Source organism: Vitis vinifera, chromosome 19 (assembly GCF_030704535.1).
Source record: "Vitis vinifera cultivar Pinot Noir 40024 chromosome 19, ASM3070453v1".
Taxonomy (NCBI): Eukaryota; Viridiplantae; Streptophyta; class Magnoliopsida; order Vitales; family Vitaceae; genus Vitis; species Vitis vinifera.
Genome location: NC_081823.1, coordinates 561,242 through 633,330, shown reverse-complemented (window position 1 = coordinate 633,330; position 72,089 = coordinate 561,242). Strand labels below are relative to the sequence as shown.

The window sequence follows — 72,089 nt, the reverse complement described above, 5'->3', positions numbered from 1 at the left end:
ATGTTTCCTAGACAACTAGAGTTAATAAAAATACCTGCATGAATGCTATTTATGCATTCAAAATCCATTAAAATTTTCAAAAAAAATAGAGAATGATTATTCTCACGGCTTATGGGTTCTTTCCAAACTAATTTTTAGGAATTTCAAATATATAGAATTGGTGTTGTAATATTGGGCCGACTAACACAAATGAACCCACATTCAATAGAGGCCAGTAAAATGAGTTCATAATTCTTTGTGCAAATATAAGGAATAAAAAAAACATAAAATATTTAATAGTTTACTAGCTATACATGTTTTTTATTACATATAATATTCTTCATAATATTATAGAACAATTCTCACTAACTCATCCATATGTAATGCATAATTAATCTATCCATGGTAAAAACTTGCATACTTTTGTGTGAATAATTTAGTTCCTATATTTATATTATTACATTAGTTTGTAGAATGGAAGTTTCCCTTAATGCACCATAATTATTAATATTCAATTATTTCTAATCCTATAGCATATCCATACAACTAAACATAACATTTCCCAAATGTCTAAGAGAACGATAATGAAGAAGATATAAATGTTCATTCAACTTCAAGTGATAAAATAGCTTATTGTATTTATTACTAACCAAACATGAGATATGATGTGTTATTCCCTTTTTTATCCTATTCAATATTATATCCGGTCAAACAAATATAACTTAAAGATCTTCATTTCCATGACATGTATTTTTTATGACCATATTTGGAAGAAGTGCATTCTTTGAGACTATATTTGGCTTCTAAAGGAAAAAAAATTATTAAAAAATATTTTTTTAAAAGAAAAAAAATTGAATGTCATAGAAAAAGGGGAGGAAAAAAAAATAAAGGAAAAGAAAAGAGAAGATATTAATACTTTTTTTCTTTCTATTTTCCTTGTATAAAGGTAGTGAAAGTTAAAAAAAAAAAAAAAAAAACATTTCTCAATTATTTAATTATTTTCTTGACTTTTCATTCCCTTAATTTTTCCATTAAAAAAACAAATAAAAGAAAGATTTATTCCTCTTTATTTTCTTTTCCTTAAACTTTCCAAATAAAACATAAATATAAACTCAATTTAAATGTATAAAATATAATTTAAACTAATTGAAGCAACAACTCAATACAATAAAAGAAATAAATAACCCTGACCTTGTTCTTGGGATAATTGATGGAAGGAATAAGCTTTGACAAAGTATTAAGGAGATGAATTATCTGCATTTGTAATATTGAATCATAGGTTATATGCATGGAAGCTCACATTGAAAAACGAAGGTAGAAAATCTTACAATTAAATCTAAAATGTACAATTAGAATATGAGAGTTCAAATGTGATTACGTGCATCATTAATAATATCATGATTAGTATTCATCAATAGAATTGTAGAATATAAATATTGATGATGGATAAAGTTACAATTTTACTTTATCCTTGAATATAATCGTGACCCAATAATTTTTTTACTTTAATGAATGATTTGGTTCTAAAAATATGACATCATATTTGGATTGAAAAAACATGACATTATATTTTGTATGTACCCATAAACTTTTACACTTATAAATCCAATTTTAAAAATATGATATCATATGTATATAGGATAACATTTTTAGTTTTGCTAGGAAAAAAAAGGTCAAAGATCTTATATTTTAGAAAGGAAAATATTTTACAACATCACATCACATGATAGATCATAGAATAAGATGAAAACACTTATATTTTAGAAAATAAAATATTTTACAACATCACATCACATGGTGGATAGGTTCATAGAATAAGGTCAAAATATTTATATTTTTAAAAATAAAATATTTTAGAAAAGGAAAATATTTTACAGCATCACATCACATGATGGATGAATTTATAAAATAAGTTAAGACTGTGAAGGCTTATATTGGATATAAGAGAAAATTTTTTATTTTATATAAATATGAACTCCGATTAATCATATAAATGCGTTTTAAAGTCATGAAGATGTTTTTTAGCTCATTAGGTGTGGGTCCTTATAAAAACATATTTAAAAAAAAAAATTTTATAACATCACATCACATGTTGGATGGGTTCATAGAATAAGGTCAAGACATTACATTTTAAAAAAGAAAATATTTTACAATATTACATCACATGACGGATGGGACGATAGTATAAGGTCAAGATAATTATATTTTAAAAAGAAAATATTTTACAACATCACATCACATGGTGGATGAGTTCATAGAACATTTATATTTTTAAAAAAAAAATATTTTACAACATCATATCACATGGTAGATGGGTTCCTAGAATGAGGTCAAGACACTTATATTTTTAAAAAGAAAATATTTTCAAAAAGGAAAATATTTTACAACATCACTTCACATTATGGAAGGCTTCATAAAAACAAAATCAAGACACTTATATTTTAAAAAAGAAAATATTTTACAACATCACATCACATGGCGGTGGATCGGCAATAGAAATATAATAACTTACATTTGAAAATGAAAACATCTTATAATATCCATATAGGAACAAAACAAATTTGAATTTTAAAAACAGGGGAAAAAAAATCTTATAAGTGACATGTGGGTCCATAAAAATAATTTATTTTTTATAAGGAAGACATCTTATAAACTCCACCTGACATTAATTTACAACGGAGAGTAAATAAATCAGCAAATGGTTTAACTAAGGAAAGTTCCTAAGTTTAAGACCAATGTTAAAATACATTAGTAGCTTTCTCCTTGCTTAGTACTCCATTTGTAAGGGTTAAAAGGTTTTTTTTCTCTAAGTTTTTTTAATAATGTATTTAATTCAATTGAAAGGGTTATTTAGATTAATGACATTAATTATGACTTAAATTGATTACCAAGAAGTATGAGATTGTGATGAAAAATACCTAAGAGAGAATAGGAGAGTAATGAAAATAGTTGAAAGAGAATGAGAGAGGAAGGAGGCAACCAAAGACGAATAGAGAATGGAGATGGTTTGGAGACTTGGAAATAAGAAGTCTATCAAATAAAATAATAATTATTTTAAAAGTGGGGTTAGGAACTTATAGAAAAAAAAATCATACAAATCTAATCAATCCAAAAGAAAAAGTTAAATTAAATTTTGGGTTAGATTAATACTTGGTGATGCTTTAAATTAGACTCCCACTTTTTTTTAGTCATATATTATATAATTTATATTTATTTATTTAACATAAGAGTAGGTTTTTCTGTTATAATTTTTCTAAAAGATATATAAATTTAATTTTAACTCAAATTGAATGAACATAACCAAATCAAACCCAATCCATAATGTTAAATTAAATTCTTTTTGAGTTAATAAATAATCAATTATAATGACTTCAGTTTAATTATAACCTACTAATTCCACTTTATTCTCCAAGTCGTTAAAGTTAAATGAATTTTAAAATAGTCCAAAGCCTAAGTCCTTATTGAAGAATATTTTTATGATATTTTTTAAAATAAAAGTTCATTTGGAAAAGTAAAATGTTTTTAACTTGTTCTTTATATTTTTAAATGTTTTCTTTTAAAATATTTTTTATTCATAATATTTTATTTTTAATTATTTTCTCTATTTATAAAATTATTTTTAAAAAAGTAAGTAAAACCAATTAAAATATATCCTAAAAAACGCCCCGTTTTTAGCATATGTTCTCAAAAACTGATTTTTGTCCAATTTTTTTGAGTTTGAAAAATAATTTTTTATTATTAAAAACAGTTATCAAAATGTTTAAACCTTGAGCCTCCCTTAGATTCCACCCACACTGTCCCCTCACCAACCGTGGACTGACTTGGAGAGTTGGGCCAAGCCCAACCTATACATACAAGGGCTATTACTTTATGTTACATGGTGGCAATAAAATAATTCCTTTGTGATATTGTCTTTATCCTTATGACAGCTGGTAATCAACTTAGCTCTATTGACTAATGCTTCTTTAAAAATTGTTTATTGAATTGGTGGTGCATGTGATGGTGATAAGAACTAACACCATGTTTGGTATTAGGGATGAAAAATGGAAATAAACATCTCATTTGTTCATGTTTGAATAATTTAAATGATAATATAAAAGGAATAAGAAGAAATGAAATCTCACTCATAAATGCGATTTTAATTTATCTCTAATATAAGGTATTTTGATTTCCTTAATGTAAGAAATGATATAAAACATTTTAAATTGCCTTACAATTTTATTAGTTTTATATGAGTTTTTATAATTACTTTTTATTTATTATCTTTGTTAGCAAATATTAAAATGAAAACAAATAATCATTCAAATATTAAATATATAAACAAACAAATTAAGATCATTATAGCATATCGAACTATTGCATTCTTACATTTAAGTCATGCATTAATATATCATAGAATGTTTTAGCTTTATGAAATAAGGTAAATAATTCATACCATGTAAGCAATTAATTGATGAAGAAAATATTTAACCTTTTCTCTATTTTTATTTTTTTCATTTTTTTCTTTCTCCCTACAAAAAATTCAACCACATCAAAATAAACAAATACTTGCGAACTAATTAACTCAAAAAATTTCCAGAAAAAAAGAAAGAGGAAAACAAAAACAGGTAATAGCAAAGAAATAAAAAAAAAAAAAAAAAACTACACTATGATTAGTATATGGAGAAAATCAGTCATACCTGCCTTTGTTGTATTTCTGAGATGAAATTGCTAGCCAAGAAGAATGAGATTGTGATGAAAATACTTGAGAATAGGAGAGATAGTAATGAAAATGGTTGAAAGAGAATGAGAGAGAAGGGAGGCACCCAAAGATGAATAGAGAATGGGGAGTGGTATGGAGACTTGGAAATAGAAAGTCTATCAAATGAAATAATAAATATTTTAAAAGTGGGGTTAGGAACTTATACAAAAAAAAATTATACAAATCTATCCATCCAAAAAAAAGTTAAATTAAATTTTGCTTTAGTTTAATACATGGTGATGTTTTAAATTAGAGTACCACATTTTTTTTTGTCATATATTATATAATTTATATTTATTTATTTAACGTAAGAGTAGGTTTTTAGGCTATAATTTTTCTAGAAAATATATAAATTTAATTTTAGCTCAAATTGAATGAAAGTATCGGAATCAAACCAATTCGACGATGTTAAATCAAATTGATTTGAGTTAAAAAATAATCGATTACAATAACCTCATATTAATTATAACCTACCAAATTCGTTCTATTCTCCAAGTGGTTAAAAATGGGATGGATTTTAAAATAGGGCAAAGCCTAAGTACTTGTTTAAAAATATTTTCATTTAAAATAAAAATTTGTTTGAAAAAGCAAAATGTTTCCAACTTATTATCCATATTTTTAAATATTTTTTTAAAATACTTTACTTTCAATCATTTTCTCTATTTATAAAATCATCCTTTTAAATATTTTTAAAAATATAAGTGAAAACAATTAAAATACATACTAAAAAACGCCCCGTTTTTAGCATATGTTCTCAAAAACTGATTTTTGTCCAATTTTTTTGAGTTTGAAAAATAATTTTTTATTATTAAAAACAGTTATCAAAATGTTTAAACCTTGAGCCTCCCTTAGATTCCACCCACACTGTCCCCTCACCAACCGTGGACTGACTTGGAGAGTTGGGCCAAGTCCAACCTATACATACAAGGGCTATTACTTTACGTTACATAGTGGCAATAAAATAATTCCTTTGTGATATTGTCTTTATCCTTATGACAGCTCTATCGACGAATGCTCTTCAAAAATTATTTATTGAATTGGTGGTGCATGTGATGGTGGCAGCCATCAAATATAAAATAATGAAGGTGATAATAACAATGAAGGCTCGAAAATAATGTAACACCATGTTTGATATCAAGAATGAAAAATGGAAATAGACATTGGTGGTGCATGTGATGGTGGCAGCCATCAATATAAAATAATGAAGGTGATAATAACAATGAAGGCTCAAAAATAATATAACACCATGTTTGATATGAGGAATGAAATTTCATTTAAATGAGATTTTAATTTATCTCTAATATAAGATATTTTAATTTCCTTAATGTAAGAAATGATATAAAACATCTTAAATTACTATTTCACCCTTAAAAATTCTATTAGCTTTGTATGAGTTTTTATCATTATTTTTTATTTATTATTTTTATTAAGAAATATTAAAATGAAAACAAATAATCATTCAAACTTTATAATTCTATTTGCATCTAAAGACAAGAATTGAAACCACCACTTATTAGAAAAGAAATAAGAATGGAAATAAATTTTTCTTTTTCATTTCTCATTCTTACGTACCAAACATAATCTAAATATATTATTTTATATGCCTAGAGGACTATGTCCCAAGATGTGATGCTTAAAGTTAAATGTGAGAATTTCATTTTCTATATTAAAGCTCAAATTCAAAGAATGTTTGTTACAACAAAGGTTTTACAACTCTAGTTCAAATGAAATAAAATTTTCATTTTTCTATTTGCTTGTATCTTAAATTTAAAATAAATAAAATATTTGTGAAATAATTAAATCCTTAATGAATTAAGATAATTAGAAAAGTTAAATAACCTCAAAACTATAAAAATAAGTTAGGAAATAATTACGTTAACTAGTTATTAGTATAAGTGCAATTAATTTGGGAATGTACTAGAAGTGCCATATATCATACTTATGGGTTGTCAAATGTGACAGAGATATGAAGAATGGTTGAGAATGTACTAGATGTGCCAAGTGTCACACTTAATGGTTGTTAAATTTCACACATGGAGATATGAAGAATTATTGGGAATATATTAGAAGCAACGCATGTCACACTTGGGGTTCTCATATGTTACACATAGATATGAAGAATTCGACGCTACAAGACAAGAGGAGTATACTTGAAATTTTGGTGGTAGCCAAGGGTAGTTTGGTCACCTGATAGTGTAGAGAAGTGCATTTACTTTAACTCATTTGAAAAGGAAATATAAAATAGGAAAAATTTAAAGAAAAACCAATTCTCTTTACTTTTCCCTATAAATTTCTTTTTCTTCCTCTTCTCTTTCTTTGAAAATTTATTGAGAGAAAATGGTGTAAAAGTGAGATTCAAACATCAAGGAGTAAAATATCTAGTTAGAGGAGTAATTAGAGGTAAGTAATCTCATCTTGCATTTTTACTTTTTCCATTTTCTTCTTTTTCTTCTCCAAATCTTCTTTAGGCTAGTGTTGTTAAAGATTAAGTTTTTGCATGTGTGAAATTTTTGTATCTTTTGAAACCATTTTTATTACTTTTGTATTGTTTGGTTGTCAAGAAAGTGAAGGAAAACATTGTAATTTAAGTTTCATTCACATATAAATTGTTAGAAATTGATGAGAATGATATCCTATAATGTTGATACTCAAAAGGAATTGGATGATACCTTTTAACCCATAATGGGTGAACCCTAATTTGTTTTCAACATTGGAATGACCTAAATCAAGCTCAAACAATCTAATATATTAGATTGAGTTAGGTTTATAGTGGTAATTTCATGAGAAAAAGGGATTTTTTAAGAATGAGGAATACCTTGTTTTTTTATATATTCTAACTAGTTAGTGATTTTTGAATTTTTGGTAAAGTATTAAAATCCCTAATTGTTTTTACCAAATAATAGACTTGATAATGATTCTAACCTTTCAAGTCTTGTTACATTTGGACCACGTTTGCCCATAAGAAAATTCCTCACAAAATGATAGAGTATGCTATGTTATGCCCTTAATGGGATGACTAAGAGATGTGTTATTTGGTATTGTGATCTAGGATAGTGAGATCCTCAAGACCATGTAGATGCGGGAGTTCACAGGTAGTAAGTTTTTGTACAAGTAGTAGGTTTTTGTATAACTGATCGATTGGTCAAAGATATGTCTTGACCTATCATTATATGTTTGACATCTAATATGTTTTTTAAATGTTATTATGATTATTCTATACGAATTTCTAATTATCAAACTTATTATAAATATGTTTTAAAATTGTCTTAAATATGAATTAACCATCCTAACACTTGCATATCATGATTATTCATTAAATTGTTTGTTCACTCCATTTAATTATTATTTTTTTCCTAAACGAAAAGCTAGTAGGTTTAATTGAGATTGAACTAAGATTAGGGTTAATCCTCAAAAGTGAGCCTCAAGGCCCATAGCCCTTTGACATTATTTACTTGTCTTTAGTTTGTGGATTCCAATACCTTTTTTCCTTTTCAACTAGACAGTTATTACTTTTGAGTTGTATTCAGCCTTAAAGCCTACACTACTGTTACTCTTTTTATGTTGATTAGAATTTAGTTTTGTTTTATTAACATAATTCTCTTTCTTTCTCTCTACATTAGATTACTTTCCCTACTTCATATGAGCTAGTAGTTTCATTATTAATTTTCAATCTATAATTGGATCACTGTTTCTTAGTGGACCCTTTAATATTTCATTAATAGATTTAATAGAATTAAATTAATTAGAATTTTAAATTATTAAATTAATCATATATTTTCTTTTATGCTATGGTTGGAATAAAACCCGGAGTAAAAATATTTTAATTAATAGAATTTGAAATGAACTCAAATTTTATTTTATTTTTTATTTTTTTTTTACTCTTTCGACCATATCCAATAGTAAATATATGCATGCCTTAGATATTAAGTCTTCACACTTAAAATCAAACTAATAAATAAATTTAACTGTGAAAAAATTAAAAACATTCTTTATAAAAATGTTAATTAACAAAATCATTTATTAAAAAATTAAATCAATAACCATTATTAATTATTTGAACTTAAATTTAACTTCTTAATATATAATATAAAATGAAATTTAATTCTTAAATTCATATATATATATATATATATATATATATATATATATATGATTTTTAGCATAGGAACATTTTTCATGACAACTAATACATATTTTGGTGGAGCTTCCACGTTTTATAGATGTAAAGCTCACTAGGCATTTTAACCTACAATGACCAACCACTAATAAAGCCCTATATATGAAAGGATTAGAGTTTCTTTCTGTTATGACATGCAATGACTACTGAAAGTTAAATGGATGCACAATTCTTGAAAATTGTCTTGTATAACTCACGATAAAAGTAGCAAAAAGTTTATTATAATTAATTTTAGATGGGGATTATAAGTAAATTATTATTATTGTAACAATCATACCATTGCTTTATTGATAAAATGCTTAAAAAATCAACTTTTTCAAAAGGTAGGAATTACTTTATTAATAAAATGTCATTAAAAAAAATAAAGAATTAAATAAACTTTTTCAAGAGATGGTGTTGCTTAATTTATTAATACAATCTCATTACAAAAAGATAAAGTATTAATTTTTTGGAAAGTGGGAGACAAGATAGGGAATAAAGGTGAGAGTAAGAATGCAACAATTGCTTTTGGAATTGAAATATGTCATCTATGTAGAGTTTCTCCATGAATATTGCTTCATCATTTCAAATTCAAATTATATGATATTATGAAAATACCAACATTACAAGCACAATGTTATAAATAACCGAAAAATAATATTTCAATACAAATAAACAAAAACCGTCTACAATTTGGCTTAAATCAAGTAATGAAGTTTGGAACTTTCAATTTCTTGAAGTTCATAAAATGATCAATGTAAAATATTGAGTTTTTGTACATTTTACTATCATGTTGTCCTTTCCAAGAATCTTTCTGATTTGATTCATATTGTTTCAGCTATCAACTGCATCACACAAAAGATAAAAGTTGTTCCAAGTCAAATAGTTTGAAACTCATTCCCAGTATAATGTTATAATCGATAAAATAAAATTGATAAAATGTATTAAGATATTAAAAACAAACAATATATTAAGGTAATCATGTATTTGAAAGCTTGAAATAACGTCATAATAAAGATAGAGGGGATCTTACCATTGTGTTATTCATTTGGAAATCTTTGATAAATCAATTGACTTGGGGTGCCTTGTTTAATCCTTGTATCATGCAAAAACAAAAATGAATATAATTAAAATAAATAATCATTTCAATATAAGTATCTTCCAACCATGTCCATGTTTATAATAGTTTTCATGTTGGAGTCACCTACACTTCTTCAAAAATATCTTCCAAATTGTTTCTCCAACCAGAAGTATCAGGGGTTGCATTGTATCGCATGAACTACATGAAACCAAAAGAAAACACAAAAACAAAAAAAGTATTTAGATAATCTTGCCTCGGTATTTGGTCAAAGAAATATATTCATCAAATCAATATATATATATATATATATATATATATATATATATATATATATATATATATATATATATATATATATATATATATATATATATATATATATAATTTTTAAAAAATGACACTTACTTCGGAAATAGATAGTTTGAGAAAATTTTTTGGTAGAAATTGGGGTTGAAAAATAGATTTGGCGCGAGGATGTGTGTCCCATTCCACCCCATTCCACCACTCTTCATGTACTATGATTTGTTTGAGGAGCGATGTTGAAGCTCGTCTTTCTAATAGAGATATACTATTAACCATGCATAAGCGTGAATTTAATAGTATGTTATTATGATGTCATTCTATAAACAATTATTTCTTTGTATTTAATTGGAGATTTGCATTAGATAAATTAATCTTTCGGCATAATTTAATAATAATTGTGTTAGTATATTCTATATATAACTAACTGGACCAAGTAGAGAATGGATGTTTTGTACTGACTGTTAAAACATATTCTCTAGGACATTAGAAATAAGATTTATGTTTTTAATCATGATTTAATTAATATAAGCAAATATAAAATATCTTGTGTTTTGATTCATTAAAGAGTGGGTTTCATTTATTGGAGCGATAAGACTCGATGAGTTGGACAAAGACGCTTTAAGTTTGCGATGTATTAAATAATGATTGAATCCACATCTCGGTATAGAGATTGATGATGCACTTTAAGTAAGCTTATAAGGTTTCATAGTGTAAACCCTGCAGGTGGATTTTTATCCGACACATGAATTAAGTTAAGCGACTATCTTGAAGATCTATTGTTACTCAAATAAATTGTCAGTAATTTGTTTGATGTAAATAACATCTGTAATCTTAACGTGGAAAACATAAATTATTATGTAATGGAATTGTAAGATTAATAAGGAGTTCAATCATGAATTTTTAGTGGTATAATTTGTGATTAATTATAATGAGAATATACTGGTCCTATATGAATTCTTATTATAATTAGTAGCCTTGTTAATTTTATTCCTGCGGTCCCTGCTGTGCCTTAATTGTTTGGACTATACATGAATTATGTGTTTTAAATAAATGATAGATTAGTTTTTAATTAAATTTTATTTAATTAAAAATAGATAATCTAATTTATTTAAAATGAGCATTTTAAGGGAAAGGGAGTCACGCTTATATCTTTTTTCTTGAAGCAAATTATGTGCTAAAGAGTTTCTAAGAAAGCGATCTTCTTCCCATTGAAGAGATAAATATTAGAAACAGAAGAAAAGAGTTTCTAAAAAAGCGGTCTTCTTCCCATCGAAGAGATATATATTAGAAACAGAAAAGAGAGTGACAAACCCTAGCTATTGTTTTTTCTGCCCACTCATAAATCATAGTCCGGAAATTGATAAGGTAAACAGCAGAAGATTGTAGGAGATTGTGGGCGTTTTTAGCAGAGAAAAAGGTCAGTCTTTTACATATGGTTTTGGCTTGCCTCCATGCTTGTTTCATCATGATTTGTTTCCGCTGCGTAAATCATGGTTTCTATCAATTGGTATTAGAGCCTGGTCTGAAACTCGTTTGGAGGTAGCTAAACATCTTTTATATAGATTCTCATATTTACGATGGATTGTTTTTGTGTTTCATCTATTGTATAATATGGATGTTTTACGATTCAAAATCACTAAAGATTGATGCATGTTTATTGCTGTTAAAGAGAGATTTTGAATGACGGAAATTGGGTGTTTGCTATTTGCAACGCAAATGGCTGCAGTTGTTATATGAATATGCATATGTTCATTGATGTTAACACGCAGATTGGCAATTATTAATATTATATTGCTCATGGTTTGTTCTTTTTGAATTCAACAAAGATTGGCATGATGATGGGTGTTTTATATTATAATATTATATTGCATATAAGGATGTTAATGGCTGCCGTTTTCATCAAATGCTTCTATTATAATATTATATTGCATATAAGGATGTTAATGGCTGCCGTTTTCATCAAATTCTTCAATTATAATATTGTATTGTTGAATGCTTCTAATTACCGCAAATCAAGAGTGATAATGGCTGTAATTTTTTAAATATAAGTGCATAAGTTCACAGCTGTTCATCCGAATGTCATGCATAATTTCATTTGTGATTTTGGTGATATGCCATGCGAGTTTCTGCAATAAGATTGTGTTGTTGTAGACTGCGCAAAAGACAATAATTAGAATGCTACATGGCTGAACATTGGTGTTTATTGCTGATTTTTGTAAGGTTATTTTTCTATCGCAAATCAGAACATGCTTGCTGCAGTTTTGGTTTTGATAACATGAATGTTTTAGTAAACCAGCAGCTCGTTTATTTCCATTAATTTGTGAGTATTTCAAGAGTTGCTAGTTGTGATTACTTACATTTTCTTCCTCATCGGCAGATGATATGTTTTGATGTAATCATTGTAACTCTTCTAGTATTGTCTATATTTGTTTATCTCTCTATCTGAGTAAATTAATTAGGGACATAGACTAGAAGTTACAATTTCACATTTATATTTAAGAGGCATGTTTTCTCCCATCGAGTGGTACATGTTGATCTTATGTTGCTTTTATATGCATAACATATGTTTAGTTTAATTCTCCATCGAGATTACTGTCCATGGATGTTATGATGCATATATGAATTTTGCTATCATTATTGTTATTATGCAATCTTGATTTAAATTCAGTTTTTGATTATTATTGAATTGCTGTAATTTTATTTTATGCATAATCTTGTGACAGAATGACATCTTTCAATCCCTTAGCCAATATCTTAACCCAAAACAAGCTTGAGGGTCCTAACTATGTTGATTGGAAAAGAAACTTGGACATTTTGCTTACTGCAGAAGAATATAAGTTTGTGCTCAGTGAAGTGTGTCCTGAAAAACCCGGTGAAGATGCCACTCAAGATCAAATTAAGGCTCACCAGAAATGGGTTAAAGCTGATGAGATGGCGCGATGTTACATTTTGGCATCTATGTCAAATGTTTTGCAACATCAGCATCAGAAAATGGATACAGCTTATGACATCTTAGAAAATCTCAAGGAGATGTTTGGAGACCAAACTAGTGCAGTAAGGCAGAACACACTAAGGGAGATCCTGACTTCTAAAATGGAGGAAGGAACTCAAGTAAGAACTCATGTTTTGAAGATGATGAGTCTTCTGAATGACATGGAGGTTCTAGGTGCTGAAGTTGACAAGGCTACTCAGATTGAGATGGTCTTGAACACTCTGCCTCCCTGTTTTTAGCAGTTTCGTTTGAACTATAACATGAATAAAATGGATTTTACTCTGTCTAAACTGCTGAATGAGCTGGTAGCTGCTGAGACTATTATTAAGCAAGGAGCTGCACCTGTTGTGCTTAACATTGAGCGAGCTTCTTCATCTGTCCAGAAAAAGGGTAAGAAAAAGAAAAATGTTAAGCCGAACAACAACGGTGCTGCTAATGGTGTAAATGGTGTTGTGAAAAAACCGAAAGGTAAGTGTTTTCATTGCAAGCAACCTGGTCACTGGAAGCTACAATGTCCGACATGGCTAGCCAAGAAAAAGCAAGGTACATCTCCTTTTCATTTACTGGTTGTTGAAACTTGTTTAGCGGTGTTGACTACACACAAATGGTGTGTAGACTCAGGAGCCACTAATCATGTCTGCAATTCATTGCAGGGGTTTCAGGAAACACGCCAGCTAAGTAAAGGGGAAGTGAGCATTTTTCTTGGAGATGGCACTGAAGTTGCAGTTTTAGCTGTAGGAAACATTGCTTTGAATTTTAAGAATAATAGAACATTGACTTTAAAGAATGTCTTGTATGTTCCTTCGATTAGAAGGAATTTGATTTAAGTTTCTAGTTTGAGTAAGAACAGATATTCTGTTTGTTTTAATGAATTTTATGATGATTCTGTCGTTATTAAATTTAGAGAACAATGATATGTTCTGGCTCTTTAATTGATGGTTTATATATTCTTAAAGTTACACCTGAACTGCAACTTACTAATTCTGAAGTAAATAACTTTGATATTGTTGCTCCATTGAAAAGAAAGCGTCCTATTGAATTGAGCTATACTTATCTTTGGCATTTGAGACTTGGTCATATTAATTTAGATAGAATTTCTCTGTTGGTTAAAGATGGACCTTTGAGTTCATTGAAAGTGGAGGCACTACCAACGTGTGAATCCTATCTAGAAGGAAAAATGACTAAGAGACCTTTTCCCTTAAAGGGTAATAGAGCCAACGATGTTCTTGAATTAATCCATTCTGATTTGTGTGGTCCAATGAGTGTCCAAGCTAAGGGTGGTTTTGAGTATTTTGTGACATTCACAGATGATTACTCAAGGTATGGATATATTTACTTATTGCGCCGTAAGTCTGAATTTTTTGAGAAATTCAAAGCATTCAAGGCAGAAACGGAGAAGCGACATGGAAAATATATCAAGACATTACGGTCTGACCGTGGTGGAGAATACATCTCTAGGGAATTCATTAACTTTTTATCAGAACAAGGGATTACTTCACAGTTATCTGCACCTGGTATGCCACAACAGAATGGTGTAGCAGAAAGAAGAAATAGGACACTTATGGAAATGGTTAGATCAATGATGAGTTATTCAGATTTGCCAATTTCATTCTGGGGACATGCAATTGAGACAGCAGCATACATTCTGAATTTAGTTCCTTCTAAGTCAGTACCTAAGACTCCTACAGAACTGTGGACTGGACGTAAGCCCAGCCTGAAACATGTTCGGATGTGGGGTTGTCCAGCACATGTGTTGAAAGGGAAAACAGATAAGTTGGAAACAAAAACAGAATTATGTTTCTTTATTGGATATCCTAGAGGAACGAAAGGTGGTTTATTTTATAGTCCTAAAGATAAAAAGATCATTGTTAGCACCAATGCACATTATCTTGAGGAAGACTATATTAGAAACCATATTCCCAAAAGCCAATTAGCCTTAAATGAGTTGAGAAGAGACAGCATACCAACTAGAAATTTTCCATCAGAACATGAACCTGAACCATTCATGGTCGGAGCTGACATTCCGTTACCTCAACGTGGTGGGAGAAATGTTAGTGGACCGGAATTTGAAACTTCTGACATTTCATTGCCTATTGGTGATGAAGAAAATGTTGAAGCACCAATACATGTGCCGTTTGAAGAACATATTGATGAAGTACAGGATGTGGTCCCACCAGTCATAGACTTGTCGGCCTTACAGCCATAGCAAGATGAAGGTGTGGCTGAACAACCTGTAGTACTTCGTCGTAATGAGAGAACAAGACGACCACCGGTTCGATATACACTCTTGGGAGAAGCTTTTGATAGAATCCCTGAAAAAGTGAATACCGAACCAGTATGTTACGATGATGCACTACAAGATAAAGATGTTGATAAGTGGTTGGTAGCTATGAAATATGAGATGGAGTCTATGTACTCTAATCAAGTCTGGGAACTTGTAGAACCACCTAAAGGGGTGAAACCCATTGGATGTAAGTGGATCTATAAGAAAAAGAGAGGTATAGACGGAAAAGTGCAAACTTATAAAGCTAGGCTTGTTGCGAAAGGGTATACTCAGAAAGAAGGGATCGATTATGAGGAAACTTTTTCGCCAGTAGCCATGCTTAAGTCTATTAGAATTCTCTTATCCATTGCAGCTTATTTCGATTATGAAATTTGGCAAATGGATGTCAAAACAGCTTTCTTAAATGGAAGTCTTGATGAATGCATCTATATGAAGCAACCAGAAGGTTTCATAACAAATGGGCAAGAACATTTGCTATGCAAATTGAATAGGTCCATTTATGGCCTTAAACAGGCATCTAGATCTTGGAATACTTGTTTTGACCAGACGATCAAGACTTTTGGTTTTGATCAGTGTCATGATGAGTCTTGCGTGTATAAGAAGTGGAATGGTAAGAAGGTGGTTGTAGACCCTCAATTTTGTCCCTCGACACTAGCATTTATCCTTCTAGTGTCATATCCACCCATCGTTCACATATGACACCACTAGGGCCCCTTTTGGGCTTAGTCGGTGTCCGAGCCTCGTGTGGGTTTGTGTGTGGTCCATTGTGGTGCATATGTGGTTCATTTACGAGGGTCACCATGGCCATTTTCCTAGTCGTTCACATCACGCTATAGGAAGGAAGTGGGGTCATCCCAATGTTTTAGCTTAGTTGGGGTTTATAGGGGCATGTTGAGGTTCAGAGCACTCGGGCTTGTTTTGATCGTATCTCCCTCATCCAAACTCGGAATCAAGAACCGTTTCTTTTTATGGATTCCTTATTCTTCCAGGAACATTCTGTAAAATTTTCAAAATTTTTTGCAACCGGTCGGCTGGTTGGCAGCCGGTTCAACCGGTTCATTAGGTCAGCCGGTGTAGAACACTGATTTTTGGTAATTGTTTTGATCATATCTCCCTCTTCCGAACTTGGAATCATGCACCGTTTTTTTAATGGATTCCTTACTCTACTAGGAACATTCTGTCAAATTTTCAGAATTTTTCTCCATCGGGTCGACCAGTTGGCATCCGGTTCAGCCGGTTCATTGAGTCAGCTGAGGTAAAACACTAATTCTAGTAATTTTGAGGCCCAAATCCTACATGGATCAGGCCCATAAGCTCCAGATTGGTTTTGGGCAATGTTGTGGGTCCATTTTAGGCCTTGGTTTGGGTTCCTTGCAGCCCACCACGAATCCATATGGATTCTTGGTGGTGAAGCAAGCTGAAAAAACTGAAGGGAGTGAGCTGGCCTTGTAAGTCTAAGAGAAGTAATGAGGGGTGTGGTTCCCATGCTGATGAAGGGAATTTCGGTGCTAAAGGGGAAGGAACCCAGGAGGCTCAAATGCTAAGAGGGGTATGAGTATAAAAGGTGAGAGGATAGGAGAGCAAAGGACCTTGGACATTTTGGAGAGGGGAAATTCTGTTGGTGAGAAAAACAAAAGGTCAGTAGCATCTTCTGAGTTGAGAGTGTGGGGGAAGCTTCAGCACTGTGGTTTTTTTTTAAGAGGAGAGTGACAGCCTCTCAGTTTTGGAAGTCATCATTGGCATGCACGGATCATATTTGGTGGAGATTCTAAGGTAAGCATGCTGAATTTTCTTTACTTACAACTTATCTTCCTCGTCTTCATATGCTTTTTCTCCTTCCTCATCATTTTTTCTTCCCTTTGATATGAAGATTGTATTGCTTGGGTGTGGACAATAAAGGCCACACATGATTGTTGTTGTTTGCTTCCTTAATCACTTAGGAATTTCCTGACCGAATTTGGGATTTTTTAACCAACCGGCTGAACCGGTTTGGAACCGGTTCAGCACCATGGCTGGCAGCCTCTGTCATCCATGAGGAACACTTGCCTTTCTTTGTCTGGTTCTCACTCATCCAGGGTCGGAATTGAGAACCGTTTCTTTTGTTTGCTTCCTTAATCACTTAGGAACTTTCTGACCGAATTTGGGATTTTTTACCAACCGGCTGAACCGGTTTGGAACCGGTTCAACCGGTTCAGCACCATAGCTGGCAGCCTCTGTCAGCCATGAGGAACACTTTCCTTTCTTTGTCTGGTTCTCACTCATCCGAGGTCGGAATTGAGAACCGTTTCTTTTGTTTGCTTCCTTAATCACTTAGGAACTTTCTGACCGAATTTGGGATTTTTTACCAACCGGCTGAACCGGTTTGGAACCGGTTTAGCACCATGGCTGGCAGCCTCTGTCAGCCATGAGGAACACTTGCCTTTCTTTGTCTGGTTCTCACTCATCCGGGGTCGGAATTGAGAACCGTTTCTTTTGTTTGATTCCTTAATCACTTAGGAACTTTCCGACTGAATTTGGGATTTTTTTACCAACCGGCTGAACCGGTTTGGAACCGGTTCAACCGGTTCAGCACCATAGTTGGTAGCCTCTGTCAGCCATGAGGAACACTTGCCTTTCTTTGTCTGGTTCTCACTCATCCAGGGTCGGAATTGAGAACCGTTTCTTTTTTTTGCTTCCTTAATCACTTAGGAGCTTACTGACCAAATTTGGGATTTTTTTATCAACCGGATGTACTGGTTGGGAACCGGTTCAATCGGTTCAGCACCATAGTTGGCTGCCTCTTTCATCCATAAGGAACACCTGCCTTTCTTTGTCTGGTTCTCACTCATCCGGGCTCGGGATTGAGAACCGTTTCTTTTGTTTGCTTCCTTAATCACTTAGGAACTTAATGACCGAATTTGGGATTTTTTATCAACCGGATGTACTGGTTGGGAACCGGTTCAATCGGTTCAGCACCATAGCTGGCTGCCTCTTTCAGCCATAAGGAGCACCTGCCTTTCTTTGTCTGGTTCTCACTCATCCGGGCTCGGGATTGAGTGTCGTTTCTTTTGTTTGAATCCTCACTCATTTAGGAGTTTTCTAGAAAAATTTGGGAATTCTTCTCAATGGGTTGTACCAGTTGAGAACTAGTTAAACCTGTTCTGCTGGAGGACTTTAGGTAGCCCTCGATTTTGGCATTTTTCGAGCCCTTATCCATGGGGGCTCAAACCCATTTGCTATAGGGCACTTGAGAGCCATCTTGAAGGTTTAAGTCAGTATTTGATTTCAGTTAGTATGGGCAATTTTGAAGTTATGGGTGGTGTGGTCTAGATGAGTCTAGTTCGATTTGTATGACATTTGGGGAGTCCCTTACCTCATTTCAACCAGCTATCCTCCTTTTTGGCACAAGCTTTGATGCTTGATTTTGAATACATTGTTGTGTGACTAACTCACCCTTTGCTGCAGCGCTTGGCTAGGGACCACAAGTACGCATCGTTGGCTTTGGTTGTTGAATTCATATGCATGCATGGTGCTTAATCTTGAATGTTTGTTATGTGTTTATCTGTGTTTGGCTGACCTTTTATGCAGCGCTTGGCTAGGGACCACAGGTATGCACCCATCGTTTTGTTTGGTTGAATTCATATGCATGTCAAATACCAATTAGGATTGTGTGATTCATGACATCTATTTAGCCTAGGGTTTCATTTGACCTTTGACCCATATGCTCCCACATACCCAATTCATTAGTAAAGACCGAGTTTCGGACCTAGAGGGGTGCTACCTCGCATGAGGTACCTTCCCAACGGGTAACCTGATCCCCGGACCCAGAATCTAGTTTTCGTAGACCGCTTTTTCCATACTGGGGTCATTAGGGGTTTTTGTTCTTACTTAATTTTCCCCATTTTAAAAACAAAAATAAAAAGTAAGTGGCGACTCCAAACAACACCGTTCCTCACCAAGGGCGGGTTTTCAAAACTAGAATACACCAACTTTTTCATTTCTTTCTTTTCTTTTAAAAGCGAGTCGCGTCGGTCCGGTGGATCGGGTGAGGGTCCACAGTGGTGTTTTTGGTACTATACGTGGATGATATTCTACTTATAGGAAATTGTATAGGTATGTTGACTTCGGTCAAGGACTGGTTGTCTCAGCGTTTTGATATGAAGGACTTGGGAGAAGCTGCTCATATTCTTGGGATCAAGCTTATGCGAAATCGCAAGAAAAGGATGATAGGCTTATCCCAGGCACTTTATATTGATACTATTTTCAATCGTTTCAACATGCAGGGTTCAAAGAAGGGTTTTCTTCCTTTTAGACATGGAATCGTTCTATCTAAGGATCAGTCTCCTAAGACTCCTGAAGAGATAGAAAGCATGAAGGCAGTTCCTTATGCTTCTGCAGTAAGAAGTCTCATGTATGTGATGTTGTGTACTAGACCCGATATCTGTTTTACTGTTGTCATGGTAAGCAGATTTCAATCTAACCCGGGGAGAGAACATTGGACTGCAGTTAAACATATAATTAAGTACTTAAAAAGAACTAGAGATTATATGTTAGTTTTCCAGTCAGAAAATCTTGTGCCCATAGGGTATACAGATTCAGATTTTCAATCCGATCAGGACTCTCGGAAATCTACCTCGGGAAATGTTTTTGTCTTAGGAGGTGGAGCCATTAGTTGGAGGAGTATCAAGCAAACTTGTGTTGCTGACTCTACCATGGAAGCTGAATATGTGGCAGCCTCTGAGGCAGCCAAGGAAACTGTGTGGCTTAGAAACTTCCTTTTGGATCTAGGTGTGGTTCCTTCGGTTCAATCGCCTATTACACTTTATTGTGATAATAGCGGGGCGGTTGCAAACTCGAAAGAGCCACAGAGCCATAAAAGGGCAAAACACATAGAGCGTAAGTATCACTTGATACGAGACATAGTTCAAAGGGGTGATGTGGTGGTGATGAAGATTGCATCGGAAAACAACCTAGCAGATCCTTTTACAAAGAGCTTATCGTCCACGACTTTTGAAAGACATGTAGAAGGAATGGAGGTTAAAGTAGCAGATGCATGGTTATAAGTCTAAGTGGGAGACTGATAGAGATATACTATTAACCATGCATAAGCGTGAATTTAATAGTATGTTATTATGATGTCATTCTATAAACAATTATTTCTTTGTATTTAATTGGAGATTTGCATTAGATAAATTAATCTTTCGGCATAATTTAATAATAATTGTGTTAGTATATTCTATATATAACTAACTGGACCAAGTAGAGAATGGATGTTTTGTACTGACTGTTAAAACATATTCTCTAAGACATTAGAAATAAGATTTATGTTTTTAATCATGATTTAATTAATATAAGCAAATATAAAATATCTTGTGTTTTGATTCATTAAAGAGTGAGTTTCATTTATTGGAGCGATAAGACTCGATGAGTTGGACAAAGACGCTTTATGTTTGCGATGTATTAAATAATGATTGAATCCACGTCTCGGTATAGAGATTGATGATGCACTTTAAGTAAGCTTATAAGGTTTCATAGTGTAAACCCTGCAGGTGGATTTTTATCCGACACATGAATTAAGTTAAGCGACTATCTTGAAGATCTATTGTTGCTCAAATAAATTGTCAGTAATTTGTTTGATGTAAATAGCATCTGTAATCTTAACGTGGGAAACATAAATTATTATGTAATGGAATTATAAGATTAATAAGGAGTTCAATCATGAATTTTTAGTGGTATAATTTGTGATTAATTATAATGAGAATATACTGGTCCTGTATGAATTCTTATTATAATTAGTAGCCTTGTTAATTTTATTCCTGCGGTCCCTGTTGTGCCTTAATTGTTTGGACTATACATGAATTATGTGTTTTAAATAAATGATAGATTAGTTTTTAATTAAATTTTATTAATTAAAAATAGATAATCTAATTTATTTAAAATGAGCATTTTAAGGGAAAGGGAGTCACGCTTATATCTTTTTTCTTGAAGCAAATTATGTGCTAAAGAGTTTCTAAGAAAGCGATCTTCTTCCCATCGAAGAGATAAATATTAGAAACAGAAAAAAAGAGTTTTTAAAAAAGCGGTCTTCTTCCCATCGAAGAGATATATATTAGAAACAGAAAAGAGAGTGACGAACCCTAGCTATTGTTTTTTTTGCCCACTCAGAAATCATAGTCCGGAAATTGATAAGGTAAACAACAGAAGATTGTAGGAGATTGTGGGCGTTTTCAGCAGAGAAAAAGGTCAGTCTTTTACATATGGTTTTGGCTTGCCTCCATGCTTGTTTCATCATGATTTGTTTCCGCTGCGTAAATCATGGTTTCTATCACTTTCTGCATCACCATCGATTATACACACCGAAAGAGGCAACCTTCTAAGATTTGGGCAATCCAATACTATAAGTTGTTGTAGAAGATTACAAGTCATTGTTCCCTTCCATATGCTCTTCAATTCTGGTAGATTTCTCAATTCCAAACTTTGTAAGTTGGGGAAATAGAAGAGGAGATTATTCATTTCATTAATGTCTTCCCCTTCTTCTTCAACCTCTGCTGCTACTATTATATCCTCCATTTGACTGCAATCATGGAGATAGATGGTTTGAAGGTTTTGGAGGTGGTACTTCACTAACTCAGGCGTGAACAAATGCTTGAGATTGCCACATTTCGTCACCTGCAAGTGCTTGAGACTGAAACAACTTACAATATCTGTTGGTTGGAACTTGAAGAAGACACTTAAGTTTGGCAATTCATTAAGGTACAAATTGTTTAACGAGGCAACGCAGTCCTCTATCCACCATAAGTATTCTATCCCCTCGCATCCTAATATGAACGTACTTTCAAATCTTTGGCGACCTTGAGAGAAGGAGAAACATCCAAATCCAGTAGGCTAGTTGGAAGACTACATTTTCCTATCTCTAATAGTTGCATATTGGTAGGAAGCATAAGTTAGTGGTCATCGTTGTCTTTTCTTCCTTGCTTCAGCTCACATTTCCACAAAACTACTTCTCTGCCAAGAAAATTTCCACGTCGCGGAACTCCATCCCATCGTTGAAAGATGCCAACTTCTTTGCTAGGAGAATTACCAAGTGGCCAAACTCCCTCACATATTCCGAAGTAGTAGTGGGTGAGTCTCTGGTAGTGCTCTGTTCTCATGTAGCTACCAAACTTGTGCAGGCTAGAAAGATTGATACAAAGGATCTCCAACTTTCTCAATCCAATCAGATCCTCCATTCCTACAATGGGAAAGCTCATATTTTCAAGTCTCAAACACTGCAGATGAAGAAGATTGGGCAGTACCCTATTTGGAGACATATCAGCAATGAATAGACCTCGGAGAGCAAGGCTTTTAAGGAGGACCAATTGCTCTATCCCATCTGGTAACTTTCTGATTCCACTCTCACTTATATCCAACTCCCTCAACTCTTTAAGCTTTGCCAATGAAGGTACATGAAATAATGTGTAGCAACGACAAAGAAATAGAGCTCGAAGATTCACCAAGTTGGAGATAGAATCCGGTAGGAAGAGAATTCTTGTATTTGACAAGTCCAGAACTTTGAGGTTCGACATATGCACAAAGAAGGCATTTGGAAAACTGATATTTAGACAACGGAGACTTTGAAGTAACAAGATAGAAAGTTTAGGGCAGTTTGGTATTGATTTCAATGCATCAAGTCGGCTACCCATTAAAGAAACTCTTTCTAGATTTTCTAACCATTGTATCTCACTCGGGAGTTCATTTAGATTTCTAGTAGTTTTCACCATGAATCGAGAATTCCTTTTTGAAATGTTGATAGCCATATCCTTGATCACATCATGCATTTTTACAAATTTTCCATTCCTACATCTTTCTAACAAACACACATTTTCAAGTTTGTTCAGTATAGCATGCCCTTTATCAAACTCTGCTTGCCTTGTTTCCATTTCTCCTACCATCCCCTCGGCAATCCAATATTTGATCAAAGACACCCTTTTGATCTCATAATCTTCGGGAAACAATGCACAATACAACAAACATTCTCGGAGTTCTTCACCTTTCAAGCGATAGTAACTAAATTCCAAGATCTTAAACACATCATCTTCCATGTTAAGTGTGAGCCCTTGAGTACGTCCCCTCAATTCATTCAAAGCATTCCTCCATTCATAAATACCACGCACACGTCTCATGCTTTTAGCTGTTGTGACGATGGCAAGAGGTAAACCAACACATTCCTCGACAATATCTTTAGCCATTTCTTTGTTTTCTACATTAAGTGCATCGTCTCACCCAAGCGTCTTGTTGGAAAGCTCCCATGCTTCCACTATAGAAAGTGACTCAACTTTGATAATTTCTTGGCACCCCATTCTTTCGCAGATATTGCTTGACCTGGTGGTTATGATCAGTTTTCCTCTATCAACGCCAAGAGGAATTCCAACCAGCTCAGGTTCATAAACTTCCCACATATCATCTAATATAATAACAATTTTTTTTAGTTTTTGCAATGCTTTGAGTAATAATGCAGACCTTTGATTGTCCTCTCCCTCTTTTGAAAAATCTATATTGAACTTCTTAGCAATAGCATCCTGCAACTCACGAATATTTGATTCTTTTGAAATAGTCACCCAATATACATGGCTGAAAAGGCTATTATTTTCCAAGAGGCGATTGTAAATATGGGTAACGACAGTTGTTTTGCCACCCCCTCCCCATTCCCCAAACTCCAATGCTTTGGATTTCACCATTATCTAAGCATGCCCAAATCTTCTCCAAATTTATTTTGGTTGTAGTTTCACCTACTAGTTGTGCAGTTAACAAAGCATTTCCTTTATCTTGAGGTGCATCAACTAGAATTCCATTAGGAAATTCACCCAACTCAAACATCTCATCTAACCTTCTCGTATTCGCTTCAATCTGGCTTAGGAAACTAAATCTTGAAAAATATCTTATCTCTCCAGCTTCTTGCTCAATCTGCTGTGCATTATCTTTTACAACTTCCAGTTCCGCCAACCAATTTTCAACTTCTTTCTTGAACTTCTTTTGAGTTTGTGCATTTTCTGACTCAATGATATCTTGTTCTCAACACTCGAGTCTTTTCCTTTTCTCTCTTAGAGTTGTGCGCTTCTCATTAAGAATTTTGTGGTAGTTGAAGTAATTAGAAATGGATGACCACATATCTTTCAATAGCCCCACATACTCCATTGCAAAACAAGACCTGATTATAAGAAAAATGTGTCATTAATTGTTTAACTAACAAAATAAAAGATAGCAGGTCAAACACCACATATTTCTAATAACTTGATGCTTGCTACCTGGGATTTTAGGTTTTCAATAAGATATGATCAATCTTAATTTAGATCAGAACTTTTCATTTGTCAAATACTCATGATTTTTTTTTCATCTAAGGTAAGAATGCAACCCTAAAGTTAATTGGATGATGCAACATATACCAAATTTTAAAAGTCACTTACAATTTAGAAGGAATGATGCTAAAGCTTTCTACAGAGGAAGCATGAAAGAAGCTTAGGATAAAGGGTTGGATGGAATGAATTATTTGTGCTATAATATCAAAGGATAGATGTGTATCGTGAGGAACAAAGGTGAAAAATCTTACATCTGTCTTGAAATGAATAAAGAATAAAAGCCTTCATTCTCTCATAATTTTTCATGATATGCATATAATATGATTTAAGCAACTTTGAGTGAAGGAGCACAGCAAAAATAATAAAGAAATAAAATAAAAATAAAAATAAAAATGACCTTGATCTTAGATGGATGAGAGACCGACCGAAGCTTGAAGCAAAGGGGATGCAATAATTATCTCTACAGCAATCTTGAAGGATAGGTTGTGTGGGATGTAAGGTGAGGAGAGACTGGTGGGAACAGTATAAGGAATAAAGGTAAAGTCAGTTGTCATGCAATTGCTTTCTGAAAAATGGGAACAAAGTTAGCAATCATGCAATTACTTTATGAAAATTGGGACAAGAGACAAAAGTACTGCAGCAAAACAAGTCCTTTAGTGTCTGCAAAATTACATAACTTGCCTGGGGTCCTAACCTAACCCTTTGAATTTCTTTAATTTGAGCATGAGGAAACAAATACTTTTTAGGCTAGACTTACTTTATGCAGAATTTGAGGGAAATAATGAAGGTAAATTAAAAATAATTTTTAAATTAATAAATTATTTTTATATATTATTTTAAATTCATTTAACTTCTTATATTATATAAAGATTAAATAATTTAAAAATAGATAAATTTATAACTATTTTTTATGACATATTTAAAGATGAGAAAATCAATTTTTCAAATAAAAGATATATAAAAATAAAATAACAAATGAAGGTTTTTTGATAAAATTTCAAAATAATAATGACTAAATATATATAACCCAAACCCCGTAAAATGAAATTAGTCCTTTTTTGATATCATAAAATGACTTATCTTAAATAATAGATAAGATACATTAATAGAAAATAACTTAGTTCGGAGAGTTAATTGCAAAAAGCCCACCTTCAAAATCAAAAGCAACTCGTATACCTCCTATATTTATCATGAATTCATAAACGCCCATCAACTTTTCATTTTTTTTCCCCTTCTGGTCGAATCAATCCATTCCAAAACAAAGAAAGATATCACTACAAAAATATCGAGATGTGGTACCTAACTAACTTCTGGTTTAAGCAATTTTGAACTCCCACAAAATATATATAAGTTTACAAAAGAAATATAAGCAATAAATGGGGGGAAGGGGAAGCTAGGGGCCTGTGAAGTTGGCACGCTTGCAGTCACACGTGCAGAGCCTTCTGGATTCCCTCACCACACGCTGCAACCTTCTGGTGTGAAGCTTGATGTTCATTAACTTACCCGCCATCTGCTACCAACAAAATTACACTCTTATCATATTACCTTCTATCAAACAATTTGATCTTTTTTTCTTCTTTTTTTTGCCATTCAATATCAAGTATCAACTCGAATGGCACATCTATGAAATTCCCTTTTTGGGAAAACAGAAATACTTTTAGGAAAAGGAACCCAAAACATGCAGAGAGTGATCAGGTTCCCTTTCTCGGGGTAAAGGGCTAGTGCCCTGTTGCATCGAAAAATTAAGAGCCCATTTGGAATGATTATGATAAAGCATTTGTGGTCTCTAGTACTTTTGTTATTAGCACTTCCATAAAATACGATTTTAAGAAGAATTGGACAATATATATATATATATATATATATATATATATATATATATATATATATATATATATAGTGCTTTATAATGTTTTTGATAATATGTCATATAATAAGAAAGTGACTGTTAAAATAGTCACCTGATTGATTATCCAAAAAACACTTCAGGTGATTCTCTAGATTTTAAAAGCAATTATCAAAAAATAGTCCAATACCTCATTGTTACAAGGATGCGGTTTTAAGCATTAGAAAACATTTCTACCCCTCAAAATCACTCCCAAACAAAGCTCTTAAATTTGAGATCACGCATAATAGTTGTTAATATATTGAATTTTTGAAAGAATCGTCTATCAAGTGCTTGTCCGGAAATCATTTTAGGTGATTCTCTAGATTTAAAAGCAATTATCAAAAATTTGCCCATCACCTAATTGTTACAAGGATGCGGTCTTAAGCATTAGAAAACATTTCTAACCCTCGCAAAATCACTCCCAAATAAAGCTCTTAAATCTGAGATCACGCATAATAGTTGTTAATATGATGGATCATCATTGGTTCTAAAGGACAAGTTCCTAATCCAAGAGGGCCCAGATGCATAATTAAATTAGTTAAGGGTTTCTCGCAAGATCAATAAATTCTGTTGGAATGTCTAACCTGACCTACTTGATAGGCTCACAGAGTTATAACACCTGGATTACTTGAGAAATTGAGCGAAAAAGAAATGGAAAAGGTAGGTAGAGACAAAGAAACAAACCATTCTCCACACCAAGTCTTCTGGACCCAAGAGTTGAGCTGGACTGGAATATACAAAATGCCTCGAGTACTGAAAAAAACAAAATAATAAAATCACAATTTTAAATTACCACGATGCTCCAAGAGCAGTCCAAGAACAACTAATTGAATATCACTATGATAAATAGATAAACTAAGAGGAACGAAGGCAACTCAGACACTAAACAACAACACAGCAGGACTCAATCATCATTTAACAGTTCCTACCAAGAAATATGAACAATTAGATAAATAATCACTCAATTGTTGAAAGCACAATTGAAAGATGAATTTTCCCAACTATGACCAAATATACAGAAGTATAGCAGCAAAGTAGTTAGAATCCCTCTAAGTTTGCTAAGTTACATACCTTGGCTAGGTTCCTTTGCATTTCTTTAATTTGAGCAGGACTGATACTTTTCAGAAATGTCAAAAGCCAACCTGGCTGCATAGCATCACTGGAGGAAACAAATAGAGCTATCTGCATTGAGAAGGGAAAAAAAATCCAAGTGTCAGCAACAACCCAATATCCATAAACATAAAGCAGTCGACATAACTCTGATATGATTGGTGCAATGATTTGATTATAATATGTGGACACAAATGCCAGTATCCAATGTATTAAAGAATAACATGCTTCCAAACAAACATGTTGGCTGCATAGGTTCAGTGCATGATGTATAAAAGTACACTTTTCTTGCATATGGAAACACTGAAAATTCAAATTAGAGGTTACACAATATATATTGAACATATGTCTTCCACTGCATTATTTCATCAAAAAACCAGCCCACTGAAAAAACAAAAACATCTTTTGAAACTTTTAATAACACTTCCAAATTTTGTTCAGTGTACAAACTACCTCTGAACATTTCAAAGTTTAGGAAGCACTAATTAAGATTTCAATATCGTTCTGTTAAGTTCCAAAAACTCTGTCTACAATGCTTCCAAATTAAAGTACTAATTAATTCATAAACATAATTAGTCTACACCCACTTCCAAGACAATGGTCTCTGAAGTTTGTTGTTTCAAACTTCACAAGTTTGGGTTGGGTTAGACATATCTCACTAATTAAGACAATCTGACTATTGCACATACACGTCTTATACTTAAATATACCTAGAATTTGACTTGAGCAAACCACCTCTTGAATAGAGACAAGGATATGGCACATATGGTTGAAGAAGGTCAATAAGAAAATTTTGAAACCCAGGTGTGGGTATGGGAGTAAGATTAGTGCTCATTTGGTTCTGTTTCATGGTGTCAGCTCCTTAAAACTAGCTGCATTGTTATACTTACCACTATTCTAGCTTCCGATTAATGATTGGATTGGCCCCTAAAAATCAAGCATGTTGGTCCATTAACAAATTAAATTGATGCAGAACAGGGTTTAGTGATGAGTTTTGTTTTAAAAACTTCCAAAAATAACAACACAAGCTTCATGATTGCATGCATACCTTCCGGTAATCAAGTATTCCTTCAAAAGGAAGCTCCAGTTCATCACTAACTATAACAGGGATGCACCCACTAACAATAGCGTCAAACAATCTAGCAGAGGATGGAGTGTCACCAGCTGGACTTAGGCAAAAAATAGACCTGATGACCAAGGAAGAACTCAGCTATTTTAAAAATAAACATCATAGCAGCTAATAGCAAAAGAGTTCAGCTTCCATTTAATCTTACTTGCGCATCCCTCTCTGGGCAGCTTCTTTCCCCCCTTCCCCAGCAGTTCCCTCCTGTATAACCACACCATCATCACCACTTAGTTCTGCCATAAGCTTAGCACGAATCTTCCCCCCCTGAAAGTAAAGCACCATAAATTAAGCAGTTACACCTTAGGATAAAAAGAATAACCAGACAAAAAAAAAAGTGAAAAAATAAGTTGTTATCAGAACACAGGATGGGAGTAAGAGAGTTGCTCTGTCAATCATTAGATGTTACAGAACAGGAGTCAGAAGGATTAAATGATCAAAAAATCTCATCAATGGACATAATCGTCTCAAACTGCTGTTCGTAGTATTTACAATGTTAAGAGAACAAATATTGCTCGACCAATTGTTTTTCCCCCTTTATTTTCCTTTTTCTTGTTTCTTAGCTTCATTCTTTATGTATATAAAACAGTTCTCCTATCAAGAGAGAGAGAGAGAGAGAGAGAGTGCAACAGCTCAGCCAGATACAAATATGGCAATATGTTCCAAGTCCGACCTTATCTTGACTTCTGGGAAATATTATATAGAAGAGAAGAGACAAGAGACCACTTAATAGCGACACCAGAGCCTAACAACAACCTCCAATGAGGTGACACAAGAATACAAAGAGGCTTATGAGATTTCAAAGATGAATTACAGATAGAGAGACGCACAATGCAAAAAGACAATAATGCAAGTGTGGACAAAGTGGTGTATTGGATGCCCATGGGCAACCAGGTGACCATCAGTATTTCCAAAATAAGATGGTAGACAACATAGCCAAAGCAGTCCAACCTTTACTAAAACAGCCGTATAAACTTCCAGCTTCACAAGTCTGGGCAAGAAAATTTGCAACCACAAGCCTACTTCTAACAATCCTGATCATGCTTCAAAATTTTTTATTGCTCTTATGTTTGCATATTACATGTATTGCCAAGAAATGCCATTATGATTCTTGCAATAAGTCCAATATTAGACATTCAACAAACAAAGCAGGAACTCTGTGTGTCATGAGATAGTTTCTAACCCTGCATAAGAATTCTTCCCTTTCAGTCTCTCACTTAGCATACCATCCTAACCAAAAAATCTATAGATGAGACAAATACAATTTTCATTGTAGTCAAGATCAAATAAAGTCACAATTGTATCACACAAGTTACAAAACCCAGTTGAACGGCCAATAGCAACTACCAAGCTTCCATAATTCACTTGACAATCATGGCCATTAGAAGGGTATTCTGATTTTTTATTTAACTTCCAAAGGCCTTGCACTTAAATAATTGAAATAATCACAAGGAATTCATTGAGAAGTTTTGGCCAAGATTCTTACAGCATTCCTTTTAAGCCTCCCACGGAAGAATAGAAGTGTCTTCCTCTTTGATTCACTTTCCGATGAGCATTTGGCATCACACAAATCGACATTTGGAACATAAGGAAGTATTAGATCTTTTTCAAGTGAAACTTGTCCAGGCTTGTACCTAAATTAAAAAATGATCAAGTTTCAGCAGTTATATCAATAATGAACTCATCAAATTTAGACACATCACAGTATGAGTAAATTAGTGACCAGTTCCCTGTGGAGTCCATGTCTGGTAACAGCCAAATTGCATTCTTCATGGATTTCCGAACAGTCTTGAAAGACCATGGATGATGAACTGGAAGTATGTGGTCCCTCCCTTCAGACCGTTTCCATGCAGGTTGATCAGTCACCCACTTCAAAGCTTCCTACATCCACAAGATAAATTTGATGTTTAGAATAAGCTAGACTTTACATTACAATTATATTCTCAGAAACAAACTAATTTATGATTACCCCATAGGTGATTAGTCTTCCATTACGATCAAACAATGAGTGCATCAAACTCATCCTTAGCCTAAAGCACATAAGGCTTGGCCCCCTTCAGGGATTTTTAAATCAACTTATAACAAGCATGGCATCAATAATTTACCAGAAAATATTACCAATGATAGAGCAGAATAGCAATAACAAGATTCATGCAAGTCAAACTAGATAATAAGGATTAGGTCTGTCAAGTTATGTTTTGTTGAAAATTAAAAAATATAACTAGAATTTAACAATACATTCTAAGAGGAATGACGATATATAATATATATAGCATAGAGAAATTTACAGCCTCATGGTAAACCTTGGAAGTACACTCACACCCTGTAAAGTGGCTTCCACTGCTCTGGCTCCAACAAGAAGAAGCTGATGGTTGTGAAGAATGGAATGTAGAATAGGTCCGCCTCCTCCTGCCTATGCACTCTGACAACATTTTTCAAAAGCCTTTCTGATTCTGGTGCAGTCAAATCCGCCCATAGCCAGTAATCAATAGAATGCTGCAAAGATACAAGAAAACAGAGTAAGGCACGCATTGCTTTTATTTACAGAAAATAAAAATATGTCAAAAAAAAATGGGTTTATACAAATTAAAACTCATTTTGTTATTCGGTGCATTCCCACAAACTAGAACTTCAGTTCCACAAGCAAAATTATTATAATGAAATGAATTCAATAAAGGGTTTTGCAAACAAGGATAGAATTTAAATTTAAATAAGGACAGAAGTATTAATAATTGAATAGTTTGAATCAATTATTCACATTTTCCAATAAACCAAAGCACAATTCAATCAAAATACAGTGCTCTAGTTCGGAAACTGCCATTGCAAATGCCAGAGCTGAATTCAAATCCAGATTCCAATCTCACTACAATACCTGCTCAATCAGGCGATGCACGGGGCTACCATTGGAAGTACGATTCGAAGTCTCCTTATAAGTGTTCCGAAACAACCAGAGGAGATCATACGTAAACTTCGCCGGCATCTCGTACACATACACCCTAATGGCCGACGTCACCCCCGACGCCGCCGGATAGTACGGGTCCTCGTACACCCTCCGAATCTCCCTCTGCCACACCAAATCATCGAGCTTCTTCACTGCCTCCGGGTCATCTGAACCAACAGTATCATCTCGAATTGGAGGAGATCTGGGGGACTTGGAAATGAGGAAGTGTTCGAGAGAAGCAACGAAGCTGGATTCAGGTAGAAGAGTGTTAAGGTTAGGGTTACGGTTAGGGTTGGGGTTTGGATGGGAGGGGAGGATGGAGAAGAGAAAGAGAAGGAGAGAAAGGGAGAGGAGAGAGAAGGTGAGAAGGAGGATCGGAGATCTGGTGCTTCCGCCTCTAGGGTTTGGTAGAGACGATGATGCCACGTATTTTCCCGCCATTTTTCTCTCTATGAGGGTTTCTTCATTCCTCTCCAGAATTCCACAGAGAAGCCATTGCAGAGCTGAGACCGACCAATGAGGAAGTGTAACCTCTCTCTCTCTCTCTTTATATATTTAAAGAAAATACGGGCTTTTACAGATAAATTGCATTTTATTTTAAAATTAGAAATATAAAAAATTGTAGATAAATATATATAATTTTATTTTTCACATATTTTTCAATTTTTGTTATAAAATATGAAAATAAAAAAATGAATAAATATTCATTATTTTATTTTTCATGTTATAAATTAATTGCTAACAATAGATTTGAGTAACGCTAAACTTCCCTTACCATACCATCTTTTATTTATTTTTAGACCATTCTTGTCAAGTTCTAGAACTTTCTAATTATTTGAAATTAGGAATTTAAATTTAATTTAATTACTTTCCAAAAAAAAGTTATCTTATTCCTTTTGATAAATAATGTGATTATTTTACAAGACTTTGTGGAAATGATTTTTTCGTATTAACAAAATAATTTAATAGATTGGTCTAATTTCTATTAAAATAATAATAATAATAATTTGATTACCTTTAATAATTACTTTTGAGATTAGTTTAATAATTTCCTCTCATTATTTCCGATATGACAACAGCTAAAATTGAATTTGGATTGAAACCAAATGCGCCATTTTCCCATCTGGGTCACTGAATTTTATCGGGATTCAAACAGCAAGAGAGAAGAAAAGCATGCTGTGCACCTACTCGATTTTGTTGGTGTTCTTCCTCTGTGGTTTGGCTTTCGAGGGCTAAGAATGGATTTCTGAGTTGAAGGACATGTTCCATGAATGAGTCCCACAATGCCCCTTACACCTCTTTGATTTTGTTTGTTTGGCTGGTGAGAAATTGTATTACTGAAGGAAGGGGTTTCATGTGTGAAAGATGGGTTTCATGTGTGAAAGATGGTTTTGCATGTTTGGTGAAAATATGGCAGTAGACCAACCGGAAAAATATTAGGGGTATAATTTATATGGATTGACCAAATTAATGGCTAACGCCAAAAATATACGTGTTTTATTTCATAAATAGTCCAAATTAATAGACGATTAGCTTTAGCTTTGCTGTTGACTTCTCTTTACAAAGAGTGGTTCTATTTAAAGTGCTTTTAGTTTTGATTGGAGGTGTTTTTTATATAAGTATTTGTAAAAAATATCATCTATCAGCACTAGGAAACACTACAAATGATTTTTCGATTTTTCAAGAATGCTTTCTAAATTTTATCAGAATTTTTTTTCAAAAACACTTTTTATAATAGAAGTGTTTTCTAAGAGCATTGTTAAACAGACTCTAATACAAATTGTCACGATAATGTCAAACTCATCTGGTAGTAAATTTGCATCCAACCATTATATCAATCAATGGCCTAAATTAACATAAGAGTGCTTCCAAGGGATGAGTTCTTACATAAAAATTCCTCTATTCAACATAAGTTACAAGTGAATTTTTTTCACTACTAGATTTTACACGTTAATCTATGCATGGTTTGCATTCTCATACTCTGTAGCAACTTTCATACCATCCTTTTACCCACAAACCCTAATTTAATCGATCAACTGTTGCTAATGCTTTCAAGTGATCCAACAAGGAAAAGGAAATAACGAATACAAACTTTATGAAAACATACATACCACCCAGTGATCGAGTACACTCCTTCAAAAGTAAGCTCTGGTTCATTGCTAACTATAACAGAGATGCACCCAACTGATAGTAACATCAAGCAATCTAGCAGATGCTGGACTTGGACCAAAGATAGACCTGATGACCAAGGAAGCAACTCAACCGTTTCAACAAAGTAGAAAGCAAAAGATGATTCAAAACAAATAAATAAATAAAACCCAAATCATATTTACTTGTGCATCTCACTCTGAGCAGGATAGAGGTTGGGAGTGGGGGACTAGCCCTGTCAATTTACTAGAAACAAGTTGTCACACCCCTGATTATCTCACTTAATTTTTCACGAGTGTGCGGTGCTAAGGACCTTCCTTAGCCAACCTTCCCTTCCCAACATTTAGAAGAACAGAGTAGAATACAGAAATCACAAAGCAACAGGGACACACAAGGTTACAGGAAAATCCTTTCCCAACTTGTATTAATCACTCTTACAAGACAAAATTGCTTCTTGAACAAGAGTACAATGCACTTACCCAAGGCATACGAGAAGGAACCCTTTCCCCAACTCTCACCCTCTGTTTCAAGGCTGCAGGAGCCCTATTTAAATGACTCATCTGCAGTTACACATTTGAATTCCCTCAATTCAAATCTTGGAGCCAACTAGGTGATCATGCAACTAACCAGAACTGCCCTCAACTGCTTGCACAACCACCCACTGTGGATCCGGCCCCTTGCGACACGTGGCATCACTCATTTCACTCGGATGGAAATTCTTCTTCATTCCACCCGGACGGAAAATTCCTCATTCCACCCGAACGGGAATCCCTCATTCCACTCGGACGAGAATCCCTCATTCCACCCAGACGGGAATCCCTCATTCCACCCGAACGAGAATCCCTCATTCCACTTGGATATCTCTCATTCGGCGCTCCCTGTCGCCGGATAGAAGAGGAGGATGATTCAACTTCCCCGGGCAAACATGTCCGGATCCTTCGGTAACGCCTATCCAAAATGCGCGCTTGACTTGTCCGCGATCCCCACACTTAGCTCCTAGGGTTTGAACCACCAAACCTCCATGCTTTCCTTGCTTTCCGCCTAGGCTCTCATGGGTGCAAGGCCTACCCATGAGGCCTATTTCTCTGGGTCTGAATCAAGTGGCTAAGGGGCTGACAATTCACCCCCGCCTGCTGAAGTCGACGCCCTCGTCGACTTAGACTGCTAGTATGCCTGGACCTCCTTCTCAAATTGCCATAAAGTAACATCTCTTTCCCATGAAGCTTCGGTTTCTGAAATCCCCTTCCACTGAACCAAGAAATCAGTTCGTTGGTTCTTTCTGCTGTGTCCCATGATCCTGTGATCCAAGATCTTCTCTATCTCCCGATCAAATTGTTTCATGACCAAGGGAGGGGCTCACTTTGTCTGCACCCTCTCTGCATCCGGATCCTCATGGTAAGGCTTCAAAAAGCTCACATGGAAAATCGGGTGAAGCTTGAGTCTTTCAAGCAGCTTCAACATGTAAGCCACCTGCCCAACTCATTTGATTACCTCGAATGGTCCGTCATACTTAGGAATTAGACCCCTCTGCCTTGTCTTGCTGCTGATCCTCTTCCAGATCTGAGGAGTCAATTTCAGGAGGACCATGTCCCCAACCTAAAATTCCAAGGGTCTGCGGTCACGATCCGCATACTTCTTCATCCGTCTAGCTGCCTTCTCTAGACTGTCCCGGGCTTCATCGAACATCTCCTGCAGGGACTGAGCCAACTTGTATGCTGCTGGATTACTTCCTCCAACTTTCTGCTTAGCCACCTCCAAAGGCATCCATGGCTGCACCCCAATAGCTAGCTCAAAGGGACTCATCCCTGTTGCTGAGCTTCTCTGCAAGTTGTAGCACAACTGAGCAGTATCCATCAAGTCCACCCAGTTCTTTTGTTTTGCTGTCACATAGTGCCTGAGGTACTCCTCCAGCAAGGCATTGATCCTCTCCGTCTGTCCATCAGTTTGAGGATGGTTGGCTGTTGAGAATTTCAACTCTGAACCCAAGAGTTTGAACAGCTCAACCCAAAATCGGCCTGTGAACCGTGCATCTCGATCACTGACTATGTCCTTAGGCAACCCAAAATGTTTCACCACATTACTGAAAAACAACTTGGCAGCTTCCTCCGCAAGGCAAGCTTCAAGGGCAGGTATAAACACAGCATGCTTAGAAAATCTATTTACCACAACAAAGACAGATTTGAAATCACAAACCTTTGGAAATCCAGTGATAAAATCCATGGAGATGTTCTCCCAAGGTCTTTCTGGAATGGGGAGGGGCTGCAGCAACCCTGTAGCCTTCTTCCTTTCAGTCTTGTCCATCTAACATACCAGGCATGACTTCACATATGCCTGAACATCCTCACCCATCTTAGGCCAGTAATAGGATTTGGCTAGCAGCGCCAGAGTCCTCTTTTCTCCGGGATGACCTGCCCACTTCGAATCATGGGTTTCCCACAACAAATCCTTCCTCAGGCCGCCTGCAGGGACATACCATCTTCCTCCTTTTGCCACAAGGAGGTCACCCTCTAGCCAATACCTTCTGATCACTCCCTCTTTTACTTGCTGCTTCAGTCTACCATATGCAGCATCCTGATCCGCAGCTAGCTTGATCTTCTCATTAAAGTCAAAGATGACTTCAGAGAGGGTCGTGATGTAGGCAATTACCTCCTTCCTACTCAAGGCATCAGCCACAGTATTATGCCTTGCTGGTCGATGTAGCCACTCGAATTTGAAGTCGGCCAGGAACTCCTACCATCGCGCCTGTCTGGGACTCAGCTTCTTCTAGGTCTTGAAGAAGGTGTTGGCCACATTATTAGTGACCACTGTAAAGATGCTTCCCAACAAGTAATGTCTCCACTACTGCAAGCAATGCACCACAGCAGTCATATCCTTCTCGTGAGTGGAGTACCTCTGCTCTGCATTATTCAGTTTCCTGCTTTCAAACGCCACAGGGTGCCCTTCCTGCACCAAGACTCCACCCAAGGCTCTATCAGAGGCATTTGTTTGGACTTCAAAGGGTAAGTCCAGGTCTAGCAACCGCAACACAGGCTCAGTGGAGATGGCTTCCTTCAAGCCTTCAAAGGCCATCTGACACTGCATACTCCAGTCCCATGAGTTGTCCTTCTTCAACGGGTCAGTAAGGGGAGACACCCTCTTGGAATACCCCTTAATGAACCTTCTGTAGTAGTTGGCCAAGCCAAGGAAGGACCGCAACTCCGTCACTTTGGTAGGGACTGTCCACTCCATTATAGCCTGCACATTGCCCTTGTCCATCCTGATCAGTCATGCACTGATCTTATGTCCTAGAAATGTGATCTCCTCCTGAGCAAACTCACATTTCTCTAGCTTCACATAAAGCATATTCTCTCTCAATCTCTGAAACACCAATCTCAAGTGTTTCTCATGTTCTGTTAGAGTTTTACTGTAAACTACAATGTCATCTAGATACACCACCACGAAGGCATCCAAATAATCAAACAGAACATCATTCATTAAATTACAGAATGTAGCAGGAGCATTTGTCAAGCCAAAAGGCATTACCAAAAACTCGTATGATCCATACTGAGTTACACAAGTGGTTTTCCCTTCATCTCCTACTGCAATTCGAACCTGCCAGTAGCCCGATCTCAACTCCAGCTTAGTGAAGTAAGAAGCTTTTGACAATCTGTCAAATAGCTCAGCAGCTAAGGGGATCAGGTACTTGTTCTTGATGGTCACCTTGTTGAGGGCTCTGTAATCCACACACATGTGGAGTGAGCCATCCTGCTTCTTTTGGAACAGCACTGGTGCGCCATATGGGGCTCTAGAGGGTTGGATCAGACCTGCATCCAGCAACTCCTTCAATTGCTTCCGTAACTCCAACAACTCTACAGAAGGCATCCGGTAAGGGGCTTGAGTCGGGGCCTTTGTTCCAAGTAGCAACTCGATTTTGTGGTCAATGGGTCGCCGGGGTGGCAACTCCTTGGGGAGTTCTGCAGGCATCACATCTTTGAACTCTTTAAGGATCTTGACCACTGAGTCAGGGACTTCCATAGACTGTCCCTCCTTGATCTCGATCAAGGCTGCAACATAGGTCTCTTGGCCCTTCTTCAATCCTTTCTTCAATTGAATAGCAGGCAGCATCTCAGGTTGTCCCTTACCACCATCTTTCGTCCTCAAGGCCTTCACGAAGCAAGGCTGCTTCTCTTCTAGCACCACCAGTCCACCAAGATGTGGAATCAAGGTCACCTTGGCCCTTAAGAGGAAGTCTACACCAAGGATCAAATCAAAATCACCCAAAGGCACACAAAGTAAACTACACATACCCTTCCAGTCACCGATCTGCATAGGGACGTTCTTGGCTACCCCTTGGATCTTTTGGGCTTTGCTGTTGACTGCCTTGATCCGACTGGTGTCCTCCTCCAATTTAAGTCCCAACCTGGTTGCTTCTCTGGTGGCCACGAAATTGTGAGTGGCACCACTGTCCACTAAAGCCTTCACTAGCACACCATTCACCACTGCATGGACGTGCATCAAAGACTTCTGGACTGGGGTCTCACCATTGATCACGTTCAGAAGTTGCAGTGGGTTGACTCTTGGAGCAGTCTCCGAGTCAATCTCCCTTGTCATCTGCAGTCACAAGGGCTGAGAGTTTCTCCCTTTTGGGGCAGTCTCTGGCTCGATGAGGGCCATTGCAGATGAAACATCCAGCCATCCGGGTGGTCTGCTACACGAACTTAATGGTCTCCTCCACTAGCTTTCCTCCTGCAGCAGGCCTCTTGCCTTGTTTCTTCCACCCAAGCTTCTTAGGAGCTTTGCCCTCAGCCTTTGCCTTCTTGCCCCCATCTGACTTGGGTCTCTGCGTAGTGGAGATGGCACCACCCATCTTGTAGTCCACCAAGCAGTCTGCTGCAACCATGGCAGTAGGGAGATCACGAACTCCTTGCCTCCATAGTTCCTTCTGAGCCCATCCTTGCAAACCCGACATGAAGTTAAAGAGCTTGTCCTCCTCTGACATGTTCTTTGTGTCCAGCATCAAGGAACTGAACTCCTTGACGTATTCCCTCACAGTTCCGATGTGTCTGAGCCTTTTCAACGCTTCTCGGGCCACCCACGCAGTGTTGGTGGGAAGGAACTGATTCTTCAATTCCTTCTTGAGAGTCTCCCACGTGGTGATCTGGGGCCTTCCCGACTCTGCATCGTCCTCCATCCTGGTTCGCCACCACAATTTGGCATCACCAGTCAGATACATACTGGTGATGAAAACCTTCTCGCCATCAAGAACATGAGCAGCCTTAAAGAACTGCTCGATGTCCCACAAGAAATTCTCCAGTTCCTTCGCGTTTCTGTTGCCATTGAAGCCTTTAGGCTCTGGGACTCGAACTTTGGAAGGGGCTTCAGGGCCTGAGGCAGATCCCTGTAACACCGCCTTCTTAAGGATGGCGATGTCCTCTCCATAAGACTGTAGGGTCTCCTTGAAGTCATCAATCCGGGACTGCATCTCGGTTTTGAACTTAGCCAATTTCTCCTCAAAGAAATTGTCATGGGACTCCAACATACTCCTCTGAGCTTGGACTTCTCCCCTGGTGTGCTCTGCCCACGAAGCCACTGTGCCATCCTCACGTGGCCATTCTCCCAGCGCCTCTTTTATTTGAGTCATCCTCTCCCGTAAGGCCTCCATTGCACTACCACCAGCCATCTCTGGTGCTTGCTCTGATACCAACTGTCACACCCCTGATTATCTCACTTAATTTTTCACGAGTATGCGATGCTAAGGACCCTTCCTTAGCCAACCTTCCCTTTCCAACGTTTAGAAGAACAGAGTAGAATACAGAAATTACAAAGCAACAGGGACACACAAGGTTACAGGAAAATCCTTTCCCAACTTGTATTAATCACTCTTACAAGACAAAATTGCTTCTTGAACCAGAGTACAATGCACTTACCCAAGGCATACGAGAAGGAACCCTTTCCCCAACTCTCACCCTCTGTTTCAAGGCTGCAGGAGCCTTATTTAAATGACTCATCTACAGTTACACATTTGAATTCCCTCAATTCAAATCTTAGAGCCAACTAGGTGATCATGCAACTGGCCAGAACTGCCCTCAACTGCTTGCACAACCACCCACTATGGATCCAACCCCTTGCGACATGTGGCATCGCTCATTTCACCTGGACAGAAATTCTTCCTCATTCCACCCGGACGGGAATCCCTCATTCCACCTGGATATCTCTCATCCGGCGCCTGTCCGCTGACATTCCACCCGGATATCTCTCATCCGGCGCTCCCTGTCGCCGGATGGGAGAGGAGGACGATTCAACTTCCCCGGGCAAACATGTCCGGATCCTTCGGTAACGCCTATCCGGAGAACGCGCTTGACTTGTCCCCGATCCCCACACTTAGCTCCTGGGGTTTGAACCACCAAACCTCCATGCTTTCCTTGCTTTCCGCCTAGGCTCTCTTGGGTGCAAGGCTTACCCATGAAGCCTATTTCTCCGGGTCTGAATCAAGTGGCTAAGGGGCTGACACAAGTCCACAAGCAACTTTCATGCTGCCCTAATTCCAGTGAAAATAAGAGAGAACACTGGGACAGATGCGGAATCAAAGCTTTAAGGTAGGGAAAACTATAGAAACAAACTGGCATTAAATTTATAGGAATTTGATACCAGAGAGTGTACCAACAGAATATCGCATTCTTAATCCATATATGTCTTAATGGAGCAAACACCACAATGTTGCAAGTCTAACAGAGATATTGTACCATGAAAGAATTATTTTTATACAGTATATATCACGGCCAAGGTTGAGTAAGCTTCCACAAAAACTTTGAGAAGAAGTAATTTATCTGACAAGGACACAGATGTAAATTCTGATACTCAAAACTTCACAATAGGAAAGTGATGTTTTACAAATATACTAGGTGGGCAAAATATAAAACCACTAACTCGCATCAGAGGACACAATCAAGCAGTTCAACAAATAATAATCTTAGTTTCAACACAAACCATGGTCCCTTTTCTCCTCCCACAAACAGAAGGATAATAATTGTTGTAAAATATGCAAGTCATTGCTTTAAATAAGTTTATATCGTATCTTTCTTTCTATACCATGTCAAGCAGTAATATAGTGAAGTTCAAACATGAACTACTTACACAAATACACAAATGTGTGGAGGTAATGGAAATAGAACTCAAATGAAAAGTCACCAGTCCTGTTCATGAAGGCTATAGACCTTTTAAGCATCAAACTAAGAGTCTCATTGACGCCTAAATCCCATGATATCAACACCATCAAAGCTCCTATGCTAAATTATGAAATAAGAAATTTAATGTAGAGTAACTCAAAAGGAGATGAGGTCATCTTTTGGTGATTGCTGCTTCTTGGCATCATGGGTTCCTTCCGATGTACCCCCAACTTTCTTCCCAAAGATCATCTCGTCAAGATCATCCATCATTTCATCGTGGTGACCTCCCTGGGACCCCCCTCGAGAACCGGCTGGTTTTCTAATGAGGGAATCTTCTTTTGCATAGCGAGGTGATTCTTCAGGCTCAACAGCAACAGGTATCATAGCGGGTTCTGGCTCATGAGGAACTTCGGAAGGCTTCATCAACTCCTCATACTTGGAGAGAACTTTCTGGATCTCATCATTCACATTCAAGGCTTCAAAGAGCAGTGCCTCATCATCTCCAGCTGTCTCAATGATTCTCTGGACAGTGAATTGGGATTGATGACACTGTTGTACAAGGGTGGTAGTTAAGTCATCCTGCATCAGGGAAGTAAAGAATCCATTTATGTTACTGAACTCTCACCAGCATTAAAGCTTAAAGTAAAAAAAACAAGAAAGAATTGTTGCCCGATTCTCAAAAAGGCAAAAAGATTCCAATATTGAATCAAATAATTCCTATACTTCTTACCCTTGAAAGCAGAATAACCTATGAAATGAAACAAAGAGGTAAAATCATATTTTTGTAGAATAAGGATCTAAATAAAAGTTTTGTAACACATGCAAATTCCAGATCTGTTATGAGTTAAACATAATGTTTGGTTCTTATCAAAATATGTACAGGAAATTAGCCGACTCAATATATATATCCTGTCATGGCTTGATAAGAACACACCGCAATGGATCTATACATGTAGAAGTAATATGTCTTGGCATCCTCATCCTCATCCTCCTCATCTCTCATTGCAGTTTCTGTTTACATTTACAATTAGATTCTGTTGTCCATAATAGGAAAAAAAAAAAAACATCTCCAGCAACTTCATTGCACCCTGGAGATGATCTATAGTTGCGCTTCATCTTATCTTCTTATTTAGTTGAAAATACTAGTTTTACAAGGTTTTCTCCATTACTCTCATATCACATAATCCTCATACTGCTAAAGATTTGATTTTAAAATTCTGTACACATCCAGGGTGTTTTGACACTAATTAAGCAAGATATCTAAGAAGAGATTTTTTTTTTTTTTTTTTATTGGTAAATTTTTTGTCCCATTGGAACTTGAACCTGGAACCTCCCACAAACCCTCCCCATCCTTTTACCACTTGAGGCAAGCTGTAAGGGCAATATCTAAGAAGAGAATGTTATAATCAGAAAATTAAAACTCATTCATTCTCACTAATTTCCAGCACAAGATATCCCCAAAATCTACCATATTTTGTACAAGCTATGGTCTAAAACCTGTCTGAGTAGCTCAGATGCTTCATTATAACAAGAAGATATTCAAATATTCAATCTAAATCAATTATCAGATAGTTATACAAGTACCAACTTCATCTATATAATTAAATAGACTATTATATTCTTACCATAAATGTCTATACAATCTAAACCAGCAAGCTGCATGCACAAGTACAAATTTAAAAATGAAAATATACAACTAAGTCAAGAAAGAGAAGTGCACACTCAACTAAATAAAAATAAAATAAAATTGATAAATAAAAAAAATTAGTCGATGGAAAGGAAACCAAATATGCAATCTAAATTAACAAGGTGGCATGCACAAGCAGCAAGTAAAAATGTAATAATGGGAGTATATAACTAGCTAGACAAAGAGATGTACACAACCAATTAAAGAGAGTATATTAGAAGATGAAAAGTTAACTTCATTTTATAACACAATCCAAAAAGCAATTTCTGAGGAATTACAAAATTAAGAGTGAAGAAAAAACCTAATACAATGGAAGCTTTAGTATATTTGACCTACTCAATTATGAGGACATGAGAAGTCAAAGGCAAGCAGCCAGATGGATGGAGTTCGTGGGTCTCATCTCGTAAACAACAAATTATAATTCCCATATTAAGCAAAAATGGGACATTCACAACATGATAAACACAAAATCAAAACTGTTGCAAGAAACAAAAATACCTTTAAAGCATCTTGTTGCGGAGAAGATGATAAAACCGTAGTCAGAAGTTCAATGCTATTTCGCGCCACATCAAATGTTTCCTTGGTTTGTTCTGGTGAAAAGCGATGAACAGGAATATCATGATGAACTTCTTGGGCAAGATTGGCATTTGATTCTGAAGCCGAAACCGAGCGTGGAGGGGTAAATATAGGGGCCAAACTCTCATTATCACGACCAGGGAACCTGATACCCCTAGATTTAAGACTCTAAAAACAGGAGAGATATAAGAAAAGGTCAAAGGAATATGAACTCCAAACTTCTTAATCTAGAAGCACACAATATCATTTTGTTGTAAATCATACATCATTCATGTTGCCAACCAGCACAAATTTTTCATTAAAACCCTATACATTCAAAAAGTCCAAAGAAACTCTTTTCGAGCTAAATTTAACGTCAAAGCTCTCTTTCTTCCTACATTTGTCAATCCTGCATTTGGCTAACAGAAAATCTTGAATTTAATATTTTTGTCGTTTTGAAAAGCTGCCGCAGCAAAGCCAGACAGTTATATCAAGCATTGCAGTCAAGTCAATATTTGTTCTGTAAACCAGGTCATGAAAATTTAGAACCCACATGTTCAATTCCTTTTCCTACATTTTGTCGGAAAAATATATTTTTTTTAAATTCTTTTCCCATCTGATCATCAGGATTAGCAATAAAGCATAACTGTAAATCTTTTGAACATTCTTCCCTCTAAGGATTCAACATTCTGCCCAAACAGAATCTATTAGAATTCAAAGTTTAAACAACAAATTATTAAAAATGAAAAAACAGGCCACATTTTGGAATAATTATACCTTGTATGTTTCCTCATAAACAGGCAAATAGCGAAGCTCGTTTGCAGACTCACCCCAGGCTTCGATCAAAATCAAAACCTTGTTCCGATTATTTACAACAGTTTGAGGATCATCAATAAGTTTCACCATCTCATCAAGCACCCTCTCTGCTGCCACCTCCGAAAATGCCTTCTCACAGTTCTTGACAACAGTTTCAAGCAATACCAAGGCCAAGTACTGAACCCTAGGGTTCTTCAGCATGATTCGCTTCTTTATGCCTCGGATCAATTCAACACTATTGATCTTATCATTATTGACCATGTCACACAGATCAAGGTTCAGGGCCCAATCGGGCTCGTCTAGGGTTTCTGCAGTGGCTTCTTCCACAATTTTCTCCGTCTGGTTTGGACCTTGGAAAAGCTCCCTCATCTTGAAGCTCATTGAACTCATCCCAGCGCTCATCTTTTTACCCACCTCGACCCCTCCGATCTTGAGGCGCTCGCCGAGGGCGGTCACTTTGTCCATCAAATTGTCGCTCATCTTCTCCCAAACCCTACTTCCAAATCCTCAACCCTTCAAACGCTAATTCCTGAATCTCCAAAACGCTCGCAACACACCTTAACCTGAAATTTTACAAACCCTAGAAAAACTCAGAACAAAAAAATGATAATATTTTCCCTAGTTTTCCTCAGTTCTCCAGAAAACAAACAGCAACCACGTATCCTCACAAAAAGAAACCCTAATCTCTAATCACAAAAGCCTCGCTTACCAAAAATCACGAGAGACCTCCACGTTTGGTCGGTGAGATACTAATAATGATAAAAATAAAAATCAATCCAAATTAATGACTTTCCAACTTTCAGTAAAAAACAGAAAAACTGAGGAATTTTCTTTCCGTCTCTTCACAGTTTTCTAAGGAACCAAACAGACTGGAGATCACGAGATACCTTGAAATGCAAGGCAACAAAGGTAATCGCGTGTGAAAACGGCGTCGTTGACTCGCAATACGTCGAAATCACAGGCTCACTTCTTCCTTCTATAGGAATACGGTATACCGTATAGCTATGTATGATGTATCTAACATTGAAAATTTTATATTTTTATTTTTATTTTTATTTTTATATGTTTTTTAAAAATAAAATTTTAATTTTTAAAATATTTTACATTAATTTTTTATAAATCGAGTGATTTTTTTTAAAGTAAAACTTCAACTTCATTTTTTTAAGGTTTTTTATTATTTATTTTTGGATTAATGAATTTACACGTTTTAATATGATTCAAAATTTATATATTTATCTTAGATTCCTTTATTTAGTCGGTAGTTTCATAAATATTTTTTGAGAGTTTTTATATTAAGAGATCTTATTGTATATTTTTCTATCCAACGGATATAATATATAATTTTTGCATTTATTGTGTCCCTCGTTATACACATGATTAAATTAAAATATAATTTCATTAATTTTTTATTTTTTTCATTTTTAACTCATAGAATGATTAAAAACCTACTTTAGAACAAAGTACCTTATAAAATTCATAATATAATCTATTTTTAAAATATAATTATTTTTATTATAATTAAGATTTTTAAGAAATCAAAAAAATTAAAAAATTAAAAAATAAATTAACTAAGAGAGCGGGTTGGATCGTTTGGAACGCAAACCGGCCCATATTTTTCTTGTGTTTCTTTTTTTATATATATAATTTAATGATTTTTCAATGTGAGTTTCAAAATTTTAAAATTTTATACCAAGTGCTTGAAAATGAGCTATTCTCATTTTTTTATTAGACTCGTATAACAATAGTTTTGTTCGTCTTTCAAAAACTCATATGTGAAGTGCTTGAAATGAACTATTCTTAGTTTCACCTACCTTTTCCCAACTTAGTTTGCTATGATAAGCAAAATTTTATGTCTTAATCAAAGAGAGCGAAACTTCAAAGATTTTGAAAAAAAGAAAACTTTGTTTACAATATTTATAACGTTTTCAAATATTTTATGTCTTAATCAAATGAGGTCATCACCTGTATAGATGAACACTAGAATTTTCTGGGAACCTCGAAGGTTTCTTATTACTCTAGAACTATTTAGAAACTTTTGTTTGCGAGTATATATGAAATTTCTTTGTAATTGTATAGAATTCAATACATCATTCTCTTATCTTCTATTCGTTTGTAGAGAAGTGTGGATCTCTCTAGATAAGATTCTTCCATAACCTTTTTGCCTCTTTATAAAAGTTTAAATGACAAATCATTTGAGTAAGTTGTAGCATTAGAATTTATCATATAGAAGTCGTTGTCTCTCACTCTCGAACAACTACATCCACTCTATATAAAATGATATGTTAATTGGAATATTGTAAAACAACAAAAAATGATGAATGCGTAAATGATAGATCATTTGAGCAAGTTGTGGCTTAAATGATGATATGTTAATCAGAATGTTATATAACAACAGAAAATAAAGATACGACTTTAATTAATGTGATGACAAAGACATATAATGTATTAAAGAGCCTTCAATTGACAAATTAATTGAAATAAATATAGAATGCTTCAAATTAATTGCAACAAAGCCAATCTAAAAGTTTGATAGGCAAAAAAAAAAAAAAAAAAAAAGTTGTGGATGTGACACATGAAACAAAATTGTTTCCATTAGGATTCTACGCCAATAGGGCCGTGGCATACCCATCATACCAAACAAGATGATAATTTATGGGAAACATCATATAATATAAATTCAATTTTTTTTAATATATGATTTGTAAATTCAATTTTAATTAGCTACAGAAGTTTAAAAAGCCTGCAGTCGGGTCTCAGTAATACATGTTCGGAGGCCAGTGGGTGACAAAAGCAGCAGATCCTTAGGTGGTCTGACTGGTGAGGAGTAGCGAGATTTTTTTTATTTTTTTTTATTTTTTTTATTTTTTTATATTTTTACCAATCGAATTCTTGGGCTATATATATATATATATATTTTTCTTTCTATTTTCATTCTCATTTTTCCTCCGATTTTTCAGGAATCCAGCGTTTTCTAGGTTTTTCTTTTTTATAGAATATTTTGAAGATCACAAGTTTATTAATAACCGTTAACGTGAGTATTTATCACTTGCAGAGTCCTCAAGTCTCAGAATCTCCAAGGATCTCCTCCACCAGAGCTGGCGAAGCTTCCTTACCTCCAAGAAATGTGAGTTTTCTAACTTATTTTTTCTGCCAATTTTGCCCTCACCCATTTCCTAAATTACCCATTTAGGACTTCAACTAAAATAACTGTAATTCATCTCCATCACAGTGACCTCACCCGCAACTAACTCAGCGGTTCAATCCCTCCAGAATGGGGTACAATGCAACTAGTAAGCATGTATGCTCTCTCTCTCCATCTATGTGCATGTAGTTGAAATTTTGATGGCTTATTCAATATAAATCTTTAAGCATTTCATTTTTATTTTTATTTTTTTTGAATTTGATATGTGGGTGTTTTTGCACATCTTTGCTTGGGAACCGGTTAACTGGTTCGATTCCGAAAGAGCTTGAAAACATCTCTACTCTTGCATATCTGTAAACTTCTAATTGCCCATTTGTTTCCCTTTTCAGCATGTGATCTTTTAAGAATTATTGTTTCTGATGCAAAAGTTTGGATTTGATACGCGTAGAACCGTAGAGTTCAATCAGCTATCAGGGGTTCTTCCTCCGGAGCTTGGGAATCTGCCCAGTATAGAGAGAATGTAAGACCCTTTTGTTTGTAGATTTTGCCAGTTATGGGCGTTACTGGTTTTTTCAATTATTAAGGCTGATGAGTTTAATGGTTTGGTTGTATTTTTTTGTTGTTGAAGACTTCTTTGCTCGAACAACTTCACTGGGGAGTTACCACAAACATTTGCAGGGTTTACCACATTGAAGGACTTGTAAGATTTTGAAGTGTCTTTTCTTTTTTTCGGGTTTTTGTATGCATGAATTAACATCCATTTTTTTGTTAATTCTGATATTGGGGCTATTGGTTCTTTGTTTTAATTCAATGCAGTTGAGTTGCAGATAATCAGTTCACAGGAAAGATACCCAATTTTATACAGAACTGGACAAAACTTGAAAATTTGTGAGAGCTTTGCTGAATCTGATGTTTGAGTTAGTAGAGTGGCTTGATTTCATTTATAATCACATATTCTAATTGAAATTTGCTACTGACAGAGTGATTTAAGGGAGTGCTTTCAGTGGGCCAATTCCTTCTGGCATTGCCCTTTTGACAAAAATTACCGACTTGTGAGTAAAGCTCTTCTATGCGATAGCTTTGATAATTTAAATGGATTGAAATTTTTATATTTTTATTTCTTATTAAATTTCTATGTGCAGGAGAATCAGTGACCTGAATGGAACTGCAACAACTTTTCCACCATTGAGTGATATGAGAAACTTGAAAACACTGAATTGAATGCCCTTTATAATACACAGCACATAGAACATATTTTCAAGATTTTTAGTGATATGTATTTGATTTGATTGCAGGATATTGAGGAGTTGCAATATTGTTGGCCCAGTACCTCGGGGAAATGACAAAATTGAAAACCCTGTCAGTATATATTTAGTTTCTTTTCCCCTTTACCTGTTGCAGACTAATTGTTAAGATTCTTTGAAACATGTTTTTCTGCTATTCAGAGATTGTTTCATGTTATGACTTCTTGCATAGCTTGTGATATCCTTTGAGTGGTCAATGTAGTTTTGTGTTTTGACTAATTTGGATTTCGAATAAGCTGCTTAGCGCTGGCATTGTTTGTATGAATAGATAGAAAATAAGACCCTGGAGACATGTTGGGTAGACTCCTAGTAGTCTGGCTTTTCTATAACTTCATAAATGCTTCTTCAAGTGTCATATTCACTGCTAAATAGGAGTCTGCTTATTGAATGAGCACACACGTAGCTGTTTGCACCTGCCTATTCATCATGTGTGTTTCATGACATATCAAATAAAAATTGATAAATAGCCATTTTGTCTTTCTGAAGTGGATGGCTTTATGAGTTTAGTTGTCATAATTTCTGAGATCTAGATTCTTAATTGGACAAAATGTGGAAAGGGAATCTTTACTCGCAGATAATTTAGACCATCTGAAATGCACCTAGAGTAGTATTTTGAGCCAAGAAGAGAAACAGATGGTCAATGTATAAGCTGCCAGTATCCAGTGACAAGTGGTAATCATAAACAGTTATGTGGTATATGGAACTTGAGACATAGCTCCTACTTTGTATCATTTGCCTTATTAAGAAATTGTTATGATGCGTACACAATTCCATAAACTTCATACTTGTTCGTTTCAGCATGTCATTTTGGCTTCTTGGTACTGTTTTTCCATTCTCAGGAGTTCGACTCTTTCGGTGTAGAGCAATTTTTAATGCATTCTGTTTATCAATTCTCCTGCAGAGATCTGAATTTTAACAAACTAACTGGAGAAATTCCAAGCAGCTTTGTTGGTGTATCAAAGGCAGATTACATGTAAGCAGACTGTTTTCAGATGAAAATTTCTTATTCAGGTTTTGACAACTATTCAAGCAGATTCCAAGCGGTGAAATTACCTAAAAATTGACAGTCTGAAATGAAAAACCAATGTAATGGCCTAAATGAACTAAGAAAGCTAGAGGATGTGGAGTTGAATTGATTTTAAGACTAAACCACATAGGTTAGGCTTCAATACTGAATCTGAAAGATGAGTTTAACAGTCTAAATGAAGAAAGAAGCCCAATGTGCTACAAGTAAAGGTTAATCTAAAAGACCCAAGTTAATGGCCTAAATGAACCAGGAGATTTTAGAGCCTAGGATCAAATTGATCAAGTGACTAAATCACATATGTTGGCTTTAAAAGCCTTCATAAAACACTGAATAAACTCATCCTGATCGACTGAAAACTAATTTTGGTCCTCAAAGGGGAATTACTAGTGAATTTTTCCTGTCATGCTTCAGATGTTACTGTAGTGAAGAAAACTGCTTAAGCAATACTAAAGTTGGACATATCAATGTTATGTAGGAATTTTACCAGAAACATGCTAACTAGAGCCATGCCTGATTGGATGCTGAAAAGAGGAGACAACTAGTAAATTTTTTTCTCAAATGCTTTATATATTGTTGTGGTTTTGTTTGTTTGTTCCTACTCATCACATGTTGAACCATCAATTTGCCTTTATTACTTTCTTGCCTTTACCTTTTTATTAGTTTTAATGGATATATATTTGCATCCTTACATCAAATAAATTTGGCTTTGAATGCTGATTCTCTGTTTGGCCATGAATTCTGATTATCGGTTAATATTTAACATATTTGGGTAGCAAACATTCTGTTAGTTCTAAAATTTGGAAGAGATAACAGTTCTTTCATTCTGTGCTACTAAGGAATCTGATTAAAACTGTTCCTACTTTATATGTGAAGACATAATACAAATTTTGTCATGCAAAACATGACTTCCTCATTCCTTGACACAAACAACAGCTGCACATTGAAAACTCTTGCAACAAAAAGCAATAAGTCTTTTCCCACTCTCTTTTGCATATAACTTGGATTCTAGACAAAAAAAGAGGGTGATATGTGAGGATGGATAGATGGATTGTAGAGTATTTTAGGCTTAGGGTAATAGTTCTTTGCACTATAGCTTGAAGTGATTTAGGACCACTCTTAAAAGAACAACTGAGCTAATTGTTGTGTGTTGCATAGCTAAGGGCACAAGACACTTCATCTCTTAGGTTATTTAGAAATAAAGTTTAGATAATCAAATACTATGTATGCAATTTCTGTTTCATGTATGTTCATGATTTATTAATTTGATGTTCATTCTGCATGCAAAACAATGATGAATTAAACTGCGACTTCTGGGTGCAGTGATCTTTCATTCAATAACTTTACTAGTGAAAGCCCAAGAGGATGTCAAGAACGGAGTGTGTAAGAATACTTTCATCTGACATAAGATATTTCTTTTCAGTTTTATTTTGCTGTGTAAAATCGTCTGTTTAGCATCTAAACTTTCAATATTGTTATATTTTCTACAGAAATTTATAATTACCATTTTAAGGATTCGAATAAACAAATTTTTTCTGAAGCCAATAATCTTTTTCTAGCACTACGATTCTTTCCTTGTCATGTAATATTCAAATATGATGTTGTGATGCTGACTTTTGCTGGGCATTACGTTGTTTTCTCAGTGGAATCGTTGACCGAATTTCTCTATTGTACCAAAATACTTAGCCTTTTTACGTAGTAACTCTGGTCAAGAAAAACTAGAGAAAGAGTCACTACGTCTTTTGTAGTATTCCGGGTATCGTTCTCAAGGACTGGCTTATGAAAATTGTCAATACTAGAATAAATGAATTGTTTTTGTTTAAATCCTTAAGTGAAAAACAATATGTGAATAATGTGAAACTAAGTAAAAGAAATTGGATTAATAAGAAAAAAAATTGAATATTGATTTTTAAATTCAATTGATTCAAGTTTGGGGTTTTCCACAATCCAACCTAGGGTATAGAAATTAGAGAAAACAAGGGTATTTTAAGTAATATGATCTTAGGGTTTTGGGATCCTTGGCCACTCGCGATCAAGTTGAGTTCTATAACTCAAAATTGCATCCGAAACCTAATTTTTCCTTTTTAAAATAGATTCCTAAAACCATCAAATGAATGAGATTGATTATCAATTTAAGATTTGGCTTTTTAACCCTTCCTACTCCTTATAGATTTGTTTAGGGGCAAATAACGGTAGGTAAGACGAGGATAACTAATAATCAAGAATTATCAAGAATCAATAACCTACCGTATCATTCCCTAAACGAACTCACAAGGATAGGATAAAAAAATTGATAAATTGTCACCCAACCAATAATTAATCTCATTGTTATAATAATTTACCCATTGTCCCTATAGGTTTCCTAACCCTTAGGTTTTCATGCTTCAAGCCCTAAGTTGGCTCTTTGCCTCTCATGGGGGTGATGTCACATTCACAATCCATAATAGGGTAAAAATCCATAATTTGAATAAAAAGAAACTAAAAACAATATATTCAATAAAGAAGAAAAAGAAAACAAACCAAAGTTCTCGTCTTCTTCCACCTTCAATGTTAAACTCTCCAGAAAAAATCCAAGATTCCTAAAACCTAGAATTGAGAGAGTTTATATAATATCCTCAATTACCTAACATGTGGCACACTCTCATTGGCCACTTATTACAAAATAATTTCCTAAAAATGATTAAAAAATAATAAAATGGTGATTTCTAGTCATGTGGGGTCCACCTAGGGCGGATGGAGTGCTTTAGATGCAATTCCCGAGGTAGAGGAGGCGGAACATCAAAGTGGCAGTGGGTGAATTCGAAATTGGTGTCATTTCGAAGTGGATTTCGAATTCATAAGTTGAATTTCGAAATGACCCTCCAGCTTGGTGCAGTTGTCTTCAAATGGCCATAACTTCTTCATTTCAGCTCCGATTTGCAAACCGTTTGAAGCGTTGGACTCCTGACTTCCCGAGCTTCGAAACGATATATAGTATGTATATAATGGACTCCATAAAGTGCTCCAAATTTGTCCTCAAAGTCAGAGTATATAATGCCATCAGATTTTTGAGTTCTAAATTTCCATGCAGCTAAATCTTGCTTCATGCCTCATTTCCCATGCTTTCTTGCCTTCTTTCTTACCCCATAATGGTCATTTATCATCCTCAAACCTCATGATATCCTTGTTTTGCCTTTCCTTACGTTCATTGAGTCTTGACTCACTTATTTCCTCATTTAGCCCTTTCTTGATCTTTCAAAATCTAAAGTCATTCAGTTTGCACAATTTTCTTCCCTTGAACCTGAGATAAATCTCCAAAGTATAGATTAAACTCATGGCTAGGGCCTTAGCATTGATTTAGGTCAAGTTGGGTGATTTGAATGTCCTTTGGTGCACAAATCATATCGAATATGTGCCATTAGAGCACATATTTTGGCTCCAATCAATCGTGTCATGCTTGAGAAGCTTTAATTACCCAAAAAGTAAGTTTAAATATCATATGTTATCTTGACGTTGTTAATTAAGAAATACAAAAGAATGAAATTAATGTAAGAATATAAAGGGATTTTAGATTGTCATCAGACCAGCTTTGTAGAGGACCCACATTTCAGCACACTGTCTCAAAATCTCTTCAAGATAGGCATTCTCCTTTCAAGTGCTTTGCCTTGTGCATTTAGGGTACTGCTAATGCATTTGGGGTTGAAATCTTGCCATTGGATCACATGATCTATTAAAAATGGATCGGTATACAGTCCAAAACAGTGTTGCAAGTTTGCTGATTAAAGTAAAAGTTCGGGAAGGGTGGTTACTGGATGTCTTTTCTTGTACCTTTTTCTAAATATCCTTTTTCTTTGCTTGTTCAATTTCACCAATTTATTGTGGCTTTTTTTTCCAGAGTTTTACTCCATGCGCATAAATTGTGGTGGAAAAGAAGTAATTGTTGATGGGAATACCAAATATGAAGATGATACAGATTCTGGTGGACCATCAAAGTTCTATCAGAGTAGAACAAACTGGGCATTCAGCAGCACTGGTCACTTCATGGACAATGACCGTCCCACGGACTCCTTCATTGGGACAAACATGTCTAGATTCACCATGGAAAATTCTGGACTGTATACAACTGCACGCCTGTCTGCCCTGTCTCTCACTTTTTATGGATTTTGTCTGGAAAATGGAAACTACACAGTAAAGCTTCACTTTGCAGAGATCACCTTTACTGATGACAAAACATATAGCAGCCTTGGAAGGCGTTTGTTTGATGTTTATGTTCAGGTAATGAATCACATTACTTCCATGTTCACCAACCAAAGCTCTAATTTTAAAAAGTACTAAGAAACTTTAGCATTTTGCATTCAAGCCATTTTGAGTTCTTGACTTTCACCTTTATAAAAATTCAATTTTTTTGCACAATATTTTAGAGAAATCTTGGGTCACTATTTCAATTTCTAGCACCATGAAAATTTGAGTTATAGTTGGTGTGGTTTGTTGCAGCATGAGCTGGTTCTCAAGGATTTCAATATTGAGGATGAAGCAGGGGGTGTTGGTAAGGAAATCATAAAATTTTTTACTGCAGTTGTGACTAATAATGCCTTGGAAATTCGCTTCTATTGGGCTGGGAAAGGGACTACAGGTATCCCAGTTAGAGGAATTTATGGTCCTCTTATATCAGCTGTTTCTGTGGACCCTGGTATGCCACGCATTTTCTGAGCTTGTTTTCTTTATCGTTTTTGTTAAGAAGCATAATATGCATATTGAGCCCAAATCCTGAAAGCTTAAACTTTTAGGAAAATTAATAGTTCAACATGGTATCAGATTGCATTTCCTCTATTTGTTTGAATTCAAATTTTGTCTTTCTATTGGGATATGAATCCAAATTTTGTTTGTCCCTCCACCTGTGGGTATGGGGCCACACATGAGGGAGTTTAAGCTTAAACTTTTGGGGAAATTGGTAGTTCAACGATTTTGAATAGTTGGGATGCAAAAGGGTATTGTTCGTCTACTTCTTCTCAAATTACACATTTTTTTAGTTAAGTGATTTGGTTCAGTCTGCACAACTCCTCTTTTCTTTAGGGCACTTGGAACCAACATGGACATGATTCATTATTTTTTGAAGGGTTTGGCACAAATCTGTTTTAATATATATATAATCTCAAATGATTCTTCTTTGATGCTACCTATATCATGGGAAATTTCATCGCTCTTTATGTGGTGCTCTTCTGAAATTTGCCAACAGTTTGAGCATCTTTTCATGTTTATTTAACTTTGACTCTGAAGAATAAACGTTGATAAAATATTTTTTATGATTAGTCTCTTTTTGCAGCATTACTAATGGTTGGATTTTGTTTTTCTTTGTGCCATCATTTGCCTAAAAGCTTCCATTCCATCTGTGTATCTGTTCTAACCCTGTTTCCTTACTGCAGATTTTTTACCTCCTTCCAGAAATGGCAGTAGTAGTATATCTGTGAGCATTGTGGTTGGCATTGTGGCTGGAGTCATTCTTCTTATCTTCCTGGTTATCAGTATCCTTTGGTGGAGAGGCTGCCTAAGGCGCAAATATACATTGGAACAAGGTACTGATTATGAAAAATGTTGTATATCAAAACATTTGATTGTTGATTTCGTAGCAGTGGATTGGTTTGCTGGCATTCATGCCAAAACATGGTATCTGATCAGGGTTGATTTCTCTGGATGTAGAAGATACAGTTATAATCCATCAAAATCCATCAAAATCCTTCTCAAACTATTAGTAATGTAGAAATAATTGCAACCGTTTTTTAGAAATATTTCTTATCTAACTTGGCTTCTTCTACAGATTTAAAGGGTCTAGATCAGCAAACTGATTTGTTTACCCTAAGGCAAATTAAGGCTGCCACAAACAACTTTGATGCTAACAACAAAATTGGAGAAGTTGGATTTGGTTCTGTTTACAAGGTATTCAGCACAATAATTAGTTTTCCCTCATTTTATGCATTTAATCTGTTCATGAAGCAGTTTGTTCTCGTAAAACTTTATACTGAAGTGAAGACACTATTTCTCAAATGCAGGGCCTCTTATCGGATGGCACCATAATTGCAGTGAAGCAGCTTTCTTCCAAGGCAAAACAAGGAAAACCATGAGTTTGTGAATGAGATAGGCATGATTTCTGCTTTTCAACATCCTCATCTTGTGAAGCTCTATGGCTGTTGTATAGAAGGAAATCAGTTGTTGCTGATATACGAGTACATGGAAAACAACAGCCTCACTCATGCTTTGTTTGGTCCGTTTTTTTCACATCTGCTTACGTGCCTTACTCAATTGCTTCTGCTATAAAACTACATGTATATGAACTTGTGTGATTTGAGTGCTTCTTACATCTAACTTTTGGTTGATATGATGATTTAGGCCCCAAAGAATGTCAATTACAATTGGATTGGCCAACTAGACACAGGATCTGTGTTGGCATAGCAAGAGGGTTGGCTTATCTTCATGAAGAATCAAGGCTGAAGATCGTCCACCGAGACATCAAGGCCACAAATGTGCTGCTTGATAAGAATCTTAACCCCAAAATATCTGACTTTGGTTTGGCCAAACTTGATGAAGAGGATAACACCCACATTAGCACTAGGATTGCTGGTACATTGTGAGTCACTATCTCCTGATATTTAGTTAATGGGCTTTTTCTTTGTTTTGAATGGATGTCAATGGTTTCTTACTCTTTCAGAATTCAGGTAATCCAGATCTTTATGGCTTTGATAATTTCGGTATCATTATCTATCTTTCCGTTTAGCTCAAATAGGAAGCAGTGATACTGATATCACTTTGGAAACCACATCCTAGAAATTTTTGCTTTTGATCACCAGTGTTTATCCTTCATATCAAATGGAAAATTTGTGTAAAATCATACCCTCATTTTGCAGTGGATATATGGCACCTGAATATGCATTTCAGGGCTATTTAACTGACAAAGCAGATGTTTACAGGTTTGGAATTGTTGCCTTGGAAATTGTCAGTGGAAGAAGAAACACTACTTATAGGCCAAAAGAGGAATGCATCCATCTTCTTGATTGGTTAATTTCGACAACATTCTTTCTTGCATATGTCGTCTCTTAATTTTCTCATTCTTAACAGCATGATTTGTTATTTGTGTCGGGAAGCATCATCCACGATGAATGGCTTCACCATTCAAACTACAAGCTGTAAAACCTGTTGAGAACCCAGAGAATTAATTTATCCCCTCACACTGCACTTCCTGTAGCCAAAAGACATGGGCCGATCTGCTGAGTAAAGCAACTAGAACCGACCAAGGACTGGCTGCTTTCCCAGCCTGATCAATGTGGAAGTGAATAGGATCCGAATCATGAACCCCTGACCATGGCTCTTGAATTATATATATAAAAACATAGTCACCACATCATGGCAACTACATTTTCCTATCTTGGGCTGAAGTTATATTCTGATTCATGGCATCCTTGGACCATTTTCCTTAGGTATTATAAATGTACGTCAAAGAGACTTTTGGATTAATGGATATATTTCTAAGCTTGGAAACAAGTTAGGAGGAGATATCAAACTATTTTTCTAATATACTTAATATATTTAATAATTTAAATTAAACTATTAAATCATATTAAGTAAATAAGTCGATCATAAACTTCTGATTCATAGTGAGCCACTACCACTTAGAATTATATAACATATAGTTAAATATATTACATTATATTAATATTTAATGTAATATTATTGATTAAATAAAATATAAAAATATTTTTTAAACACATTTTTCACCCTCAATTACTTTTTCTCTGTGTTTGAAAGGAAAAACACAACTCATCAAAGCCATTTCCCTTAAAAAAAAAAAAAAAAAAATATTTTAATGTATAGCTAAAATAAAAAGATTTAGCTTCATCAACAAAGGGTGGCTGCTTCATTCTATTAATCTAAAATATAAAGATTCGCACACCTTCTTTGAATCCCTTTTTGTGGAAAGATGATATATTATTAAAAAAAGAAAAAGAAAAAAGATTTCATAATATTTAAATATCACCTTAAACATTAAAATAAATAACAATTTCTATGATAAAATTAAAGTTTTCATAGATTTTTTGAATGAAGTGCTTGAAAATATAACTTTTTATTAATTTATTTGATTTTTTTTCCATAATTTTAACAATAAATTAAATAAAAAAATTGAAATTATTTTTGGCCTTTTGGTCCTTTTCCTCCATTTAATTTCTCATGAATCCATGATCCAAAAATTAATTTTAATTATTAGAAAAAAAATGAGTACAAACCTATATGAAAGTGTAAGGAAGTTCCACTTGATGACCTCTAATTTGTCAACATGACTTAACTGAATCAATAAGGACAGACAACTTTATCTGAAAATCCATAGGTTTGGTGGTGACAAAGACTTGAAGGAGAATAATTTCAAAATTGTGTGTCTTCTTAACAGCTACAGCACTGCAACTTGGTGTTACTCCCCAATGCAACTTCCTCAACTTGGATTAAAAAAACTCAGAAAGAAGAAAATTCTTTGGAACAAATGATCATCCATCCTCTATTTCTCCTCCAAACCCCAGCCCTCCTCCTCTGCAACAACCCTAAAACCATGCCCTCCATTAACAGCCTTCTCTCTTCTTTACTCATTGCCTTCACTTTCTTCACAACTCTCACCTTCTCTGCAACTCTCCTCCCAAATAATGAAGGTGATACTACCATTCATTCTACCTCATTTTTCATAGTTCTATATATATATATATATATATATATATATATACTCTCAAAAATCAATCTTATTATTATTACACTTTACAGTGGAAGCTCTGGAAGAGATCGCGAAAACTCTGGGGAAGACGGACTGGAACTTCAGTGCGGATCCATGCGGCGGCGAGTGGGGTTGGGCGACGAAGAATCCGGTGAAGGGGTCGGAAAATGCTGTCACTTGTAGCTGCACCAACAACACTGTTTGCCATGTTGTTGGCATGTAAGTTAATTAAACTTCCATTTATTTGCTCAATTTTTTTAGTTACTAAAAAGATTTGAGTCAAGTTTAATTCCAATTCAATTAAGAAAACAAACAATAATCATTGGATTATAAATAAAGTTTTTATTTCGAGTATGAGTAATTTCATTATCAAGTAAGATCACTTTTGTCGAGCTTAATAACATCATATTCGAATTTCTTTTTTTAATTGGTAATGATGGTGTTAAAATAATTAAATTTTAAGTAATATTTATTTTTAATTTAAAATCTAAATATGTCTGAATTTGTATAAATTTTGAATCATATAACTCAAAAAATGAAAGTAAAATATTTCAAAGTTTATTAAAACTTAAAATAAAAAATAAAAATTTTAGGTTATGTTTAATTCTCATAAAATTTAAAGAAAATGTAAAAAAAAAATGGAGAAAAAACTAGAAAGAAAAAAATTAAGAAAAACAAATAATAGATTTAAGTTTAATAAATTATTTTATTACTTATTCAGACTCATTTTCCTTATTTCCCTCTATTATATAAAGATGAAATAATTTCAAAATATATAAAATTTTGATAAATTTTAGTTATATTTGATTTTTTTAATATTTTTTATGGTTAAATTAAATATAAGAAAACTATTTTCTTTTATCATTTTTTTCTTACTTTAGTATTTTTCGGGAAATAAACATAACTTTAATATAATATAATTTATGTATTTTTTGGTTCATACTATTTTCATTTTTTTTAATACCAAAACACATTCCAATTATTTTAGAATATGTTATAGATGAAAATAAATTAATGTGAAATATTTTATTGAAGGACTTTATATGGAATAGTTGGCTTCCACTCTCCACCCTAATTTACCTAACTTATATAAAAAGAAGGTTTTAATATTAATGACCATATTTAGTGAATAAATAAATTTCGTTTTAATATTGACATTTGAATATCATAAGGATTTATAATATTAAGTACTCTTTTATTTTATTTTTCCAATGGTTTTTTTAATATTTCTATCATATAATTTAAATATATATATATATATATAAAACATATTTATATAATATAATTTTATTTATTTATAATAATAAGTTAGGTAGGTGGCCCTAATTTGTTGTGTTGACTTTGACTACTAAATGGGCCGTCCAATAATTTCAGACTGTTGCCATTCTGGGATGTTAGGACAAAGTTCGAAAGGAGAATCTTATCATGTGGGCCCAATTACGAACTCAGGTCCAATGGGCCTACCTATTTTATGTCGGCAGCCTAGTGACTAGTGAGGCTGGGCCCTTGGGGAACCTATCCTGGTTTAAATCAAGACCATTGAATATGTATCGTGAGATATAATGAAATTTAAATATAAACAAATAAAATTATAATATAAATAATAAAACTTAAAAATGTATACATAACACCCTATGAATCTAGTTTCTTGAATTGTGTTTGGATCAAGTTAAGCTTTCTACTAAGTTAAAATTTTAGAATATATTTGAAAATTATTTTTGAAAATAGTTTTTAATTTAAAAAAATATAAATATGCTTTAATATTAATGTATTTGGTATGAGAAAAATGTTAAGGAAAGAAAATAAATATAAAAAAAAATTATTTTTTATATTTATTTTTTTATGAAAAGTATAAAAGAAAATTAAATATAATTAAAATTAATTAGAAATTTATATATTTTAAAATTATTTAACTTTTATATAAAAGAGATAAAATATCTTAATAAATTTAAAATAATATATATAAATAATTTATTAATTTTAAATTAATTTTTTATTTTCTTTCAAATTTTATTACTTTTACTTTTTCTTGTATTTTTCCTTAAAAATTTTAAGGAACGACCTAGTCTAATTTTTTTTTTTTATAGAATATTTGAAAAATAGTTAAAAAATATACAAATCAATCATGAGTTAGTTAATAACCGTTAACGTGAGTATTTATCTATTGTAGAGTCCTCAAGACTCAGAATCTCCCGGGATCTCTCCCACCAGAGCTGGTGAAGCTTCCTTACCTCCAAGAAATGTGAGTATTTCTCTTAATTTCTCCGCCAATTTTGGCATCACCCATTTCTTCAATTACCCATTTAGGACTTCATCTAACTTAACCGTAATTCATCTCCGTCACAGTGACTTCACCCGCAACTACCTCAACGGTTCAATCCCTCCAGAATGGGGTACAATGCAACTAGTAAACATGTATGCTTTCTCTCCATCTATGTATATATAGTTGAAATTTTGATGGCTTATTCAATATGAACCTTTAAGCATTTCATTTTTTTTTTTTTTTTGAATTTGGTATGTGGGTGTTGTTGCAGTTCTCTGATGGGAAACCGGTTGACGGGTTCGATTCCCAAAGAGCTTGGAAACATCTCTACTCTTGCAAACCTGTGAACTTCTAATTACCCATTTGTTTCCCTTTTCAGTGTGTGATCTTTTATGAATTATTGTTTTTGATGCAAAAATTTTGGATTTGATATGCGTAGAACCGTAGAGTCCAATCAGCTTTCAGGGGTTCTTCCTCAGGAGCTTGGGAATCTGCCCAGTATAGAGAGAATGTAAGACCCTTTTGTTTGTAGATTTTGCCAATTATGGGTGTTACCGGTTTTTTATTTTTTTATTTTTTTATTTATTAATGCTGATGGGTTTATTGGTTTGGTTGTATTTTTCGTTGTTGAAGACTTCTTACCTCAAACAACTTCACTGGGGAGTTACCAGAAACATTTGCAGGGCTTACCACATTGAAGGACTTGTAAGATTTTGAAGTGTCTTTTCTTTTTGTTGGGTTTTTGTATGCATGAATTAGCATCCATTTTTTTGTTAATTCTGATATTGGGGCTATTGGTTCTTTGTTTTAATTCAATGCAGTCGGGTTGCAGATAATCAGTTCACAGGAAAGATACCCAATTTTATACAGAACTGGACAAAACTTGAAAAATTGTGAGAGCTTTGCTGAATCTGATGTTTGAGTTGGTATGAGTGGCATGATTTCATTTATAATCACATATTCTAATTTTTGCTACCGACAGAGTGATTCATGGGAGTGGTTTCAGTGGGCCTATTCCTTCTGGCATTGCCCTTTTGACAAAAATAACTGACTTGTGAGTAAAGCTCTCCTATGCCATAGCTTTGATAATTTATATGGATTGAAATTATTATGTTTTTATTTTTTGTTAAATTTCTATGTGCAGGAGAATCAGTGACCTGAATGGAACTGAAGCAACTTTTCCACCATTGAGTGATATGAGAAACTTGAAAACACTGTGAGTAGATTGCCCTTTATAATACACAGTACATAGAATATATTTTCGAGATTTTTGGTGATATATATTTGATTTGATTGCAGGATATTGAGGAGTTGCAGTATTGTTGGCCCGCTACCTGATTACCTTGGGGAAATGACAAAATTGAAAACCCTGTCAGTATATATTTAGTATCTTTTCCCCTTTACCTGTTGCAGACTAATTGTTAAGATTCTTTGAAACATGTTTTTCTACTAATTCAGAGATTGTTTCATGCTATGACTTCTTGCATAGCTTGTGATATTCCTTGAGTGGTCACTGCATCTGTGTGTTATGACTAATTTGGATTTTGAATAAGCTGCTTAGAGCTTGCATTGTTTGTATGAATAGATAGAAAATAAGACCCTGGAGACATGTCGAGTAGGCTCCTAGTAGTCTGGCTTTTCTATAACTTCATAAATGCTTCTTTGAGTGTCATATTCACTGCTAAGTAGGAGCCTGCTTGTTGCATGGGCTCACAGATTGCTATTTGCACCTGCCTATTCAGCATGTATGTTTCATGACGTATCAAGTAAAAATTGATAAATAGCCATTTTGTCTCTCTGAAGTGGATGGCTTTTTAAGTTTAGTTGTCATAATTTCTGGGATCTAGATTCTTAATGGGACAAAATGTGGAAAGGGAATCTTTACTCGCAGATAATTTAGACCATCTGAAATGCACCTAGAGTAGTATTTTGAGCCAAGAAGAAAAACAGATGGTCAATGTATAAGCTGCCAGTATCCAGTGACAAGTGGTAATCATAAACGGTTATGTAGTGGAAGGAGCTTGAGACATAGCTCCTACTTTGAATCATTTGCCTTATTAAGAAATTGTTCTGATGCATACACAATTCCATAAACTTCATATTTGTTCATTTCAGCATGTCATTTTGGTTTCTTGGTATTGTTTTTCCATTCTCAGGTGTTCGACTCTTTCGGGGTAGAGCAATTTTTAATGCATTCTGTTTATGAATTCTCCTGCAGAGATCTGAGTTTTAACAAACTAACTGGAGAAATTCCAAGCAGCTTTGTCGGTCTATCAAAGGCAGATTACATGTAAGCAGTGTATTTTCATATAAAAATTTCTTCTTTAGGTTTTGACAACTATTCAAGCTGATTCCAAGGGGTGAAATTACCTAATAATCGACAGACTGAAATGAAAAACCAATGTAATGGCCTAAATGAACCAAGAAAGCTTCGAGGATGTGGAGTTGAATTGATTTTAAGACTAAACCACATTGGTTGGGCTTCAGTACTGAATCTGAAAGATGAGTTTAATGGTCTAAATGAAGAAAGAAGTCCAATGTGCTACAAGTAAAGGTTAATCTAAATGACCAAGTTAATTGCCTCAATGAACCAGGAGATTTTAGAGCCTAGGATCAAATTGATTGAGTGACTAAATCACATATGTTGGCTTTAAAAGCCTTCATAAAACACTGAATAAAGAGCCAATTGACAGATGAATTCATTCTGATTGATTGAAAACTAATTTTGGTCATTGAAGGGGGAATTACTAGTAAATTTTTCTATCATGCTTCAGATGTTACTCTAGTGAAGAAAACTACTTGAGCAATACTAAAGTTGGACATCTCAATGTTATGTAGATATTTTACCGGAAACATGCTAACTGGAGCCGTGCCTGATTGGATGCTGAAAAGAGGAGACAACTAGTAATTTTTTTTCTCAAATGCTTTATATATTGTTGTGGCTATGTTTGTTTGTTTCTACTCATCACATGTTGAACCATCAATTTGCTTTTATTACTTTCTTGCTTCTATTTTTTTTTTATTAGTTTTAATGGGCATTCACTTGCATCCTTACAGCAAATAAATTTGGTTTTGAATGTTGATTCTATGTTTCGCCATGAATTCTGATTATCGATTAATTTTTCAAATATTTGGGTAGCAAACATTCTGTTAGTTCTAAAATTTGGAAGAGATAATTGTTCTTTTATTCTGTGCTATTAAGGAATCTGATTAAAACTATTCATGCTTTGTACGAGAAGACATAATACAGAATTTTCCTCATTCCTTTACATAAACAGCAGTTGCACATTGAAAACTCTTGCCACCAAAAGCAATAAGTCGTATTTCTGCTCCCTTTTGCATATAACTTGGATTCTAGACAAAAAAGAGGGTGATATGTGAGGATGGATAGATGGATTGTAGAGTATTTTAGGCTTGGGGGAATAGTTCTTTGCACTATAGCTCAAAGTGGTTTAGGACCACTCCTAAAGGAACAACTGAGCTATTGGTTGTGTGTTGCATGGCTAATGGCACAAGACACTTCATCTCTTGGGTTATTTAGAAATAAGGTTCAGATAATCAAATACTATGTATGCAATTCTGTTCATGTGAAGTCATGATTTATTAACTTGATGTTCATTCTGCATGGAAAACTATGATGAATTAAACTGTGAATACTGTGTGCAGTGATCTTTCATACAATAACTTTACTAGTGAAAGCTCAAGAGGATGTCAAGAACGGAGTGTGTAAGAATACTCTTATCTAACATAAGATATTTCTTTTCTGTATTATTTGCTGTGTAAAATCATCTGTTTAGCATCTAAACTTTCAATATTGTGATATTTTCTACAGAAATTTGTTTGGAAGCTCATCAGGAGGAAATAACTCGTGAGTTTCTAATTACCATTTTAAGGATTTTAATAAATAAATGTTTTCTGAAGCCAATAAATTTTTTTAGCACTACGATTCTTTCTTGTCATGTAATATTCAAATATGATGTTGTGATGCTGGCTTTTGCTGGGCATTACGTTGTTTTCTCAGTGGAATTGTCTCGTGCTTGAGAAGCTTTAATTGCCCAAAAAGTAAGTTTAAATATCATATGCTATCTTGACATTGTTAATTAAGAAATACAAAAGAATGAAATTAAGGGAAGAATATAAAGGGATTTTAGAATGTCATCAATTTCACTTTCCATAACTTGAGATGAGTCTGATTAAGCTTCAACTCAAAATTTGTGCTTCTAGTGTTGATAAAACACTGATCAGACCAGCTATGTAGAGGACCCACATTTCAGCACACCATGTCTCAAAATCTCTTCAAGATAGGCATTCTCCTTTCTTGTGCTTTGCCCTGTGCATTTAGGGTACTGCTAATGCATTTGGGGTTGAAATCTTTCCATTGGATCACATGGTCTATTAAAAATGGATTGGTATACAGTCCAAAACAGTGTCACAAGTTTGCTGATTAAAGTAAAAGTTCGGGAAGGGTGGTTAATGGATGTATTTTCTTGTGCCTTTTTCTAAATATCCTTTTTCTTTGCCTGTTCAATTTCACCAATATATTGTAGTTTTTTTTTTCCAGAGTTTTACTCCATGCACATAAATTGTGGTGGAAAAGAAGTAATTGTTGATGGAAATACCACATATGAAGATGACAAAGATTCTGGTGGACCATCAAAGTTCTATCAGAGTAGAACAAACTGGGCATTCAGCAGCACAGGTCACTTCATGGACGATGACCATCCTACGGACTCCTTTATTGGGACAAACGTGTCTAGACTCGCCATGGAAAATTCTGGACTGTATACAACCGCACGCCTCTCCGCCCTGTCTCTCACTTATTATGGATTCTGTCTAGAAAATGGAAACTACACAGTAAAGCTTCACTTTGCAGAGATCACCTTTACTGATGACAAAACATATAGCAGCCTTGGAAGGCGTTTGTTTGATGTTTATGTTCAGGTAATGGATCACATTACTTCCATGTTCACCAACCAAAGTTCTAATTTTAAAAAGTACTAAGAAACTTCAGCATTTTGGATTCAAGCCATTTTGAGTTCTTGACTTTAACCTATATAAAAATTCACCTTTTTTGCACAAAGTTTTAGAGAAATCTTGGGACACCGTTTCAATTTATAGCACCTTGAAAATTTCAGTTGTAATTGGAGTGGTTTGTTGCAGGATGAGCTAGTTCTCAAGGATTTCAATATTGAGGATGAAGCAGGGGGTGTTAGCAAGGAAATCTTAAAATTTTTTACTGCAATTGTGACTAATAATACCTTGGAAATTCGCTTCTATTGGGCTGGGAAAGGGACTACAGGTATCCCAGTTAGAGGAGTTTACGGTCCTCTTATATCAGCTATTTCTGTGGACCCTGGTATGTCACACATTTTCTGAGCTTGTTTTATGAATTTTCTTTATCATTATTAAAATGCATGATATGCATATTGAGCCCAAATCCTGCAAGCTTAAGCTTTCAGGAAAATTGGTAGTTGAACGTGATTTCAAAGCTTGGTTTGGGGGGAGGTCCTAGGTTTGATCCTTCTCTCCGCAATTTGCATTTCCTTTATTTGTTTGTTGAATAAAAATCCAAATTTTCTCTATCTTTGTCCATTGGATATGAATCCAAATTCTATTTCTCTCCACATGCGGGTAGTAAAGGAGGGTAAGGTTAAGCTTTTAGGAAAATTAGTAGTTCAACAATTTTGAATAGTTGGGATGTAAAAGGGTTTGTTCTTCTACTTTTTCTCAAATTACACATTTATTGTAGTTAAGTGATTTGGTTTAGTCTGCACAACTCCTCTTTTCTTTAGGGCACTTGGAACCAACATGGACATGATTCATTATTTTTTGAAGGGTTTAGTACAAGTATGTTATGATATATATATATATATATTTGGATGCTACCTCTATCGCAGGAAATTTCATCGCTCTGTATGTGGTGGTCTTCTGAAAGTTTCCAACAGTTAGAGCATCTTTTCATGTTTATTTAACTTTGACTCTCTGAAGAATTAATGTTGATAAAATATTTTTTGTTATTAGTCTCTTTTTGCAGCATCACTAATGGTTGGATTTTGTTTGTCTTTGTGCCATCATTTGCCCAAAAGCATCCATTCCATCTGCGTATCTGTCCTAACTTTGTTTTCTTCTTGCAGATTTTATACCTCCTACTGAAAATAGAAGCAGTAGCATATCTGTTGGCATTGTGGTTGGCGTTGTGGTTGGCATTGTGGCTGGAGTCATTCTTCTTGTCTTCCTGGTTATAGGTATCCTTTGGTGGAGAGTCTGCCTAAGGCGCAAAGATACGTTGGAACAAGGTATTGATTATGAAAATTTTTGTCTATCAAAACATTTGATTGTTGATGTCGTAGCAGTGGATTGGTTTGCTGGCATTCATGCCAAAACATGGTATCTAATCAGGGTTGATTTCTCTGGATGTGGAGGATACAGTTATAATCCATCAAAATCCTTCTCAAACTATTAGGAATGTAGAAATAATTGCAACTTTTTATTAGATATATTTCTTATCTAACTTGGCTTCTTCTACAGAGTTAAAGGGTCTTGATCTGCAGACTGGTTTGTTTACCTTAAGGCAAATTAAGGCTGCCACAAACAACTTTGATGCTGCCAACAAAATTGGAGAAGGTGGATTTGGTTCTGTTTACAAGGTATTCAGCACAATAATTAGTTTTCCCTCATTTTATGCATTTAAGCTGTTCAGTAAGCAGTTTGTTCTCATAAAACTTTATACTGAAGAGAAGACATTATTTCTCAAAATGCAGGGTGTCTTATCCGATGGCACCATAATTGCAGTGAAGCAGCTTTCTTCCAAATCAAAACAAGGAAACCGTGAGTTTGTGACTGAGATAGGCATGATTTCTGCTCTTCAACATCCTCATCTTGTGAAGCTCTATGGCTGTTGTATAGAAGGAAATCAGTTGTTGCTGATATACGAGTACATGGAAAATAACAGCCTCGCTCGTGCTTTGTTTGGTCTGTATTTGTCACATCTGCTTACATGTTTTACTCAATTGCTTCTGCTATAAAACTACATGTATATGAACTTGTGTGATTGTGCTTCTTACATCTAACTTTTGGTTGATATGATGATTTAGGCCCTGAAGAATGTCAATTACAATTGGATTGGCCAACTAGACACAGGATCTGTGTTGGCATAGCAAGAGGGTTGGCTTATCTTCATGAAGAATCAAGGCTGAAGATCGTCCACCGAGACATCAAGGCCACAAATGTGCTTCTTGATAAGGATCTTAACCCCAAAATATCTGACTTTGGTTTGGCCAAACTTGATGAAGAGTATAACACCCACATTAGCACGCGGATTGCTGGTACATTGTGAGTCACTATCTCCTGATTTTTAGTTAATGGGCTTTTCCTTTCTTTTGAATGGATGTCAATGGTTTTTTACTGCTTCAGAATTCAGGTAACCCAGATTTTTATGGCTGTGATAATTTCGGTATCATTATTTATCTTTCTGTTTAGCTCAAATAGGAAGCATTGACACTATTATCACTTTGGAAACCACATACTAGAATTTTTTGCTTTTGATCACCAGTGTTTATCCTTCATTTGAAAAGGAAAATTTGTGTAAAATCATACTCTCATTTTGCAGTGGATATATGGCACCTGAATATGCAATGCGGGGCTATTTAACCGACAAAGCAGATGTTTACAGTTTTGGAGTTGTTGCCTTGGAAATTGTCAGTGGAAGAAGCAACACTACTTATAGGCCAAAAGAAGAATCCATCTATCTTCTTGATCGGGTAATTTTGACAACATTCTTTCTTGCATTTGTCGTCTCTGAATTTTCTCATTCTTATCCATTTAGGCTGATTGCATAATTTTAACAGCATGGTTTTTTATTTGTGTCGGGAAGCATCTTCAAGGATGGATGGCTTCATCGTTCAAACTAGAAGCTGTAAAAACTGTTGAGAACCCAGAGTATAAATTTATCCCCTCACACTGGTTCTGTCTAACACTTCCTACAGCCAAAAGACATGGTTTAACCTCGTTTTGAAATGGGCAGTTCCACATAACAGTAGCAGGTCATGCTGCTGTTTTAGCAGATCTGCTGAGTGAAGCAACTTAACTAGAACTGACCAAGGACTAGCTGCTTTCCCAGCCTGATCAAAGTGGAAGTGAATAGGATCCAAATCATGAACCCCTAACCATGGCTCTTGAATTATATATATATATATATATATAAATATATAGTCATCACATAATGGCAACTACATTTTCCTATCTTGGGCCGAAGTTATATTCTGATTCATGACATCCTTTGGACCATTTTCCTAGTTCATGACTCTATACGGATCAAATAGGCTCTCTTGAACAAAAATTTGCTCAGACAAACCGAAATTGCCCCAATACTACTAATACTTACATGTATTGCTACCTTTTCAACCTTAAATGAAGAAGCAGGTAGTATATGCTTTCTTCCTGAATGACTTCAATTATATTGTGTGGTATTACCGTATTAGTAATAAGACGTCATCCAGGACCTGCCTGGACCACTCTGAGGAAACTCCTATATTAGCATGCCTCTTTCTGGGTAGCAGGCTAGCTGGGCATATTCCATTCATACATATCAAATTTTGATCTCATTCAATGTGGTTGTGGCATTTCCATGGCTTCATTCAGCATATGTTGAAACAAATAGTCTTGCAGCCTGAGTCCCTATTGCTTGAGTTAAACAGGAGCAATTCTCTTATTGGATTTTCTTTCTTTCTCAACTTCTAGGCACTCTCTTTAAAAGAGAAGGGGAGCTTAATGGATATAGTTGACCCCAGATTGGGCTCAGACTTCAACAAGGAAGAGGTCATGGCAATGCTCAACATAGCTCTCCTGTGCACGACCATCTCTTCAGCAGTCAGGCCAGCTATGTCATCAGTTGTGAGCATGCTTGAAGGCAGAACTGCTGTTCAGGACATCGTTTCTGATCCCAGTGCTCCTAGTGATGACTTAAAGCTCGAGGAGATGAAGGAGCATTATCGCCACATCCAAGAAAAGAGCATGGGCGTGAGCGAGAGCAAGGCTCAGAGCATGCCAGATGGGCCATGGACTGCTTCTTCATCCATCCCTGATCTCTACCCAGTCAACTTGGATTCTGAATATTGGGAGAAGAGAGATTAAATGTTGGCTTTCAATTCTTCTTTGTGTTCTTCTTTGACACCATTTATGAAGGCGGGTGCATAGCATTTCTTTGAATTTGTATAAATATTTTCATGTCCTGTAATCCATAGGTTTTACAGACAAAAGTTTTCAATTTGATAAAAAATGTATGTTTGGGAATTATGTTTAAGTTGTGTTTGAAAGAAAGGCTTCTTCATCAAACTATGAAGCTTTTGTGTTCATTCATCAAAGATTGTTGGTCAAAGGGATTTTTGGATTAATGGATATATTTTAAGCTCAGAAAGAAGTTAGAGCGAGTGAATATTTCTTTTTTACTTGTATTTTATTCCAATTGTTGTGACATTTATTTTAATCTTTAATTTTATCAATTATCTAGTCTAGTAGAAAAATTGACTGATACCCAATTCATTCTTCCTCTTGAATGTTCAACCTGATTGGGTTAGTTGGAAGCAAATCCAAACAGGAACTTAGTCTTGCTATGCATGAACAATTAATTAGACCAAAAGAACGACTTTCAAAACTTGTATTTGAATGTAAAAATAATGAAAACAATGTAAATATTTGAAAACATATGCTTTTATCTAATTGGATTTATTAAAAATATGTATACAAGTTTTGGAAAACAAAATTGAAAAAATGATGAAAACAATAATGGTGTTTTAAAGACTGTTTGATAGTGATTTTAGGAAGCAATTTTGATATTTTTAATACTTAAATTTTTTTATCATTTAAGTGTTAAAAATGTTAAAAACACTTTCTAAAATCATTCCCAAATATATTCATAATATAACTCTAAAACCATTTTGGGGCATGATTACGCTCATGACCATCAAACAAGGTTTTTATATATTTAAAACAGGAGGCAATCCAAATTAATAATCTGACAAGGTTTTAACTTTTTTTTGAAATTTGAAATTTAAGATTTAGATGATATTTTACTATTTTACATCAATTTTTATTTAAATTTTAGATAAATTGAAACTTATTTACACTTTATATGAAAAGAATAGACAAACTACCAATCATGGCAGAATCATGGTTAATTAATAATAATAATAAAAAAAAAATCGTTTATCCATTCCATCTATTCAATTAAGACAAATTGTACTTATCTTTTTTTTATTCAATTTGTACCATCTAATAATATATGACAAATCATTTTCGAGTAGATAAAAAATAAAAAATACTCTCTCTCTCTCTCTCATTCTCATTGTTTTGATAAGGCTTAAAAAGAGAATCAAATGAGTAAATTCCATTTGGACAAATCTTTAAGTTTTTACAATTTTCTTTTTAAAATTTTAATAAAATAGGTATGTGTAGCCCCCCCAGGAGCTGAGAGTTTTTTTTATGATTATTTTTTTGCTGTTTTTCTGACTCCTCTGAAGTGGGCTGCTCTCGGGTGGCTAGATGGGATGGGGATACGGACATGGCTTGCGGAGGAAGACTCAGAACAGGAAAAGAAGAAAAGAAAGAAGGAGGAGATATCTGGAGGACTTTTTGGAGAAAAACAAGCGAGAGGTTTGAACTTTCTGGAGAGGCCAGCGGTTACAAAGAGGGAGAAAAATTCATTGAGAGGGTCGAAGCTCGGTTCTTTTGGTTTAAGGAGTCCAGGTATGTATACTGTTTTCCTCTCATTCTTTGTGATTCATTGTTTTTCTTTAGATTGTTATTATGCTTCTAAGCATCATGTTGTTTGGGGTGGATATTAAAGGCCACTAGTAGCTTGTTGAGGTGAAGTCTTGCATTCCTATTTGCCATTGTTGATTTAGGTATGTTTTGCTTATATTATGATGATGCCCGTAGTTGCATTTGGGATGGTTTTTCTCACCTAAACAGGGGACTTACTAAAAACCCATGAAGTAAAGTCTCTGAGTTTTACTTTATTTATCTATTTTCTTTTGTGCTCTGTTTCTCCATCTTCCCCTGTTCCCGTATCTGTTTCTGGAGCATATTATTTTCTCATCTCTGTTCATGGGGGCAAGGAGTCATAGATAATACATTCTCACCAATGGACTTGTAATGTTGTGATCTCCCAATGTTTCACGTTCTGCTTTTGGGCAATGGCTATTAGATGGACTTGAATGTTGTGATGGATGCATGGGAACAACATGATGATTATCCAGTTGTTGATTCTGAGACAAACATTTCAGCAGTCTCTGAGGGTGAAAAGCGCATTATCTCAGTGGGTCTTGGGGATGATGATCAATGCATTGAGGATGACTTCACTGTATGGTGT

The 72,089-nt window shown here is 34.8% G+C and overlaps 4 protein-coding genes and 1 pseudogene across 7 annotated transcripts; 2 read left to right on the top strand and 3 right to left on the bottom strand.

Annotated features, from left to right (window-relative positions):
* Window positions 1-21,637: 21,637 nt before the first annotated feature.
* On the bottom strand, window positions 21,638-25,527 carry LOC100246887 (probable disease resistance protein At4g27220). The gene is made up of 2 exons (XM_010645785.3): window positions 25,248-25,527; window positions 21,638-24,702 (listed from the first exon to the last, which is right to left on the bottom strand). Exon 2 carries the CDS (start codon window positions 23,741-23,743, stop codon window positions 22,460-22,462), a length of 1,284 nt encoding a protein of 427 aa, XP_010644087.1. The 5' UTR covers window positions 23,744-24,702; window positions 25,248-25,527; the 3' UTR covers window positions 21,638-22,459.
* Window positions 25,528-26,034: 507 nt separating this feature from the next.
* On the bottom strand, window positions 26,035-32,452 carry LOC100241759 (probable arabinosyltransferase ARAD1). Of its 2 annotated transcripts, none has more exons than XM_010645784.3 (9): window positions 31,844-32,452; window positions 31,294-31,467; window positions 30,695-30,852; window positions 30,458-30,605; window positions 29,123-29,238; window positions 28,897-29,035; window positions 27,810-27,920; window positions 27,423-27,491; window positions 26,035-26,363 (listed from the first exon to the last, which is right to left on the bottom strand). In XM_010645784.3, the coding sequence occupies exons 1-9, from the start codon at window positions 32,351-32,353 to the stop codon at window positions 26,244-26,246; spliced, it is 1,545 nt and encodes a 514-aa protein (XP_010644086.1). In that variant the 5' UTR covers window positions 32,354-32,452; the 3' UTR covers window positions 26,035-26,243. The 2 variants fall into 2 exon arrangements, with proteins under 2 accessions (XP_010644086.1, XP_002285599.1); XM_002285563.5 differs by having other exon boundaries at window positions 26,035-26,360; window positions 31,844-32,450.
* An 8,636-nt stretch (window positions 32,453-41,088) lies between these two features.
* LOC100264036 (TOM1-like protein 1) lies at window positions 41,089-45,277 on the bottom strand. 3 transcript variants are annotated; one of them, XM_010645782.3, is made up of 5 exons: window positions 45,151-45,269; window positions 44,973-45,012; window positions 44,225-44,826; window positions 43,391-43,636; window positions 41,089-41,784 (listed from the first exon to the last, which is right to left on the bottom strand). In XM_010645782.3, the coding sequence occupies exons 3-5, from the start codon at window positions 44,741-44,743 to the stop codon at window positions 41,362-41,364; spliced, it is 1,188 nt and encodes a 395-aa protein (XP_010644084.1). In that variant the 5' UTR covers window positions 44,744-44,826; window positions 44,973-45,012; window positions 45,151-45,269; the 3' UTR covers window positions 41,089-41,361. The 3 variants fall into 3 exon arrangements, with proteins under 3 accessions (XP_010644084.1, XP_010644085.1, XP_059591471.1); XM_010645783.3 differs by lacking the exon at window positions 44,973-45,012 and having other exon boundaries at window positions 45,151-45,277; XM_059735488.1 differs by having other exon boundaries at window positions 44,225-45,235.
* Window positions 45,278-47,609: 2,332 nt separating this feature from the next.
* Window positions 47,610-57,160, top strand: LOC100258871 (probable leucine-rich repeat receptor-like serine/threonine-protein kinase At3g14840; annotated as a pseudogene).
* A 1,075-nt stretch (window positions 57,161-58,235) lies between these two features.
* Window positions 58,236-70,154, top strand: LOC100253721 (probable leucine-rich repeat receptor-like serine/threonine-protein kinase At3g14840). Its single transcript, XM_002283542.5, has 24 exons — window positions 58,236-58,399; window positions 58,509-58,677; window positions 60,629-60,700; window positions 60,805-60,873; window positions 60,993-61,064; window positions 61,161-61,232; window positions 61,355-61,426; window positions 61,543-61,614; window positions 61,704-61,775; window positions 61,866-61,937; window positions 62,021-62,092; window positions 62,940-63,011; window positions 63,560-63,625; window positions 64,388-64,447; window positions 64,554-64,589; window positions 64,743-64,783; window positions 65,283-65,662; window positions 65,882-66,077; window positions 66,856-67,017; window positions 67,250-67,368; window positions 67,483-67,693; window positions 67,816-68,053; window positions 68,331-68,481; window positions 69,461-70,154. Exons 1-24 carry the CDS (start codon window positions 58,237-58,239, stop codon window positions 69,851-69,853), a joined length of 3,102 nt encoding a protein of 1,033 aa, XP_002283578.3. The 5' UTR covers window position 58,236; the 3' UTR covers window positions 69,854-70,154.
* The last annotated feature ends 1,935 nt before the right edge of the window (window positions 70,155-72,089 follow it).

What these genes read in the sequence shown, in the direction of transcription:
- LOC100241759 (XM_010645784.3), bottom strand. Translation starts at nt 32,353, where the DNA reads ATGGCGGGAAAATACGTGGCATCATCGTCTCTACCAAACCCTAGAGGC. An exon ending in GCCCAGAGAGGGATGCGCAA is followed by an intron (nt 29,036 to 29,122) that starts GTAAGATTAAAT and finishes CTTGGTCATCAG; the next exon opens with GTCTATTTTTTGCCTAAGTC. An exon ending in AAGACTTGGTGTGGAGAATG is followed by an intron (nt 26,364 to 27,422) that starts GTTTGTTTCTTT and finishes TTTTGTTGGTAG; the next exon opens with CAGATGGCGGGTAAGTTAAT.
- LOC100246887 (XM_010645785.3), bottom strand. Translation starts at nt 23,743, where the DNA reads ATGGCTAAAGATATTGTCGAGGAATGTGTTGGTTTACCTCTTGCCATC.
- LOC100264036 (XM_010645783.3), bottom strand. Translation starts at nt 44,743, where the DNA reads ATGAGCGACAATTTGATGGACAAAGTGACCGCCCTCGGCGAGCGCCTC. An exon ending in TTTATGAGGAAACATACAAG is followed by an intron (nt 43,637 to 44,224) that starts GTATAATTATTC and finishes TCCTGTTTTTAG; the next exon opens with AGTCTTAAATCTAGGGGTAT. An exon ending in CGCAACAAGATGCTTTAAAG is followed by an intron (nt 41,785 to 43,390) that starts GTATTTTTGTTT and finishes TCCCTGATGCAG; the next exon opens with GATGACTTAACTACCACCCT.
- LOC100253721 (XM_002283542.5), top strand. Translation starts at nt 58,237, where the DNA reads ATGATCATCCATCCTCTATTTCTCCTCCAAACCCCAGCCCTCCTCCTC. An exon ending in ATCTCTACTCTTGCAAACCT is followed by an intron (nt 61,065 to 61,160) that starts GTGAACTTCTAA and finishes TGATATGCGTAG; the next exon opens with AACCGTAGAGTCCAATCAGC. An exon ending in ACGCGGATTGCTGGTACATT is followed by an intron (nt 68,054 to 68,330) that starts GTGAGTCACTAT and finishes CTCATTTTGCAG; the next exon opens with TGGATATATGGCACCTGAAT.